Here is a 72089-nt window from a genome sequence, read left to right on the forward strand (position 1 = left end):
CACAAGGTTGTGATTAAATTTTTACATGAAAACATCTTTTGTCGTTTTGGTACACCCCGAGCCATTATCAGTGATGGGGGATCTCATTTTTGCAACCGATCTTTCGAGGCTTTGGTTCGCAAATATAACATCACCCACAAAGTTGCTACCCCATACCATCCCCAAACGAGTGGACAAGTCGAGGTGTCCAATAGAGAGTTAAAACACATCTTAGAGAAAACGGTACGTCCCGATAGGAAAGATTGGTCTCAAAGGATAAATGATGCACTCTGGGCTTACCGTACCGCCTACAAAACTCCTATTGGCATGTCCCCCTACCGATTAGTTTTTGGTAAAGCTTGTCACTTACCGGTAGAACTTGAACATAGAGCTTTCTGGGCTATCAAAAAGTTTAACTTAGATATGACAGTAGCTGGTCCTCACCGAAAACTCCAACTAAGTGAACTTGAAGAATTGCGCAATGAGGCTTATGAAAATGCTAAAATTTATAAAGCAAGGACTAAGGCTTTTCATGATAAAAATATTAACCGTAAGTCCTTCGAACCTGGTCAAAAGGTTTGGCTGTTCAATTCAAAGTTGCGACTCTTCCCGGGTAAACTTCGCTCTAGGTGGGATGGACCATTCGTAGTGAAAAAGGTTTTTCCTTATGGTGCAGTAGAGATCCAACACCTCAATGGTGAACATATTTTAAAAGTCAATGGTCAAAGGTTAAAACCTTATGTGGACTGTGTTACCAATGGGCAATTGATCGAATCCCTTAATTTGACGAACCCTATTTATCAAAATAATTAAGGATGCACCATGTCTGGCTGAAGACAATAAACTTAGCGCTTGTTGGGAGGCAACCCAATTCTCTTAGATTATTTCTTAACATTGAGGACAATGTTAGGTTTAGGTTTGGGGGTATTCATCTTGATTTTCGTCAAAAAAATAATAAAAAATAAAAAAATAAAAAATAAAAAATAAATAAAAAATAAAAAATAAAAATATTTTTTTTAAAAAAAATGTATTTATTTTCATTTTTATAAAATAATATTAATAAAAAAGTTATCAAAAAAAAATTTAAAAAAAAAAACCTAATTTATATACATTTATGCGAGAATGATAAACACACAAGGTATATAAAATCTAAAAAGCCCAATGACTAGTGGAAAGTAATACAAATTTAAGTTCTTCTTATTAAGTCTCTCTTAGGGAGTTGTAAGCTAATTAATACTTTAGAATTTCACTACACACTGGCCGACTCTTCTAAGGTCTAGGCTCGACATTATGTTGAGAGTATGGTAGCAACCTTGGACCCTGATGAATCATACTTATCTAATCCAAAAAAAAAAAAAAAAAAAAATCATCAATAAAAATGGATTTAGTCAGGAACATCGAAAAGGGCTACCTATTGTCAAAGGTTAAGTGGGCTTGTGATGAGGACTCCGAGCATAAGTCCGTAGGGGAGTCTTGATGCCCGACACCTTATGCCAACTGGTGTGAGAGTTGTCGACTGATTGCTCGTTACATGGAGAAATCACCACAAGAGTAAAAGTGCACAATTTATATATCTTTCTTAAAAAAAAAAAAAAAGGGGAAAAAATGCTATATTGACCGAAAAGACAATAGTGTGAAAGCCGTCGTTGCAAAAATTCGAGTAAACTGGAATATTACAGATAAAGCCCGTGAGGTACTAAAGTAAACATCCACAACTCTCGAAATGCTGCAGATAAGATGATTTTGAATCAGTGAGTAGGTCTTTTCGACCAATCCTTGGAAACTACTAGTATTAACAATATTTTGGAGATCCGAACCCTTAGCTTGTGTACGGTCCAGATTTCACCGAGCACTCCAGTATAAATAAGTCTTACAACTCCCTAAACGGAAACTTAATGACTTTAACTTAGATTGCATATTGACCTAGGATTTGGGCTGATTTAGTAAATAAAACCGTGTGTGCTTTGAAATTTTCATCATTTATGTATCTTAAATTAGATTTTAATAAAAAAAAGAGAGTTTTTGAAATTCTTTACTAGTATGCATTTGGAATTTGATTTTCACTTCATAGATCAATCGATCTAAATAATAATAATAATAATAATAAAATAAAAAATAAAAAATAATAATAATAATAATAATAAATGATTTATTGAAGTTTGTGGGTATCTTCACTGAAAACTCTCACGAGACTATAACTCGTCCACTAGGGTAACCTAGGGGTTTAAAGCCTTGTTGCATATGGTAAATGCAATCGCGATGCCTGTGAAAGTGAGTTAGAGTTTTTTTTTTTTCCTAGTTTTATTTTGCTCGAGGACTAGCAAAATGTAGGTTTGGGGGTATGATAAGTGCCAAATAATGTATAAATTTATCTACTTTACATGGCACTTATTATTATTGTTATGCATAAATTTAAACATAAGACAATGTGTTTCCCCTCTTCATTACATTATTAGAGGTAATGCAATTTGATTTAATTTTCTATATTAGTTTAGTCTAATATGTGTGCAGGTCGAGTCAACCCATTTCACAAACTAGTCCCAATTTGTTCCATGTGTGGACTACTTTCTCCCACATGTGCATGAAGCTATCCATTTCTTTGTCCACGTCATATTTCCCCGTGTGCACCAAGCTTCCTGACCTAGCAAAAATAGAGACCTCTCCCATTTTCTCCATGTGTCCAAACTTCCTCTATTTTAGACTCAGGACCAAGCCCTTCCAACCTACCCGAGTGGACCCCAACCACTTTTCAAAACAAATAAAAAAATAATAAAAAAAAATTAAAAATAAAAATAATATAAATATATATAATAACTCCCACGCATTCATCTCCCAGTCTCTTCCCCTCCCTGTTTTGGAAGAGCCTGCGTGATCCCCTCCTCATTCCTTCCCCGTGCGATCAAAAGATTTCCTCCGCCCCAGCATCGTCGTCCTCTCCTAATTATCCTAATCATCTCCTCTTCCGGATTTCCAACTCCACGCCATGATAGCTCCTCCCAAGCATTCGCAACCTTCCCTCCCCATTCGGATTGACTCCATCATTCACGGAATCACCGCGCTCAGAGAACCCTCCGAATCAGCCCGATCCTCCGCCCTCGCTTCAAAACAATGGAAGTTCGTATCAGCCGCGTGCCAGATCTACCTATGAGGGAATCAGCCAGGCGTCTTCCGCATCCAAGCAGCTGCAACATCGTCTTCATCCCCGGGTGTTCCGCCAGCGACCACTCCTCCACGATCTCAGCCGGCTGCAATCAACGATCCATTCCCAGCGTCCGTCTGCAGTGGTCCTCCAACACCATTTCTTCCGCCGGTGATGCATCCCACGCTTCAAGCCTCCGCGTCTGCAAGCACTGTGATCCAAGGACCCAGCAGCTCTTCCGTGATTTCCTCCCGTCGATCAAGCTCCCATTTCTTCCGCCCGTTTCAAATGCAGCTGGTGATCCCACGGATTGACGCCCTCCTTCCGTTTCCAAATTCCAGCCCTCAAGCAATCGGATCCCCAGCAATCACGCATCCTCCCCCTCTCGATGCTTCAACAATTGATCTATAAAAGGGGGCGTGGGGTGGAAAAGAGAGGGGGGCTCGGTTCGAAAGAAAACAGGGGAACCCCTGTTTCGGTGAAGAAGAAGAAGGAGAAAGCCGAGAGAAAGAAATAAAAAAAGAAGAGAGAGGGGAGGAGAGAGAATAGTTTGTGATATATTGGGAAGAATGGGAGGTGAAGGCTTTCATTTGAAGATGGAAGGACATCCGGCCACCATGCGCGGCTAAACGTCTAGTCTAGGGCTGGATGAAGCCCTAGCAATGTACAGGGCATTGTAGTTCTTACTCTTTTAATCTTTTTGGAGTTTGTTTAAATTCTCATTCTCAATGAAACATTATTTTATGATGTTTAAATCTTGAGCATGCCATTTACTATTCATGTTTGCTAAAGTAGTCTAAGATGATCCATGCCTAGGAAGATGAGATGTGCTACACCCTAGATTAGCATACTTAGGTAGACACTTCATGCTATACCGAAGATGGATCTTCCTAAAACTCTTTATGTTTTTATTTTAAAAGGCTTGTAGCCAAAATTGCATGCCTCTCCAAAAGATAAAAACTAAGAACACAATTCTTGATGCAATGCTATGTGGTGGATTCCAAACCCTAGATCTATTTACTTTGATAAAATTTCAATTCGTACTCATAGATTAATTTAGTTAAATCAAGTTAGCAAATCCTTCTTTTTGATTTATTTTTAAAAGAAAAATAACTTGTCTCCAATCCCTGTGGACCGACACCCGTAATCACTATCCTACGGGATACGTGCTATTGCGTGGTTTATTTTCAAAATTGAAAGAACCGATCACCCGTAAAGTACCGAGCCGACTCTCTCAGAAAAACAGAAAAACAAGCATTCAAGCTGCTCTTCTTCAGAGACGTCCCCGTTAAGCGCCGAGTCGACTCCAAACAACGTCAAAAGAAATTTTATACAGCCGAGACATCTCGCGTTGAAGCGGAGACATCTCCGGAGCGCCTGGGACGCGACTGACACACTTTTGCAGGTTTGTTTGAATTTCAAACGGTCATATTTTTGTGTCTAACGGATCTATTGCTATTTGGGCTATAAAAGGGAGCTTTTAAGTGCCTTCAAACAACTTCTCACCAACCTAACACAAGATCATTCAAGAGAGAAGAAAGTGAAAGAGGTTCAAGGGAGTTAGTGCTTTCAAGAGGAGAAATCAAGTGCATTCAAGCTTTCCCATCTGATTTCATGCTCAACTACTCACTCCCACTCGGCATTCAAAGCTCACATTCAATCCAACGCGATCCACATCGGAAGAACCACCATTACCCACGCTTCCAACGGCAAAAAGGGTTCTTCCGAGTTTTGTTATTTCTCATTGATATATTTGCCTTCTTAAGAGCTTTCAAATCTTTGTGAAACACTCGTTTATTGTGCTTGTTCCAGTCAAGGGACTTGGAACAAAGGATAGGCGTCCCAAGCCTAGGTTAAATTGGGGGATTGTAGGGTTCGTTGTTAGCCCGGTGTAAAACAACGAGTTGGGTAGTGCACTCGCAAAACTACCGGACTGTAATCGTGGATTATAGTGAAATTCCCAAAGGTATTTGGGGAGTGGATGTAGGAGCAGTGGAAGCTCCGAACCACTATAAATCTTCGTGTTTGCGATTGACTGTGCTTATAGCTTTATCTTTACTTTAGCGCATACACTTGTGTGTTTTGTTTTTAATTAGACAAAAAGTTTAAAACACCCAATTCACCCCCCTCTTGGGTGACCATCTCTGGGCAACAAGTGGTATCAGAGCAGGTGCTCTGTGTATTTCTTGAAGACCTAACCGTCTTTGCCAAAGATCTAGATGGCAACACCCTTCAACAATGTTCCTGCTGAGGGGCAGGCTACCAATAGACCTCCACTCTTCAATGGGACAAATTATTCCTATTGGAAGACTAGAATGAGGATCTTTATTCAAGCACAAGATTATGCCTTGTGGAGGGTTATAATCAAGGGACCACACGAACCATCTCACATAGTTAATGGCATTCAAGTTTCCAAACCTGAGGAGGATTGGGATGAGAATGATAGTAGGATGGTTCAACTCAATGCTAGAGCCATGAACTCATTGTTTTGTGCTCTAGATGTGAATGAGTTTAATAGAGTCTCCACCTGTAGTTCCGCCAAGGAAATATGGGATAGGCTTGAAGTTACCCATAAGGGTACCAATCAAGTCAAAGAATGTAAAGTGAACATTCTAGTTCACAAATATGAGTTATTTAAGATGGAACCCAACGAAACCATTTCATGCATGTTCACACGCTTCACTGATATAATAAATGGTCTAAAGAATTTGGATAAATCTTACACTAACCCAGAACTTGTGAGTAAAATTCTCAGGTCCTTGCCAAAAGCTTGGGAAGCGAAGGTCACGGCGATCGTAGAAGCTAAAGACCTCAACACATTGGCACTTGAACAACTATTGGGCTCATTGATGACGCATGAGCTCACAATGAAGCAACATGAAGAAGATGTGCCAAAGAAGAAGACAATCGCACTCAAGGCTACTTCAAGTGTTTGTGAAGAAGAAAGAAAGCGAGAGTGAAGAAGAAAGCGAAGATGAGGACATGGGCTTAATAATAAGGAAGTTCAAGAAATTTATGAGAAGAAAGAAACCCTTTCCAAGAAAGAAGTTTGGAGGGAGAAATGATTGGGAAAAGAAAAAAGAAAAGAAAAGAGACCCAATCATATGTTATGATTGCAAGAGACCGGGACACATCCGTTCCGAATGCCCTCAACAGAAGAAGCACTACGGAAAGAAGAAGAAGAAGGCGTTGAAAGCAACTTGGGATGATAGTGACACATCCTCCTCCGAGGAAGAGAAGGAAGAGACCGCCAACTTATGTTTCATGGCATTCAACGACGATGAGGTATGTCAAAGCTCAACTACAGATTTTACTTTAGAAGAATTATATGAAGCCTTCCAAGAGCTCATGAGTGATTGTAGTATGTTAGGAGCAAAAAATAAAGAATTAAAGGCCTCCAATCAAAACTAAAGGATGACATTGAAAACTTACTGATTGAGAAGGAGAGCTTTGAAAATGTTAACACCATTGAGCTAGAAAATAAAAATTCAAAACTTAGCATTGAAAATGAAACGGCAAAAACACTCATTAAGGAATTAAATCTAAAAGTTAAATTCCTACTCAATAGTAATACCTCACTTGCACAAAATGTTGAATCCCTTAAAAATGATAAGGAAGAATTGGCTAAAAAAAATTTGGATCTTAAAAATGAGGTACATAAGTACAAACCAATTGTGGAGAAATTTACACATAGCTCTGAAAAATTAAATCTTATTCTATCTAATCAAAGAGCTGTTTTTAATAAAGCCGGATTGGGATACAAAATTAGCAAACAACAAAAATATCTAAAGAATTTTTTTGTAAAAGCAAAAGATATCAAAACTGAAAAACCTACATGCTTTCATTGTGGGAAAAGTGGACATAAAGCCTATTCTTGCATTCAAAGAAAGATTCAAACTAACAAGAATACATTTGTAAAGGGTAAAAACACAACTAAAGTGTGGGTGCCTAAGGGAACCAACTACACTAACCAAGAAGGACCCAAGAAAACTTGGGTACCTAAGGGCTTCACATGATTATTTTGCAGGTATGCCTTGCAGCCGGGAGTAAAAAGAGAATGTGGTATCTTGATAGTGGTTGCTCAAGGCATATGACCGGTGACAAGAGCCTTTTCGTCACCTTAAAATCGAAAGAAGGAGGAGTAGTCACATTTGGAGACAATGCTAAAGGTCAAATCATTGGTGTTGGTAAAATCTCCATATCACCCTCCTCATTTATTGACAATGTATTGTTAGTTAATGGATTAAAACATAATTTATTAAGTATAAGTCAATTTTGTGATAAGGGCTTTAAAGTGTCTTTTGAATCTTCACTATGCATAATTAGTAGTCCAGTTGACAATGAAATCATACTTACGGGACATAGGCATGGAAATGTTTACATGGTAGATCTTGATGATCTCACCATGAAGGATGGTCAATGTCTTGTAGCCATGGATGCCAAAGTCAATGAGACTAGCTGGTTATGGCATCGTAGGTTAGGGCATGCTAGCATGGATTTAATTTCTAAATTGATTACAAAAGACCTAGTCAAAGAACTACCAAAAATAGACTTTGAAAAGAACAAAATCTGTGCGGTATGTCAACTAGGGAAACAAACAAGAAGTTCCTTCAAGTCTAAGAACATAGTCTCAACATCAAAACTCCTAGAACTAATTCACATGGATTTATTTGGACCTACTAGAACTGCTAATCTAGGGGGTAAGAAGTTTGGTCTTGTAATTGTTGATGATTTTTCACGTTTTACATGGGTTTCATTTCTTGCACACAAAGATGAGTCCTTTCCCGCTTTTATCAAGTTTCATAATAGGGTTTCGAATGAACTCAATCTTAAACTAAAAGCAATTAGGAGTGATCATGGTACCGAGTTTGAAAATCAGCATTTTGAAAAATTTTGTGAAGAAAACGGTATCAATCACAATTTCTCGGCACCTAGGACACCCCAACAAAATGGGGTGGTAGAAAGGAAGAATCGCACACTAGCAGATATGGCTCGTACCATGTTGTGCGAATCGGATCTACAAAAGTACTTTTGAGCTGAAGCAATAAATACTGCTTGTCATATTTTAAACCGTGCTTTAGTTAGATCTATCTTAAAGAAAACACCTTATGAGTTAATGAAAAATAAGAAGCCCAATATAAGCTATTTTCATGTTTTCGGTTGTCGCTGCTTTATTTTAAACAATGGAAAGGACAATCTAAGTAAATTTAGTGCTAAATCAGATGAGGGGATCTTCTTAGGTTATTCCTCATCTAGTAGAGCATACAGGGTCTTCAACAAGAGAACTCTCGTTGTTGAAGAATCCATTCATGTTGTTTTTGATGAAGCTAATGGAGATTCTTCTAGAAAAGAAGAAGATGGTGATGCAGGTATACTTGAAGACAGAATGAAGGAATTCTCCATACAAGACAAACAACATGAGGACGAGATCAAAGAAGATACAATTCAGAAAGGTGAAGAAGATCAACCTCCAACGAGAAATCAAGATCTTCCTAAGGAATGGAGGTATGCACATGGTCATCCAAGGGATCTAATCCTTGGTGATCCTTCACAAGGGATAAGGACAAGATCCTCTTTAAGAAACACTAGTAATTATCTTGCATTTGTTTCACAGATAGAGCCTAAATCACTAGAAGAAGCCGAAAAAGATGAAAATTGGATAAATGCTATGCAAGAGGAATTAAACCAATTTGAAAGAAATCAAGTTTGGACTCTAATGAAAAGACCCCCTAATGTTTCAATTATAGGCACCAAGTGGGTATATAGGAATAAACTAGATGAAGATGGAATAGTAATAAGAAACAAAGCTAGGCTAGTAGCCAAAGGATATAATCAGGAAGAAGGGATAGATTTTGATGAAACTTTTGCTCCTGTTGCTAGGTTAGAGGCTATTAGACTACTTTTGGCATATGCATGCTTCATGAATTTCAAACTCTATCAAATGGATGTAAAAAGTGCCTTTTTAAATGGTTATATAATGGAGGAAGTTTATGTAGGACAACCTCCAGGTTTTGAGAACCACTTACATCCAGATTATGTTTTTAAATTGCATAAAGCATTGTATGGACTTAAGCAAGCCCCTAGGGCATGGTATGAAAGATTAAGTAATTTCCTAATTGAAAATAAGTTTAAGAGAGGAAATGTAGACAAAACCCTCTTCATTAAAAGAAAAGGAAATGACTTATTACTTGTGCAAATTTATGTGGATGATATAATTTTTGGTGCTACTAATGATAGTCTTTGTCAAGAGTTTGCTAAGCTAATGCAAGGAGAATTTGAAATGAGCATGATGGGTGAGCTCAACTTCTTCCTTGGGCTACAAATAAAACAATCAGAGGAAGGCATCTTCATCAGTCAGTCCAAATACATCAAGAAAATGTTGGAAAAATTCAAGATGAAGGATGCAAAGGAAATCAGCACACCCATGGCTCAAGTTGCAAGCTTGACAAAGATGAAAAAGGTAAAAGTATAGACTGCAAATTGTACAGAGGTATGATAGGTTCTTTACTTTACCTTACTGCTAGCAGACCAGACATATTATTCAGTGTTTGCATGTGTGCTAGATACCAAGCATGTCCTAAGAAATCACACTTGCAAGCTATTAAAAGAATATTCAGATATCTAGTAGGGACATCTAATGCAGGCTTATGGTATTCTAAACAATCTGATATAAATTTAATTACTTATTCCGATGCTGATTTTGCCGGGTGCAAACTCGACAGAAAAAGCACAAGTGGCACATGTCAATTCTTGGGTGCCAATTTGGTTTCTTGGTTTAGCAAGAAACAGAATTCAGTTGCCTTGTCCACAGCTGAGGCTGAGTACATTGCAGCTGGAAGCTGTTGTGCCCAAGTTCTTTGGATTAAGCAACAACTTGAAGATTTCGGTATCAAAATGGACAACATACCAATTAGATGTGATAATACAAGTGCAATTAATTTAACAAAAAATCCTGTTCAACACTCTAAATCAAAACACATAGAGATTAGGCATCACTTTATAAGGGATCATGTGCTGAAAAATGATGTGATGATTGAGTATGTATGTACTGAAAATCAATTGGCCGATATCTTTACAAAGCCCCTTTGTAAAGATAGGTTCAACTTTTTAAGGAATGCTTTGTGTTTGTATGATCCTAGCAAATAGATTGAATTTGTAATGCAATGTTTTGTAAGCTCTAGAGATACATGTGAATGCTACTCAAACTAATAATATACTTCAAGGTCACAAATAGCAAACCTAATATCAAATAAGTGAAAACATGAATCTATCAAAGTTAGATGACGAATTGTTTGACTTTCCGGAGGATGGTTACCCTCCCTTGGACTCTTAATGGAGATATTTTCAGAGCCTATTTCATAGGCATTCGAAATTTGGTCAAACATTCCTCATTTCAATATTGATAATTCAAAAATCATTATCAAACTTTTATAGGATGTATTATTGAAGGGAAGGATCACAGGGAAACTCACTCTATATTCACCAAAAGAAATCACGCTGATTATTGTGGCTGAATAAAATAAATTGAGAAAAGATAGAAATTTTTCTGAAATTTTTCAGTGCTGGAGACGTCTCTGGCAAATCACAGAGACGTCCCCCCGGCGAGACGTCTCGCATTAGTCGCGGAGACGTCTCGGGGACCGAATGAAAGTTTTTAAATTAGGTCGAAACAGCTCGAGCCGACCCGAGCTATCTTCTTTCGTCCCCAACAAAAACACAAACCCTAGCCTCCATTTGCTCTCCACCACAAACCGAACCAAAATCTCTCCACATTTCCCTAGATTTCCAATCCATGGCACCTAAGAGAGCTAGAAGAACGGGTGGGAGGCGTCCTAGAGTAGCGAACGACGACGAGGAACGGAGGGAAGAGCCTTCCGCGCCGTCTCCTCCGGTTGCTCCGCCAACCATGACCCTCTCCTGTGCAAATCGCACAGTAACCATGGGTAGGTACATTGATTTCCAATTTTTAGCTAGTGAGGGGTTCTCTATTGGAGAGAGACTCCGAGCCCAAGGTTGGGAATACCTATGTTCCCTAAATATGTCAACCTATCCCGGCCTAGTGAGAGAAATGTTTAGCAATATGGCCTTAGGGGACTCGGGGTATACCGGATATGTCCGAGGGACATTGATAGAAATCAATGAGGATATCCTATCTAGCTTATTACAAATCCCTAAATACGGTGAGGCTCCGACCTCACATCCCCAAAGGGAGATTGCCCTAAACCTACTTTTAGGAAGAGAGGACTGCGGCCCTCTTGACATAGTTAACTCCCAAGACCTCAATGCCGAAATGAGATTGCTTTTGAGCATAGTTAACCGGGTCTTGTTTCCAAAAACCGGTCGCTTCGATTTCGTTTCGGAGCGAGACTTAGCTATTATGCACCATATCTTGCTAGGGATTCCCCTAAACCTACCTAGGCTCATGTTGAACTACATCTCCATATGTCATAGGTATTCCAGATTTAGCATCCCATATGGGATGATTTTTACCCTACTGTTCAAACATTTTAAGGTTCCAATTCCAGAAAATGAGCCGGCAAAACCTTTAAGAAACACTGACTACTACAATGAGAGCACATTACATAGGATGGAGTTTCACAAGAAAAACGGGTCTTGGGTTAAGGCCCCTAAAAGAAAATCCCAAACCATAGAGCCTGAGATCCTACATCAGGAGCCTGACCACCTCTCACCTCCACATAGTCCCATGGCTTTTCCTGATGTACCTTCCAGCTCGGCTGGACCATCCACCTCAGTGCCTCCTCCTCCAGTCAGTGGGCCATTCACTCTATCAGATGAGCAGATGCACACCCTAGCATCTGTGATATGCCAGCAGATGAGGGAAGAGATGAGATCAATAGTCTCTGCTGAGTTGGCTCCCATCCGTACCTCACATGAAGCACTTCTACAAGAATTGAAGGAAATCAAAGTTCAGATAGAAGCTACAGCATCAGAATTGGTTCATGTGGGAACAAGTCAAACTTTAAGATCAATTGAGATACAGGCTGACTTGAAGAACATATCAGATGGTCTTCAAGAGTTGACAAGCCCTGGAGGCAATGTGGGCACTGTGGTTGCCCAACTTAGAGGAAAAATTGAAAGGGCAAGTCTTGAGTTTGAAGCACTAGTGGCAGCCTTCCATCAATCTCCGGGAGATCAGTTTAGAACTCTACTGGATTCAATAAATGGATTTATAGAGGCAGCTGCTAGGGCTATTGAGCAACGTCGCCGGTGAAGGACATTTTGTAGACATCTAGGGTTCATCTTTTTGTAAAACCCTAGGCTTATTTGAAACTTCTTTTGTATTAGCAATCAATACTTGTAATGGTTTCCTTTTCAAACTTGTAATGACTTCAAATGATTGCAATGATATATGAATTTCATACACTTCCTTTTGAAACTTTCTGTATGTTTCTAATTCTGTAGTATCAAACTTTGTGTATGCTGCTAATTCTGTGATGTGCCATAAAAATATCATAACATACTTTAAGTGTTCAAATTTGACACTATCCTGCCAACTTATCAATGCATATGAAACAGGGGGAGCACAACTTGTGATAACTGCTTTCAAAAAGTCTGAAATGAATTCCAAACCAAAGGGGGAGTAAAATGAATGCTGAATTCATGGATGGCAATAACTTGGAAATCATTGATTGCTTTATCATAATATGAATGCTGAATTCTAATAGGAATTGCGTTTTAGGTACTTAAGGAAAATTTGTCCCCTTCATTGTTGATGACAAAAAGGGGGAGTAGAACCTAGAACCAATATATGGAAACCAATATATGGATATATGGAAACCAATATATGGAATGCAAAATACAAAATTTACACTCATACTTAAAAGTTGAATTAGAAAAGATAAAATTGAAGAATATTGGCTTTAAGATAATTGCCCTTCTGGAAAAGAAAGGGGGAGTCAAAAAGTATTTAGCTTTCAATTGTCTTTAGCATCAATATTTCATTAATTTACATTTTAACTTGATTCAAATTCAGTTGATATGCTAAAATTGCTCAAGAGCTACTAAGATCGATACTTATGCATAAGGATAGAACTGAAAGTTGACTATTTTGAATTATGCACACTGTATCTAGCTCTAACCAAAACACAATACTTGTACATCTGATCAAATACTGTATATATGTTTCAGCACCAGACTTCGAATTTTGCATATACTCAGTATTTTGTCATCATCAAAAAGGGGGAGATTGTTGACCCCCTAATGGATTTTGATGAATACAAAACACTAGAGTATAATTCTCTTTATCTTAACAATTTATTTGAGGATTTCAGGTGTTTAATTAAGAATATTGTTAAGAAATGTCTAGGCAAGTTTCCATATTTTTCAAGGATTTATTGAAGAATTTTTGAGATGAAGAAAACAGATCAGGGACAGCCGAGACGTCTCCGGTTTGTCCCAGAGACGTCTCTGGCACGAACAGGAAGAATTGGCACATCTGGAGACGTCCCCGGCACCTGGCGAGGCGTCTCGCAGGGTCGGAGTCGACTCCCGACTCTGCGGAGTCGACTCTCTCAGAGACGGCAGAAAGGCCGATTTCAAGGGATGCGCGCGAGTCGTCTCCGAAGGACGCGGAGTCGTCCCCACGCATAAAAAGCAAACATCCCGAGACGTCCCCGTAAAGTGCCGAGTCGACTCTCTCAGGGGATTCCAGAGGACTTGTTTTTCGGTGATAAAACTACGGAGTCGTCCCCGACGTCGCGGAGTCGTCCCCATGCAAAAAGCGCAAACATCCCGAGACGTCCCCGTAAAGTACCGAGCCGACTCTCTCAGAAAAACAGAAAAACAAGCATTCAAGCTGCTCTTCTTCAGAGACGTCCCCGTTAAGCGCCGAGTCGACTCCAAACAACGTCAAAAGAAATTTTATACAGCCGAGACGTCTCGCGTTGAAGCGGAGACGTCTCCGGAGCGCCTGGGACGCGACTGACACACTTTTGCAGGTTTGTTTGAATTTCAAACGGTCATATTTTTGTGTCTAACGGATCTATTGCTATTTGGGCTATAAAAGGGAGCTTTTAAGTGCCTTCAAACAACTTCTCACCAACCTAACACAAGATCATTCAAGAGAGAAGAAAGTGAAAGAGGTTCAAGGGAGTTAGTGCTTTCAAGAGGAGAAATCAAGTGCATTCAAGCTTTCCCATCTGATTTCGTGCTCAACTACTCACTCCCACTCGGCATTCAAAGCTCACATTCAATCCAACGCGATCCACATCAGAAGAACCACCCACGCTTCCAACGGCAAAAAGGGTTCTTCCGGGTTTTGTTATTTCTCATTGATATATTTGCCTTCTTAAGAGCTTTCAAATCTTTGTGAAACACTCGTTTATTGTGCTTGTTCCAGTCAAGGGACTTGGAACAAAGGATAGGCGTCCCAAGCCTAGGTTAAATTGGGGGATTGTAGGGTTCGTTGTTAGTCCGGTGTAAAACAACGAGTTGGATAGTGCACTCGCAAAACTACCGGACTGTAATCGCGGATTATAGTGAAATTCCCAAAGGTATTTGGGGAGTGGATGTAGGAGCAGTGGAAGCTCCGAACCACTATAAATCTTCGTGTTTGCGATTGACTGTGCTTATAGCTTTATCTTTACTTTAGCGCATACACTTGTGTGTTTTGTTTTTAATTAGACAAAAAGTTTAAAACACCCAATTCACCCCCCTCTTGGGTGACCATCTCTGGACAACAACATTCAACCATCGGATCGGTCAATACCTCTAATGTGTGTGACCCCATAGGTTCTATTCTGACTGGTAGTGAGATATATTGCAATCTCTATCACAATATCATTGAAAACTCCTTTCAATGGGTTGAAACAATTCCAACTCAACTCACCAGGGATTATCGACCATCAAGATGATCCCTGTGAGTCTCACCATCCACCAGTGACATCTAGCAGTATGTAGTGGCCACCCAGCAGAATAGAATGATGAACCTCTAGGTGCAGTTATCGTATGATACAGTCCTTCTATCGTGGATCCCTACAGACTGGAGGTCATGGATAACTCGTCAAACCCCGTCGTCTGTCATATGTCTAGATTTATTCGACTTGAGTTCGATAGTGAAAAACTCTTTCTCCACTGCATATTATTGCCCTGGCCAAGGTCTTAGAACTCTGTCTAATAAATCACATAGGATCACTCCTCTTCTATCAAGGTCGATAGATTCCATGTAAGTGCATACCCTACTCCTACAGTGAACCTACTGCAGCCAATCTACACTACAAGGATCCATATGGCTAGAGACCATGTATACGTGTAGTCAAACTACAATAACCTCACTGTGAGTAGCCGAAGCACCGTAGGTCAAAGGACCAGTCATACTACTGCAACATCAAGTAAGTCACTGACGAGTGGATAGACATCCAAGTGACTTCTTATCTTGGTCACGCTCAGTACCCTTGTTCTCTAATAAGCACCTGCACTATCACTTCAGTGTCCCTACACTGTGGACTCGAGTCTCGTCCATCCAGAAGGAAAGTGATCTGTGCACTGATCGGATCGATCACCGTCCTCGTGATGATCTATTGATTAGGAGCATTTAGAAATTAATCACCAATGATACATGGTTCAAATTCTCAACTCTTGAGAATATGTATCATCATCTTATTAATTTCTTGGACGATTCATAGACACATAAACAATATGAATGAAAAGAAGCCCATTTATTATTCAATAATAATAAAGTCAAGTACAAATTTATATCCCAGAATAAATAATGTGTCTGCCAGATTGACTTCTAGGGCATACATCTAATAATCTCCCACTTGCACTAAAGCCAATCAGCCATATATCTAAGTCCCATCTTCTCAAGGTGGGCTTCAGTCTTCTGCTGACTTAGCTGTTTAGTGAGCGGGTCTGCCACGTTGTCTGCGGAGTCTACTCTCTGCACCTCGACATATTTCTTCTCGAGGTATTCGCGTATGAGGTGAAAGCGCCGCTCTATGTGCTTGCACTTCTGATGAGACCTTGGCTCCTTAGCAAGAGCTATGGCACCATTATTATCGCAGTAGAGTGTGATGGCAGCTGATGGCATTACATCTAACTCTGCAATGAATTTCTTGAACCAGAAGGCTTCCTTTGCAGCTTCAGAGGCGGCGATATACTCAGCTTCCATGATAGAATCAGCAATGATCGGTTGTTTGGAACTCTTCCAATTTACCGTACCACCATTGCACAAGAACACATATCCAGATGTAGACTTTCTATCATCAATATCAGTCATGAAGTCTGAATCTGTGTATCCTTCTACCTTTAACTCTGATGCTTCCCCAAAGACCAAGAACAAATCTTTAGTTCTTCTTAAGTACTTAAGAATGTTCTTCACAGCTGTCCAGTGCTCTTCGCCTGGATTCGACTGATATCTGCTAGTGACACTCACAGCAAGGGCTATATCAGGTCGTGTACACAGCATGGCATACATGAGGCTCCCTATTGTCGAAGCATAAGGGATATTGCTCATGCGTTGTATCTCTTCAGATGTGTTGGGGCACATCTTCTTGGAGAGATGAATCCCATGCCTTAGGGGTAATAGACCCCTCTTGGAGTTTTCTATACTGAATCTCTTCAGTACCTCCTCTATGCACATTTTCTGTGATAGGCCAAGCATCCTCTTAGATCTATCTCTATAGACCTTAATCCCCAAAATGTAGGATGCTTCCCCAAGGTCTTTCATGGAGAACTCTTTTGACAACCAGACCTTGACCGAGGTTAGCATGGAAACATCATTCCCAATCAAGAGGATGTCATCCACGTACAGTACGAGGAACACAACAGCACTCCCACTAACCTTCTTGTAAACACACGGTTCCTCTTCGTTCTTGATGAAATCAAACGATTTGATCGCATCATTGAAACGAGTGTTCCAACTCCGAGATGCTTGCTTTAGTCCATAGATGAACCTTTGCAGCTTGCAGACCTTGTGATCTCTATCACTGGAAGTGAAACCCAAAGGCTGCTCCATATAGATATCTTCATCAAGATATCCATTCAGGAAAGCAGTTTTCACATCCATCTGCCATATTTTATAATCATGAAATGCTGCAATGGCAAGCAATGTTCGAATGGATTTTAGCATGGCTACAGGTGAAAAGGTCTCCTGATAGTCAATGCCTTCGCGCTGACTATACCCTTTCGCCACTAGCCTTGCCTTATAGGTCTCTACCTTTCCATCCGAACCTATCTTCCTTTTATAGATCCATTTGCATCCAATAGGTACTATACCTTCTGGTGGATCTACTAAGATCCAGACTTGGTTGGAATACATGGAGTCTATCTCTGACTTCATGGCTTCCAGCCATTTCTCGGAATCGATATCAGATATCGCCTCGTTGTAGGTATTGGGATCCTGTATATGTTCCCTATCTCCCATGAGGAACATTTCCTCGGTGTCCTCTACTAGTATACCTAAGTATCTATCGGGAGGATGGGAGACCCTACTAGATCTACGAAGTGGAGGAGGTACAACGTGTGCTGGCTCTATATGAATAGGTTCTATAGGATCCATTACTCGTTGCTTTTCAGAGACTTTCTCTTCAAGCTCAATTTTCCTCCCACTGCCTCTATCAAGGATAAACTGTTTTTCCAGGAAGACGGCATGCCGGCTCACAAACACATTGTGATTCTCTGAGACGTAAAAATTGTATCCTAATGACTCTTTTGGATATCCAATGAAACGAGCACTTATGGTCCTAGGTTCTAACTTGTCCGCCTGTAGTCGCTTGACGTGGGCTGGACATCCCCAAATCTTGAGATGACCAAGACTCGGCTTCTTACCATGCCATATCTCATACGGTGTGGTAGGAACGGATTTAGAGGGAACTCTATTCAGTAAATAAATCGCGGATAATAAGGCATCTCCCCAAAGAAACATAGGTAGATCTGTGAAGCTCATCATGGATCGGACCATATCCAATAGAGTCTGATTCCTCCTTTCTGACACCCCGTTGAGTTGAGATGTACCCGAAGGTGTCCATTGTGAGACTATGCCATTCTCCCTGAGATAATCCCGAAATTTTCCACTAAGGTATTCTCCTCCTCGATCTGATCGAAGAACCTTAAGGGTTTTTCCAGTCTGTTTTTCTACTTCATTTCTGAATTCTTTGAACTTTTCAAAAGACTCAGATTTGTATCTCATAAGATACACATACCCATATCGTGAATAGTCATCGGTAAAGGTAATGAAGTATGAATAACGACCCCTGGCTGACACATCAAATGGGCCACACACATCAGTATGTACCAGGGTAAGTATTTCAGTGGTCCTCTCCCCATGTCCTACAAAGGGTAATCTAGCCATTTTTTCTTGAAGACAGGACTCACAAACTGGATATGACTCAGAAGTCAATGGGCCAAGAAGTCCATCTTTCTCCATTTTGTTCATTCTGTCCTCTCCAATATGGCCAAGCTTGAGGTGCCACAAATACTTCTGGTTTATCTCATCTCTGGATCTTTTAGATCCTATGGCACTCACTACTTGCTCGAACACATTCACAGACACATCAATATGCAAGTGATAGAGATTGTCAATCATGAAACCACGTGCAACTAATTTATTTCTGAAATAAATAGAACAGCAGTCTTTGTCAAAGATCAAAACATGACCATCCTGTGCTAAATATGAAACAGAAATCAAATTCCTGCTAGCAGCAGAGACATAATAACAGTCTCTAAGCAATAAACTAAATCCAGACGGTAATCGCAAAGGATAGGTGCCCACAGCTACAGCAGCAACTCTTGCCCCGTTGCCAACCCGAAGGGTTACTGCACCTTCCGCCAGCCTCCTACTTTCCTTTAGACCCTGCATAGTAGTGCACAAATGAGCACTAGAACCAGAATCTATAACCCAACTAGAAGTAGAAGAAACCGTAAGGTTAGTTTCAATTACGAGCAAGTCTAACATACCTTCATAAGGTGTGTCCTTTTTGTTCTTTAGGCTCTCGAGGTATGAAGGGCAGTTCCTTTTCCAGTGGCCGTTGACGTTGCAGTGGAAACATTTTCCTTTGTCATCAGCCTTTTTCTTATGAACTTCCTTCTTAGGCTTCTTGTCTTTCTTTTGCTTCTTAGCAGGCTTCTTTTTCTTCTAAGTAGACTTTCTCTTGGAACCAGAAGTCAGCTCAGCAGTTAGAACAGAGCCTCTTGAACCTTTCAAGGCTCCCTCAGCAGTTACCAACATATTTGTCACGCCCCCGAACCCATCACCCGGGTCCGGCACGCGACCGGCCGCATGATCCCTAGAGCAATGCCCTAAAGATCATGCAAGGCCTAAGATAAACAACAATTCCAATAATTCCAATAATTCCAATAAATGCCAAAATCAATAATTAATGGAATTCAATCAGATCCAACCAAAATGTACTGAATGATTACATAAATTCAAATGTCCATAAATAAGAGATAAATTGACTTCTAACTATCTAGCAGTCTGACTCAGATCGAGCTCACTTCTTGTCCCATCCGACAGATTCTACGAATCCAGTGCCTCTGAAAAAAAATGGAAGTGTAGTATGAGCTTTTCCAGCCCAGTAAGAATCCCAACAGCCACACACAACAAAATCATAAAATAATCAAGTATCAAAATATACATATCATTTCATCATTTCAAAAGCTCAACAAACAACAAATATATGTAATCAGTACATATACACCAATCCTTTTTCACATTATGTGATCCATTCCCGTATTACTCAGATTCCAAGTTTTCAAACTTTTCATTTCTGGCGTTGGACTAACCAAGATCATGTCCCAGTCCAAGACTGCACAAATCCCACGCATAAGCTCGTGGCAGCTATCCCACGCGTAAGCCCGTGGAGGCTATCCCACGCATCAGCTCGTGGCCGCTATCCGTAAGCCCATGGAGGCTATCCCACGCGTAAGCCCGTGGAGGCTATCCCACGCATCAGCTCGTGGCCGCTATCCGTAAGCCCGTGGAGGCTATCCCACGCATCAGCTCGTGGCCGCTATCCGTAAGCCCGTGGAGGCTATCCCACGCGTAAGCCCGTGGAGGCTATCCCACGCATCAGCTCGTGGCCGCTATCCGTAAGCCCGTGGAGGCTATCCCACGCGTAAGCCCGTGGAGGCTATCCCACGCATCAGCTCGTGGCCGCTATCCGTAAGCCCGTGGAGGCTATCCCACGCATCAGCTCGTGGCCGCTATCCGTAAGCCCGTGGAGGCTATCCCACGCGTAAGCCCGTGGAGGCTGGAAAAGCTCATACTACACTTCCATTTTTTTTTAGCCTCCATGGGCTTACGCGTGGGATAGCCTCCACGGGCTTACGGATAGCGGCCACGAGCTGATGCGTGGGATAGCCTCCACGGGCTTATGCGTGGGATAGCCTCCACGGGCTTACGCGTGGGATAGCCTCTACGAGCTTATGCGTAGGATAGCGGCCACGAGCTGATGCGTGGGATAGCCTCCACGGGCTTACGCGTGGGATAGCTGCCACGAGCTTATGCGTGGGATTTGTGCAGTCTTGGACTGGGACATGATCTTGGTTAGTCCAACGCCAGAAATGAAAAGTTTGAAAACTTGGAATCTGAGTAATACGGGAATGGATCACATAATGTGAAAAAGGATTGGTGTATATGTACTGATTACATATATTTGTTGTTTGTTGAGCTTTTGAAATGATGAAATGATATGTATATTTTGATACTTGATTATTTTATGATTTTGTTGTGTGTGGCTGTTGGGATTCTTACTGGGCTGGAAAAGCTCATACTACACTTCCATTTTTTTTCAGAGGCACTGGATTCGTAGAATCTGTCGGATGGGACAAGAAGTGAGCTCGATCTGAGTCAGACTGCTAGATAGTTAGAAGTCAATTTATCTCTTATTTATGGACATTTGAATTTATGTAATCATTCAGTACATTTTGGTTGGATCTGATTGAATTCCATTAATTATTGATTTTGGCATTTATTGGAATTATTGGAATTATTGGAATTGTTGTTTATCTTAGGCCTTGCATGATCTTTAGGGCATTGCTCTAGGGATCATGCGGCCGGTCGCGTGCCGGACCCGGGTGATGGGTTCGGAGGCGTGACAGAGTGGTATCAGAGCTTCAGGTTAAGGTATCCTAAGGTTTAGGAATCATAGGGTTTAGGCTCGAGTAAGCCTGAGTGGGGAAAATCACTAAATACGTAAGATATTAAATGGTGTGATTAGCATATGAAGGATGCGAAATTTTCTTAATCTGATGATCTTGATGCTGGAAAAATTGTGTAGGTTGATATGGCGCGAGGGCGTGGTCGGGGGCGTGCCAGGAGGCCGACCCGATTTGCAGATGGCTCCACGGCTTGGGCACCCTCTGGACAGCAGGAAGATACCTCATCCACGCCGACTCGGAGTGTGCCACAGCAGGAGCACACTATGGACCCTACTGGTAGTACTCCAGAGATGGGAGCTCCGGAGATTGGGACATCCGAAGGACCAAGTATTCAGCTTGAGGAGACGATAAGTGCTTCACAGTTGATGCAAATGATGGTGCAACAGCAAGCTGCTGCCAGGGAAGATATAATGAGGATGGTAGAGGTGCAGCAACAGTTCTTGCAGCAACAGTTGCAGCAGCAGCAAGCTATGTATCAACAACAGCAGCAACAACAGTTCCAAGGCACTACAGCTCAGCCGGAGCACCGAGTCAGTCTGTTGGATTTTCAGAGGTATGCACCCCCAGCATTTAAAGGTACAGCTGACCCGATGGAGGCTGTGAGCTGGCTGAAACAGATGGAGAAAGTCTTTCAAGCTCTGAGGTGCCCTGATGAGGAGAAAGTTCTTTTTGCCACATTTATGTTACAGGGTGAGGCAGCTGACTGGTGGGAGATGGAGAAAGGGAAGCTTGGTCCGGATGATGCCCCCTTCATTTGGGAAGAATTTAAAAAGGTTTTTCATGAGAAGTATTTTCCCCAGGGTATCCGATTCCAAAAATATAGGGAGTTTGACCGACTGGAGCAGGGTGATATGACAGTTGCTCAGTATGCAGCAAAGTTTGAAGAGATGTCCCGATATGCTCCGACTTTGATATCAGAGGAAAGTGATCGAGCAAGGAAATTTGAAAATGGGCTCAGGGGAAGGATTCAACAACAAGTCGCTGCTTTTGAACTATCTAGTTACAAAGATGTGGTCAACAAAGCCCTAGTGATAGAAAAAGGGCTTGACAACGCCCAGGCTGCTAGAGAAAAGAATATGAAGAAAAGGTTTCGATCTACTGATTCTCCGAGCCAAAATAGTAGACCTTTCAAGTCGAAGGATCAGAGACCGAACCAAGTTGTCACCAGAGATAAAGGACAAGCTCGAAGTGCTATTAGATGCTACCGCTGTGGAGGACCTCATCTTAAGCGAGACTGCACCTGGATTGGAGGGCCATGTTTTTCTTGTGGTCAAGAAGGGCATAAGGCTGTTGTTTGTCCTAGTGGGAAGGAACAGCAGAGGCGACAGGCACCTCAGTCTTCTCAGAGAGCCCCTGGAAATCGAGCACCTCAGGAGGGACAACAACAAGAGGGAGGGCAGCAGAGGCCTAGGACCCAGGGTCGAATTTATGCACTCACAGAGCAAGATGCCAAGGCTTCTAATTCAGTGGTGACAGGTACTAAATCCATCCCTAATACTCTCTCTTGTTTGGCATGTCATAAATTTTGTTGGGTTATATATGTTTGTCCATGTATGGATAAAGATTGTGATTAGGTGCCTTGTGACTATGTACAGGCATGATTAGGTTAATGTCATATGATGCAAATATTTTATTTGACTCTGGTGCTACCCACTCATTCATATCGGCCAATTTTGTTAGAAAGAATACTGAAATATCACCAGTGCCATTAGAATTTGATCTATGTGTCTCAACGCCAAGTGGAGATGTTATATTAGTTAATTCAGTTTGCAAGAACTGTATATTGGGCGTTGAGGACAGGGAAATGAATGCAGACTTGTTGGTCTTAGAGATGAATGACTTTGATTTGATTCTTGGAATGGACTGGTTGGCAGCATACCATGCTACTGTTGATTGTTTTGAGAAAACGATCAAGTTTCAGATCCCTGGTCAGCCAGTGTTTGGGTTGGTGGGTAGCAAGTCACCTCATCAAATGAAATTAATCTCAGCTCTACAGGCTAAGAAGCTTCTCGCAAAAGGTTGTGAAGGATTCTTAGCTGCTGTGTTAGATACCCAGAAAGAGGAGCCCAAGTTAGAGAATATCCCTGTGGTGGCAGAATTTCCAGATGTGTTTCCAGATGAATTGCCAGAATTACCCCCTGATAGGGAGATTGAATTCTCCATCGACTTGATTCCTGGCACTGGTCCAATTTCAAAGGCTCCATATCGAATGGCTCCAGCTGAATTGAAAGAGCTGAAGGAACAACTACAGGAGTTAATGGATAAGGGTTTTATCAGGCCTAGTGTATCCCCTTGGGGCGCTCCTGTATTATTTGTGAAAAAGAAAGACGGTAGCCTCCGACTCTGCATAGACTACCGAGAATTAAACAGGGTGACAGTACGGAATAAATACCCACTACCAAGAATTGATGACTTGTTTGATCAGTTGCAAGGGGCTCAGATTTTCTCGAAGATTGATCTTCGTTCTGGCTATCACCAATTGAAAATAAAGGCAGAGGATGTACCTAAGACAGCTTTCAGGACCAGATACGGGCATTATGAATTTTTGGTCATGCCTTTTGGTTTGACAAATGCACCGGCTGCCTTCATGGATCTTATGAATCGGATATTTAAACCTTATTTGGATCAGTTTGTAGTGGTGTTCATTGATGATATTTTGGTGTATTCAAAGAGCTCACAGGAACATGAAGAACATCTAAGGGTAGTATTGCAAATTCTTAGAGAAAAGAAGTTGTATGCAAAGCTATCAAAGTGTGAGTTCTGGTTGGATAGTATTTCTTTTCTTGGGCATGTGATCTCCAAAGAAGGTGTCTCTGTTGATCCAATGAAAGTGGAGGCAGTGGTTGGGTGGTGTAGACCTACCAATGTAACTGAGGTGCGCAGCTTCTTGGGATTGGCTGGATATTACAGAAGATTTGTTGAGGGATTCTCCTGTATTGCCATGCCTTTAAGTCGCTTGACTCAGAAGCGAGTAAAGTTTGAATGGACAGATGACTGTGAACAGAGTTTTCAAGAGCTGAAAAAGCGTCTGGTGACAGCCCCAGTACTAGCTATTCCATCTGGAACAGAAAGCTTCACCATCTATAGTGATGCATCTCGTAAAGGACTTGGGTGTGTACTGATGTAGAATGGGAAGGTGATAGCTTATGCCTCTAGACAGTTAAAGTCATATGAACAGAATTACCCTACACATGATTTGGAGTTGGCAGCGGTAGTTTTTGCTCTGAAGATATGGAGGCATTATTTGTATGGGGAACACTGTGAGGTTTTCACAGACCATAAGAGTTTGAAGTATATCTTCACACAGAAGGAGCTAAATTTGAGGCAAAGAAGATGGCTAGAACTACTGAAGGATTATGACTTGACTATTAGTTACCATCCGGGAAAAGCAAATGTAGTGGCTGATGCTTTGAGCAGAAAATCCTCAAGTGGGCTGGCAGCATTAATCACTACACAGAAGCATATTTTATTAGATTTGGAGAGATCAGGGATTGAGATACGGCTACATGATCCTAAGGTACATTTGGCTACCCTCACAGTGCAGCCTACTCTGATTGAAAAGATCAAGATGTCTCAAAGAGAGGATCCAGAGTTACAGAAGATCAGAGAAACAGTAGAGTTAGGTGTGCAGTCAGAATTCCGAGTGCATGAAGATGGCTCTTTAAGATTCGGGAACAGGGTATGTGTGCCAAAAGTGCCAGAAATGAAGAAAGAGATTCTTGATGAGGCCCATAACTCAGCTTATACAGTGCACCCAGGAGGTACTAAAATGTACCGGGACTTGAAGGAAAATTTTTGGTGGAGTGGCATGAAGCGAGATATAGCTCAATATGTTGCACAGTGCTTAGTGTGTCAGCAAGTGAAAGCTGAGCATCAGAGGCCTGCTGGACCACTACAGTCTCTTCTCATTCCTCAGTGGAAGTGGGAACATATCACCATGGATTTTGTGACTGCTTTGCCTAAGACTCCTCGGGGTAATGATGCAGTGTGGGTGATTGTTGATCGACTGACCAAGTCAGCACATTTCTTGCCTTTTAGAGTTGGTTTTACTTTGGAGAAATTGGCAAGTATGTACATAGAGCAAATTGTGAGGCTGCACGGGATTCCAGTTTCAATTGTGTCTGACAGAGATACTAGATTTGTGTCACAATTTTGGAAGAGCCTTCATAAAGCTCTTGGTACAAGACTGGACTTCAGTACAGCTTTTCATCCACAAACTGATGGACAGTCGGAGCGCACTATTCAGATCTTGGAGGACATGTTAAGAGCTTGTGTCATGGATATGGGTGGTGCATGGGATAGTCATTTGTCACTGGTTGAATTTGCCTACAACAATAGTTATCAGGCCAGCATTCAGATGGCTCCTTTTGAGGCACTGTATGGCAGAAAATGCCGATCTCCAATTTGTTGGGATGATGTGGGAGAAAGAAAGGTATTGGGTCCAGAGATAGTACAACAAACTGTGGATAAGATACAGATAATCAAAGAACGGCTCCTTACAGCTCAGAGTAGACAAAAGAGTTATGCTGACAATAGGAGAAGAGAACTGGAGTTTCAGGTTGGTGATCATGTTTTCTTGAAAATATCTCCTACTAAAGGTGTGATGAGGTTCGGGGTTCGTGGAAAATTGAGCCCTAGGTATGTTGGTCCGTTCGAGATCTTGGACAGAGTTGGAGAAGTGGCATATCGTTTGGCTTTACCACCAGCTTTATCAAGTGTGCATAATGTATTTCATGTTTCAATGCTAAGAAAATATATTCCGGACCCGAACCATGTGGTAGATTTTGAGCCTATAAGTCTGCATGAGGATCTGACTTATGACGAGTACCCGGTACGGATTGTGGATAGAAAGGATCAAGTGTTGCGACGTCGGACCATTCCTTATGTAAAGGTGCAATGGAGCAACCACTCCGAAAGAGAGGCCACTTGGGAGCTCGAAGAAGAAATAAAAGCCAAACATCCTCAACTCTTTGGTAGTCCAGGTACATTAATTTCGCGGACGAAATTTTTTTTTTTGGAGGGGAGAATGTAAAACCCCAAAATAAAAAAAAAAAAAAAGGAAAGGGGCGGACGGGCCGGCCCGAAAAGACCGGGCCCATCCCCCTTATCACGATCGTGCCTAGGGCACGATCGTGGAAGAAGAGGGTATAGGGAGGGGGGACGGCGGCGGCGGCTTGGAGAGGCGACTCGCCGGAGAGACGAGCGCCGGAGGGAGGAACCGGCCGGCCGCGGAGGAAGCCGGAAGCTTTTCCCTCCCTCGGTGAAGATCAAATCGGGAGAAGAGGTCTCGGATCCGTGCGGGAAAACCCAAGACCCCTCCTCCGATTCCTCGCCGGAAAGTCGCCGGAACAACCTCATCGGGCCGAGGTAAGCATGGCTTCGTCCTTTGCATTTTATTTGCCTGACTTTGGTTGGGTTTCCTGGGTTATGGCCGACGGAATCACCGAAGAAGGATCCGAAACAGGGTACCCCTGTTTCGGCTCCTCTCCTCTGGATTTTTGCCGCCGCCGGCCGCCGAGATGGCCGGGATTCATGGCGGTTGGAGTTGGTCGGATCTGTGAGGGGGTCAGAGAGGGTTTTCTAGGTTATGTATGTGATGAGGGAGGGTGGATCCGAGGTCTTCTTCCTCGGGATCCCATCCTCTCCTCCTCTTCCCCTCGTCGGTTGGCCACCGGCGGCGGCGACGGCGGCTGGGTGTCGTCGGTTGGGGGCCGAGCCACCATCACGGTGGCCTTTCCGTGGAAGAAATGGAGGAAGGGGGAGGGGTCTGTGTCGGTTGGAAAGAAGAAGAAGGAGAAGAAGAAGAAGAAGAAAAAGGAGGGAAAATAATAATATAATAATAATAATAAGAGAAGAAGAAAAAGAAGAAGAGGAAGAGACTTCTTCCTCTCTCTTTCTCTTAGCCGGTTACCATCGCCGGCGACTGCAGCAGGGGCGGCCGGCGATGGTTCGGCCAATGGTGGCCGAGGGTGGGGAGGTGAGGGCGCAGCCACCCTGGCTGTTGCCCTTGGACCAAGGAGGTGGAGGAAGAACCCTTCTCTATCATCCACCCTTCTTTTGGTCTTTTCATCGGGACCGGCCATCGTCGCCGGCTTGGCAGCGGCCACGGCTAGCGACGACATGGGCCGGTGGTACAAGGGTGGGAGTCGGGCCACCCCGACTGCCCTAGATTTGGAGAGATTGAAATGTTTGGGGACCTGGTGATGGACCCCATAGTAGATGTGAATTATGGTTTAGAATATTTAAATATTAAATGATTTAATTTGTGATTTGTAATTGATGTTGTAGAGGAAGGGTCGGCGGAGCCAGGAGGTTTTGATCAGGGAACTGAGCACCCCAGCGCGTAGGTTGTGATTTGGACTGTGTTTGAGTCACTCTACAATTTCTGTAAGAATCCCTACATCTGAGCACTTCTATGCATATATTGATTTATCGTTGGATTTATTTTACGGTTGTGTTGTTATTGCTTGTGAGCTGATATGACACATATGAGATGAATGTTTGTCAACATATTTTCATTATTATGTTGTTATTGTTTATGTGTTGATGCGGCACCTATGAGGCGTGCATGTTGTTTTAATGAATATATTGAGATAAATTCATTTGGGAAGAAATAACATATTTTTGAAAATTTATGAAAATATGTGATGTGATGGGAATGTGATTGAACATGTAAAACTAGACATGTAATATGGGTTGGACTAACCTTGTCATGAGATAGCGGCCACGAGCTGATGCGTGGGATAGCCTCTACGGGCTTACGGATAGCGGCCACGAGCTGATGCGTGGGATAGCCTCCACGGACTTACGCGTGGGATAGCCTCCACGGGCTTACGGATAGCGGCCACGAGCTTACGCGTGGGATAGCCTCCACGGGCTTACGCGTGGGATAGCCTCCACGGGCTTACGGATAGCGGCCACGAGCTGATGCGTGGGATAGCCTCCACGGGCTTACGCGTGGGATAGCCTCCACGGGCTTACGGATAGCGGCCACGAGCTGATGCGTGGGATAGCCTCCACGGGCTTACGGATAGCGGCCACGAGCTGATGCGTGGGATAGCCTCCACGGGCTTACGCGTGGGATAGCCTCTACGAGCTTATGCGTAGGATAGCGGCCACGAGCTGATGCGTGGGATAGCCTCCACGGGCTTACGCGTGGGATAGCTGCCACGAGCTTATGCGTGGGATTTGTGCAGTCTTGGACTGGGACATGATCTTGGTTAGTCCAACGCCAGAAATGAAAAGTTTGAAAACTTGGAATCTGAGTAATACGGGAATGGATCACATAATGTGAAAAAGGATTGGTGTATATGTACTGATTACATATATTTGTTGTTTGTTGAGCTTTTGAAATGATGAAATGATATGTATATTTTGATACTTGATTATTTTATGATTTTGTTGTGTGTGGCTGTTGGGATTCTTACTGGGCTGGAAAAGCTCATACTACACTTCCATTTTTTTTCAGAGGCACTGGATTCGTAGAATCTGTCGGATGGGACAAGAAGTGAGCTCGATCTGAGTCAGACTGCTAGATAGTTAGAAGTCAATTTATCTCTTATTTATGGACATTTGAATTTATGTAATCATTCAGTACATTTTGGTTGGATCTGATTGAATTCCATTAATTATTGATTTTGGCATTTATTGGAATTATTGGAATTATTGGAATTGTTGTTTATCTTAGGCCTTGCATGATCTTTAGGGCATTGCTCTAGGGATCATGCGGCCGGTCGCGTGCCGGACCCGGGTGATGGGTTCGGGGGCGTGACAATATTCAACAATTCGGTCTTAGTGCATTCAATCTTATTCATATGTTAGTTTACTATAAACTGCCCAAATGAATCAGGAAGGGATTGCAGGATCAGATCTATCTGCAGTTCCTTATGCATGGTCATACTGAGCTTCTCAAGCTCCTCTAAGTCCTTGATCATAGTCAAACAGTGATCATGGACAGACTGCCCCTCGCGCATCTTTGCCTTGAAGAGCCTCTTGGACACTTCAAAGCGTGCAGTGCGGCTCTGCTCACCATACAACTCTTGCAGATGAGCCAGTATTTCCCTAGCAGTCTTCATGTTCTCATGCTGGCATTGAAGTTCGTTAGTCATGGATGCCATGATGTAGCACTTGACCCTAATGTCGTCATCTGTCCACTTTTGATGCGTCTCACGCTGATCATCAGTAGGACGTGCTGGTAACCTAGGAATATCATTCTCGAGCACATACCCTAGTTTCTCACAATTTAGAACAATTTTCAGGTTTCTAAGCCAGTCTTTATAGTTGGTTCTGGTCAGTCGGTTGGTCTCAAGGATACGGATCAAAGGGTTTGAAGCTGACATTGTGATCTGTAGAGAGTAAAGATTCTAGTTAGACTTTGTACTTGAACTTAATTTATTCTAGGGACTTTTAGAATAAATGTGCTCCCACTATTTTCTCGAATCCCTCATACTCCCCTGTTGGAGAAACGAAAACCCTACGCGACTAGGATTTCTAGTGGGTACTGCGGTCTCACCGATTTACATGCCGCCTCACCTAACAGTTATTGGTGACATATAAATGGATGAGTGTACAACTCTTGTACAATGCTTTTCAAGCAAATTGCAGTGGTACTTGGTCTCTAAGTCATGAAGACCTCACCTAACAGTTATTGGCCCCATTACTTAGTTAAGTCAGACCCACCGTATAACCGCAGAAATAAAGTCGTCATTGGGTCCTCACCTAACAGTTATTGGTGCCCAACCCCACCTTTACCCCACAACATCTCATGTCTAATAGAGAGGTCCAGTCCCCGGATGCAACTTGCCCACTGTGTCCAGCCGAGACAAATCAACACCGAAAAGACCTTAGCAGCTCTACTACGGTGGAAGAACTATGGACTTAATATTGCATAATCAAGTCTTAGTGTTTGCAACTTGAGTTCTTCATAAGAGGTAATCGAATAATTGGCCAGGTAAGCAGGTGGGAGGCTCTCCTTACTCAAGGAGTGAGGTCCTAATTAAGTAACCACCTTATAGGCTTGCCTAGACACCAATTAGATCAATTAATCAAATATGACTAACTCATGTTGGTTCACCCTCGACTGATTAGGGAGGTTTCGATTTAGGTCTCACTCGATCGCGTATTCACATCTCATGCAAATATAAGTCTACCCACATAGACATAAATATTAAACATCCAGGCATTTATCAAAAATAAATATAATGGTGATGATCATGGATCCAGGATGGGGTCATTTTACAAGCACATGCACGTCAATTGGTTTGATCGTCTTCAACTCTTGACTCGATCTTGATCCTCTAGGTCCAATTGTGATCAACTCGTTGATCCATCTTCAATCAACCCTTGATCTCGATCCGCGCATGTTGAGCTTGTTGATGTACATATCGATCAACCATCGACGTGCAACATACATCACAGATTACATCCCAGATTGCTTTAAAAATTAAATAAAAATAAAAATAAAATTACAATCCTTTTCATGAGACACGCAGGTCTCTAATACATGAATTTAAGATGCACGCAGGCATCTGAAAATTAAAATTACATGTATCACAGAACATCGCAGAACATTTCAGCACATTCAAAGGGTCCATCCATGATCATCACCATACGCATCACATGCATAAAAATTATTTTCAGATCTGTAATTTAATTGATTATTACATCTCATGACTTGCTGATCATGCTAGATTTGACTCTAAATATTTGTAATCACATTATCAAAGCATTAGAATCATTAATCTAAGCATCTAAATATTAGTATGTAGAAAAATCAGCAAGCTGAAAATTCTGCATACATAAATTTCAGCAAGCATAATCTCTTAAATTTCAGATCTAAAATACCTTTAAAAATTTAATTTTTATCTTAATCTACATAACCATGGCTCTGATACCACTGTTAGCATCCCACATATGCCATGAAAATTTCGAAATAATTTTCAGATTGCAGCGGAAAAATCTATGCGGGATCCGTTCATCACATGAACATATTTTAAAACCTTTCGTTTGTAGATGGATTAGAATTAAATTATTTTAAACCATTTTAAAAATCATTAAGAAGATCAGATCTTCATCTTGTACGGGTAGATGGTCTCCGTAAATCTGATTTACGTGGTATTTGATGAGGATTCAATGGAAGCCGCACACGCGTCCGGCCTCTACAGGTATCCACACGAAGTACTGACTCGATCGAAGCCTTTGGATCTCACCGGGGTGCTAGCTCCCTTGCAGAGATGGCTATGGATGGCTGAAGTCCTCTCCTTTGAATCAACTTTTGATTGGCTTGAGAGGAGGAAGAAGAAGGAAGAACGAAAGGAACAAGAACAAAGCCCTGCAGCCTTTTTCTTTTTCTTCCTTTTGGAACCAAGATGAAGAAGGAAGAGGGCGTCTTAGGCTTTTCTTTTTCTTCTCTTGATTGTGGCTCAAAGGAGGAAGATGGAGGAGGGTGCTCACGTTTGGAATGAGGAGAAAAACTATTTTCTTGGCCGAAATCCCATGCTCCTTTTGAAGTATTAAGGGATAAAGATGAGTTCCTATTTTTTAGGAACTCATTCTTATCCCTTTAGATGGCAAGCAAGGAGGGGCGTAGCCCCTTCCTTTTCTTCTCACGCAAGCACCAAGGGGAGGGGCGTGGGCCCCTCCCTCAAGTCCAATTAAATCCACCATTTAATCAAATTAAAGGGTGATTTAATTTGGGTTCATTTCATGAGTCCAATCCTATTCAAAATAGGATTTTTATGAACCCATTTCAATTTCCTCCTTATCCTAATCTAATTAGGATTTAATTGAACCATGACTCTATTGAACTCTTCAATCCTAATCCAATTAGGAGTCATGAAATTAATTAGATTAAATTTAAAATTAATTAGGACTTAGAAAATCCTAATCTAATCAGGACTTGTTCAAATTTCAGCCTTAAGACAATTAGGACTTTAGAAATCCTATTCCAAATAGGATTCTAATTTAATTTGAAATCCTAATCCAATTAGGACTTCATGAATCCCACTCCAAGTAGGACTCATGATCAAGTCCAATTAATTAAATCCAATTAATTAAATTAAATTGTAATTCGATTGCAATTATTCCTTCTTCTAACCACTAACTCTTAGCGGATTTTCATTTATCAATCTAATTGATTATTTGTGATTTCTAATCACATTCAACCATCGGATCGGTCAATACCTCTAATGTGTGTGACCCCATAGGTTCTATTCTGACTGGTAGTGAGATATATTGCAATCTCTATCACAATATCATTGAAAACTCCTTTCAATGGGTTGAAACAATTCCAACTCAACTCACCAGGGATTATCGACCATCAAGATGATCCCTGTGAGTCTCACCATCCACCAGTGACACCTAGCAGTATGTAGTGGCCACCCAGCATAATAGAATGATGAACCTCTAGGTGCAGTTATCGTATGATACAGTCCTTCTATCGTGGATCCCTACAGACTGGAGGTCATGGATAACTCGTCAAACCCCGTCGTCTGTCATATGTCTAGATTTATTCGACTTGAGTTCGATAGTGGAAAACTCTTTCTCCACTGTATATTATTGCCCTGGCCAAGGTCTTAGAACTCTGTCTAATAAATCACATAGGATCACTCCTCTTCTATCAAGGTCGATAGATTTCATGTAAGTGCATACCCTACTCTTACAGTGAACCTACTGCAGCCAATCTACACTACAAGGACCCATATGGCTAGAGACCATGTATACGTGTAGTCAAACTACAATAACCTCACTGTGAGTAGCCGAAGCACCGTAGGTCAAAGGACCAGTCATACTACTGCAACATCAAGTAAGTCACTGACGAGTGGATAGACATCCAAGTGACTTCTTGTCTTGGTCACGCTCAGTACCCTTGTTCTCTAACAAGCACCTGCACTATCACTTCAGTGTCCCTACACTGTAGACTCGAGTCTCGTCCATCCAGAAGGAAAGTGATCTGTGCACTGATCGGATCGATCACCGTCCTCGTGATGATCCATTGATCAGGAGCATTTAGAAATTAATCACCAATGATACATGGTTCAAATTCTCAACTCTTGAGAATATGTATCATCATCTTATTAATTTCTTGGACGATTCATAGACACATAAACAATATGAATGAAAAGAAGCCCATTTATTATTCAATAATAATAAAGTCAAGTACAAATTTATTGTTGGGGTATGTGGAGACCATTGGTGATGAAGAGAATTGAAGGAGAATCAATTCTGCATAATTCTGTCTGGCGGACTGTCGGAGTCGACTCGAGCTACAGTCGAGTCGACTCGGGAACAGTCGAGTCGACTCGGGAACAGTCGAGTCGACCCGGGAGGAGAAAGGCCAGAAGACCGAGAAAATCATGTTTCTGTCTGGACTGTCAGAGTCGACTCGAGCTACAGTCGAGTCGACTCGAAGCATCGTCGAGTCGACTCGAGCTACAGTCGAGTCGACTCGAAGCATCGTCGAGTCGACTCGAAGCATCGTCGAGTCGACTCGAGCTACAGTCGAGTCGACCCGAGATCGTGCCAGTTTTGTCCAGACGTGCCAGAGTCGACTCGAACCACAGCCGAGTCGACTCGGGCTCGCGGAAAATCGTACGGACGATTTTCTTTTGGTGTTTTTGGTGGCGTTTCGACGGCTATGATCATCTGAAGGTCTTGAGACTATATATAGGACTCATGAGAGCCCAAGGAGGAGAGATATTCAAGGATATTTCGAGAGAGACTCTTGTTTTGTGCGGCTAGGGTTCTAGAGAAGAAGAGGATTGGGATCCTACTTCTTGTGCAAAGGGAATTCTGTGTGAATCTCTTGTAGAGCGATTGTGTGTGATCGTTCGGGTGTGTGTTATCTCTGTAATCTGTTCATCCTAATTGAGATTTGGAGCGGTGGAGGACGTAGGCTACTTGTAGCCGAACCTCGTTACATCTTTGTGTTTGCTTTGCTATTTTCTTTCTATTTCTTCTTCCTTTGGTTTGATAATCCGCTGCGGTGCTCAAGTGTTTTACCCTATTGATACCACGGGGTAATCTTTTGCCCTTCGTAGCGGAAGCGAAGCGGTGATCCTTGAGTCCGGTGTCGAGGGAGCGAGAGAGTGCTTATCCGTTTGCTTCTCTCTTTGCTTGTCCGACGTTGGTGGTTGTACCGGTGTGAGTGGGTTCCGGTGCAGGGCGCTGCCAACAACTGGTATCAGAGCTATTGGTATTCTGCAATGGCGGATGAAGAAAAGTTGCGAATTGAGAAGTTCAATGGCACGAACTTCGGATTTTGGAAGATGCAAATAGAGGATTACCTTTACCAGAAGGATCTCTATTTACCTCTTGGAGGTAGAGCGAAGAAACCAGAGAAGATGTCCGATGAAGACTGGGAGGTCCTCGATCGGAAGATGCTCGGCACCATAAGATTGTCACTTGCATCCCAAGTGGCATTCAACATCAAAAACGAGAAGACGACGATGGAGTTGATGGCAACATTGTCGCGGATGTACGAGAAACCCTCAGCATCAAACAAGGTATTTCTCATGAAGAGGTTGTTTAATCTTCGTATGAAAAATGGCGGCAGCGTAGCAGAATATCTCAACGAGTTCAATGGACTCACGGCCCAGTTGGAGTCAGTGGAGATTAGTTTTGACGATGAGATTCGGGCATTGCTAATTCTCTCCGGATTGCCTGATAGCTGGGAGGGCCTGGTGATGGCTGTGAGCAACTCTTCGGCGACGGGGAAGTTGATCTTTGATGACGTTGTGGGAGTGCTTCTGAGTGAAGAAGCAAGAAGGAAATCTTCTGGAGCTACGGAGTCGTCTGGAAGTGCACTAAACACCTCTGACCGGGGAAGACAAAAGAAGGACGGTCGATTTCAAAGCGACTCGAAGTCGAGATCCAGCAGGTCTCGAGCACCTCAGAACAAGGGAGCGAAGTGCTGGAACTGCGGAAAGATGGGGCACTTTAGGAGGGACTGCAAATCTCCTAAAGGGAAGCAAGGCGACCACACCGAAGGAGTCAGCAAGGATCTGGCAAATCTTGCTGAAGACGGTGACATGGATGCCCTCGTTTTATCTTTATCTACCGGTGACGAGTCTTGGGTGATAGACTCGGGCGCGTCTTTCCATGCTACATCCCAACGGAAGCTTCTTGGAGGATATGAGAAGGGAGACTTCGGCAAAGTCTACTTAGGGGATGGAGAGCCTTGCACCATACAAGGAAGGGGAAGCGCGGAAGTGAAGTTGATTTCTGGATCTTCACTTGAGCTTGAGGACGTACGGCACGTGCCTCAACTGCAGAGGAATTTGATTTCTGTTGGACAGTTGGCGAGCCAGGGGTACAAGACTATTTTCACAGCTGATCAGTGGAAGATATCCAGGGGTTCGTTGATGGTGGCTAGTGGCAAGAAGGTTGGGACACTTTATATCGCCAATGGCACGGAGAACTCTATTGGAGTTGCTGCAGCAGATGTGGACGCCAAGTTATGGCATTGCAGACTTGGGCACATGAGTTATCAGGGACTGGAGGTGATGCACCAGTTGGAAAAGCTGCAGGGTCTCAGGAGTGTTGAGATGGACTTCTGTGAGGATTGTATTCTCGGAAAGCAGAAGCGTGTTTCATTCAACAAAGAAGGTAAACCTCGGAAGCAAGAAAAGCTAGATCTCGTGCACACGGACGTGTGGGGGCCTGCACCGGTTTCTTCCATTGGTGGATCTCAGTACTATGTTACTTTTATTGATGATGCTACCAGGAAGCTTTGGGTGTTCTTCTTGAAGCACAAGTCAGAGGTATTTGGGGTCTTCAGGAGATGGCAGGCAATGGTAGAACTCGAGACAAGAAGAAGGTTAAAATGCCTGAGATCAGACAACGGTGGTGAGTATTGTAGCAGGGAGTTTGAGGACTACTGTGCAGAGGCTGGGATCGTCAGGCAGAGGACAGTTCCAGGGACACCACAACAAAATGGAGTTGCTGAAAGGATGAACAGAACAATTAATGAGCGTGCCAGGAGTATGAGGATACATGCTGGATTGCCACAGCAGTTTTGGGCGGAAGCAGTTAACACTGCTGCCTACTTGATCAACAGAGGGCCATCAAAGAAACTTGAATTTGGGATTCCTGAGGAAGCATGGACAGCGAAGAAGATTGATTTGGCGCACTTACGAGTATTCGGTTGTACCAGTTATGTCCATGTTGATTCCAGTCAAAGAAGCAAACTAGACGCCAAATCAAAGAAGTGCATTTTCGTTGGATACGGAGGTCAACAGTTTGGGTATCGGTTTTGGGATCCCGAACACAGGAAGATCATTCGTAGTAATGATGTGGTATTTAATGAGAAAATGCAGCAGAGCACTGAATCAGAAACAAAACCTGTTGAGCCGTGTTTTGTGGATCCTGAAGAGGAGTCTACAAATTCTGGTCAGAAGACTCAGTCAGAGCAAGAACCTGAAGTATTGGCACCCTCTCCACAACTAAGAAGGTCCACTCGTAGTACTCATGGGAAGCCTCCTCAAAGGTATGATGGGACTCTTAGTTATTTGCTGCTCACAGATAATGGCGAACCTGAATGCTTCACGGAGGCATTGGAGGTTGATACCAGGAAGGAGTGGGAGTTGGCCATGGATGATGAGATGGAGTCATTGGAACAGAATCAAACGTGGGATTTGGTGGATCTGCCCAAGGGGAAGAAAGCATTGTCAAACAAATGGGTTTACAGGCTGAAGGAAGAGCAGAATGGGAAGAAACGGTACAAGGCCAGGCTGGTTGTAAAAGGATTTCAGCAGAGAGCAGGTATCGACTTCACGGAGATCTTTTCTCCTGTAGTCAAGATGAGTTCTATTCGAGCGGTGCTGAGCATGGTGGCAGTAGAGGATCTTCACTTAGAGCAGCTTGATGTGAAGACGGCCTTTCTCCACGAAGATCTCGATGAGGAGATATATATGCAGCAGCCGGAGGGATACATTGCAGCTGGCACGGGTGACTTAATCTGCAAATTAAAGAAAAGCCTCTATGGTTTGAAACAGGCACCCAGGCAATGGTATCTCAAGTTCGATAGTTACATGCTTGAGATAGGATACAGGAGATGTCAGGAGGATCACTGTTGCTACTTTCGGGACTTCGGTACATCTTACATTATCTTGCTATTGTATGTTGATGACATGTTAGTTGCAGGAGCTAGCATGCATGAGATTGCAAAATTGAAGCTGAAGCTATCAAGAAAATTTGCAATGAAGGATCTAGGAGCAGCAAAACAGATCCTTGGGATGCGGATCAGCAGAGATAGGTCTAAACATATCCTCAGACTATCTCAGGCGGAGTACATCAGCCGAGTACTCAAGAGATTCTGCATGGAGGGTGCCAAACCTGTTGGCACACCACTAGGTGCCCACTTAAAGCTTTCCAAAGGGCAAAGTCCGAAGACGCGGGTGGAGGAGCTCAATATGTCAAAAATCCCGTATGCATCGGCGGTGGAGAGCTTGATGTACGCTATGGTGTGTACAAGACCAGACATTGCTCAAGCAGTGGGAGTTGTGAGTCGCTTTATGAGCTGCCCAGGCTTGGAGCATTGGCGCGCGGTCAAATGGATACTGAGGTATCTGAAAGGCACGGAGCACATGTCATTGTGCTATGGAGGTTCTGAGATCCAGTTATAGGGCTTTGTGGACTCAGACATGGCAGGGGACTTGGATGGCAGGAGAAGCACGACAGGGTACTTGTTCACCTTGGGCAGTGGAGCCGTCAGTTGGATTTCCAGGTTGCAACCAGTTGTTGCATTGTCGACTACGGAGGCGGAGTATGTGGCAGCCACAGAGGCATGCAAGGAACTAATATGGCTTCAGGGCTTGATGAAGGAGCTTGGGAAGGAGCAGAAGGATTGCATGTTATATTCAGATAGTCAAAGTGCAATTCATCTGGCAAAGAATTCAGCTTTCCATTCAAGGACGAAGCATATTGACATACGGTACCACTTCGTGAGGTCATTGCTCGAGCAGGGACTCGTCAAGTTGGAGAAGATTCATACAAGTCAGAATCCTGCAGATATGTTGACGAAGGTCGCCACGGTGGAGAAGCTGAGGTGTTGTTCAGCTTCTGCTGGTCTTCATGCTTGAAGACGTTGAGGAGGCATCGTACCGATTTCACTAGGATGATTCATTTTCAGTGGGAGCACAGAGGAGAGCCAAGTAACAAGAGGATATACCCAAGGTCTCCAAGTGGGAGATTGTTGGGGTATGTGGAGACCATTGGTGATGAAGAGAATTGAAGGAGAATCAATTCTGCATAATTCTGTCTGGCGGACTGTCGGAGTCGACTCGGGAACAGTCGAGTCGACCCGGAAGGAGAAAGGCCAGAAGACCGAGAAAACCATGTTTCTGTCTGGACTGTCAGAGTCGACTCGAGCTACAGTCGAGTCGACTCGAAGCATCGTCGAGTCGACTCGAGCTACAGTCGAGACGACTTGAAGCATCGTCGAGTCGACTCGAGCTACAGTCGAGTCGACTCGAGACCGTGCCAGTTTTGTTCAGACGTGCCAGAGTCGACTCGAACCACAGCCGAGTCGACTCGGGCTCGCGGAAAATCGTACGGACGATTTTCTTTTGGTGTTTTTTGGTGGCGTTTCGACGGCTATGATCATCTGAAGGTCTTGAGACTATATATAAGACTCATGAGAGCCCTAGGAGGAGAGATATTCAAGGATATTTCGAGAGAGACTCTTGTTTTGTGCGGCTAGGGTTCTAGAGAAGAAGAGGATTGGGATCCTACTTCTTGTGCAAAGGGAATTCTGTGTGAATCTCTTGTAGAGCGATTGTGTGTGATCATTCGGGTGTGTGCTATCTCTGTAATCTGTTCATCCTAATTGAGATTTGGAGCGGTGGAGGACGTAGGCTACTTGTAGCCGAACCTCGTTACATCTTTGTGTTTGCTTTGCTATTTTCTTTCTATTTCTTCTTCCTTTGGTTTGATAATCCGCTGCGGTGCTCAAGTGTTTTACCCTATTGATACCACGGGGTAATATTTTGCCCTTCGTAGCGGAAGCGAAGCGGTGATCCTTGAGTCCGGTGTCGAGGGAGCGAGAGAGTGCTTATCCGTTTGCTTCTCTCTTTGCTTGTCCGACGTTGGTGGTTGTACCGGTGTGAGTGGATTCCGGTGCAGGGCGCTGCCAACATTTATATCCCAGAATAAATAATGTGTCTGCCAGATTGGCTTCTAGGGCATACATCTAACACTTTCTTCTCGCCGGTTCCGTACGAACCAGTTGAGTACTCCACGATGGATGAGCGCTTCGATCTCGTCTCGGAGTCAGAAATACTCCTCGGTGTCGTGGCCATGATCTCGGTGGAAGCGACAGTACTTCCTAGAGCATTGCCGAGCTTCTGATTCCCGCATCGGTGGCGGCGGTTGGAGATAGCCTCGGCCTTCTATCTCCATGAGAATCTCGGACCGAGTAGTAGTGAGGGGAGTATAGTTCCCATACCTCCCTGGTGGTGTTCTTTGCCGAGGCGGTGATCTCGGTCGGGGCCACGGTCTCAGGTGAGATGGACTCCTCAATCGAGGCAGGTTCTCCTCACGGCGAGATGATCGACTTCTTGGGCGGCCACGCTCCACGCGATATCTTTTCTGCCCCTTTGAGGGCTGCTCGGCAGCGTCTCGCCGAGAAGCCATGGCTTCTTCAGCCTTCGTATATTTTCGAGCTTGGGCCAGCATTTTCGTAAAATCGGCAGAAAAATTCTTCTCGATGGAGAAAAGAAATTTATAGGGCCGAGCTCCTATTTTTAAAGCCGACATGGCAATCGATTGGTCGAGCTCACGGACTTCCCAAGTGGCGGCAGTGAAACGGTTGATGTAGTCTTTCAGGGATTCTCTTTTCTTCTGCTTGATGTCGAGAAGAAAATCCGACGTTCGCTGCTGGCGCCTGCTGGCAGCAAAATTAGCCGCAAACTGCCTGCCGAGCTGTTCGAAGGAGAGCACGATGCTCGGCTTTAGCCTGGAGAACCAGATCCGGGCCGTTCCTCAGAGGGTTGCAGGAAAAGCCTTGCACAGCAGAGCCTCCGAGGATCCTTGCAGTACCATGAGGGCTCTGTAACTCTCCAGATGATCCAGGGGATCTGTGGTTCCATTGTAGGATTCTATTTGGGGCATTTTGAATCTTGGTGGGATCGGCTCATCCTCGATTAAGCGGCACAAGGACGACTTGGTAGTGAAATCAGGGTCGTCCTCACGCCTGATTCTTTGATCCTGAAGTGCCTCGACTCGCCGCTCGAGTTCTTCGACCTTCTTGTCGAGTTCTCCGCCTTGGAAAGTTGACATGGTGGTCTGTCCCGGTACTGATTGACCTGGGGTCGATTCGGCTTCCGAAGGTTATGGCCTTTTATCCTGGTTTTTCCTTAGCGGCTATCTCCGGGGAGACGCTCGGGTTGAACCCTGGTGACAGCGTCGTTTTCCATTGTTGACCCTCAAAGAGTCATGGGGATCTCGGCCTTGGGACACAAGTCCATCTGGAAGGAGCGTCGATTGAACATGAACCTACAGAGGTGGCATGTGAGGGGCCTCCACGCGTTGAAGGCCTTGGACTGCTGCTGCTAGTGCCTGGACTTACTGCACCAGCATGTTGAATTGCTCAAGTTGGATCTGAGGAACTTGATCCGCCGGAGGCCTTGGTGGCAGGTTCTGGACTGAGCGGCCAGGACTTGGTATGCGATGCCGAGAGGCATTAGAGGCTCCTCTGCTTCTCAGTCTCATGATCACGACTCGGTCCCTTCCTCTAGCGCCAACTATTGCTGGAAATTGGACCCAGGGATGACCGCGGATCGAGGAGGAGGAGCTCCGGCTGGTGGTGCGACGGCTGATGGCTGTCTCCGGCGGACCTGCAAGAAGCCTGTGGCCGGAGGTTCCGGCGTAGGCCCTCCAATGCTTAAGTCAAAGAGGAATTTTTAATGGAGAGAGAATAATGGAGGGGAGAGTAATGATGTAGTGATGTGTTTTGGCCACGGAGAGGAAGAGGAGAGAGATCCCCCGCCTGGAGTTTCTCACCCCCTTTTTATAGGAGGGGGTGCAGCAGTTACCTGTGATCGGGCGTGATTGCGCAAATCAATGAGTTATCGTAAACGGCCCGAGATTTCGGGATAGCTGGTGATCCGTTAAGATCGTGTGGATTCAAATGTTGACAGCTGTTGAGGCGGAGATTGCGAAATTTGATCCCGAATATGGAGGACTTGATTTTCAGTGGAGTGGGGAGGTTTGCTTCTCCCTTTGACTGGGTCTTTCTTGGCTTCGAGATCGATCGGGCTTATCTCAACGGAGACCATGCCTGCCAAGGTCATGCCGAGGTCGAGATCGTGAGCTCTGGGGTCGTCGATGCCGAGACTGAGCGCTCTGAGGTCGTGACTGCTAAGAGTATGCTTGCTGTCGTCACGTTCGTCATCAAGTATCGGCGACTTGACCATGTGCTTTGAACGATCCATTTTTCCCCCAACACAATCTAATATAAAATTTATTTTTCCAGTCTAAAGTATCCCTATGCAAATTGGCTCCTAGTATTTTCTTTTTTTATTCGCCCACAAACAAGAAGTATGTTTACTACCTTATTCTTTTAAAAAGGAACAACATGGCAGCGACTAAGCAAGATATGCAAACTCCTTTGTCATGACATCAACATTTTTTTAAAGAGAAACAAGGAGGGAAGGGCGTAGAAAGGAAACATGTCATAACAAGAAGGAATTACATTCTACCAAACAAGAGCAAACTTCTCGATTTATATGGAGAGCAAACAATTTTATTTTATAAATATAAAAACTCATGATCTTTTCCTAAAAACTAGTTGAAAGATATTATTTGAGTTCTTTAGTCTTGTATAAGCATCCAAAATCTTTTCGGCAAATAACCGATATGGAATTAAATATATATCTGCACAAATCCTCATATACTTCTTCCTTTTAAGTCTACATATTCTCGCTAGACTAAGAGTCTAAATCTATTCAAATCCAATCACAAATACAACGATTGATCAATCCAAATGGACTTTTATTGTAGTATCTTCTAGTCCACATATGTCATAGATGGATGTGCTTGGATACCATTTGTAACAACCCAAAATCTTTCCCAGAAAAAGCTAGTTAGATGGTATTATTGGATTCCTTAGCCCGATATAAATACCCAAGATATTTTCAGCAAATAATTAATGTGGAACTAAACAAATGTCTAGAATGAAGTCCATTTTTCACATCCTGTCTCGCTCTAGAGCCCAAATCTTTTTCCCCTCAAGGTAGCAAGTGAGGAAGTCATGCGAGAGAGGGAGGGGGAGTGCGCCAAAAGTTGTGCCTGAGTGCGGACTTTTGTCGAACACCCGGGGAGCGGAACATGGGAGATCGTCGACCGAGGAAGGAGAAGGTGGGCATCGCCGCACCGGGGGACGTGGGGAGTGCCCGAATCTAGGGGCCATCGCTACCAACAAGCCATGGGTGGAGGTGGCCAGAGGCTCCTTGCGACAAGCCATTTGGTCTAGCCACCGCATCTCGGACGAAGAGCTGAAGGTGGTGCAGCGGCACTTCACCGAGGTTCTGGTGATGCCGTCGGAAAGGCTAGGGAGAGCTCAGCTAGCCTAGAGCTCCAGGGCGGTTATCATGAGGAGCTTGGGTCGGTGTGTGCCTGAGGAGTGGGTAGCTCGGGAGCTCCGTGTCAAGGGGAAACTCAACTATGACTCCAAAGCTCTACCGACGGCGGAGGAGCATCTCTTGCTGCGGTTCAAGACTAAAGGCGATCGGGAGGCGACGATGGCGAACGACCCAGTCGTCGCCAGGCAACTCCTCACTATGGATAGGTGGCAACCGGACTTCATCCCAGGGGTGAAGTGTGTGCACAGGGTGTTAGCTTGGATTCGCCTCCCACGGCTGCCGGTGGAATATTGGGAGCGCGAATCCATCCGGGAGATTGCCGCGGCAGCCGGTCGGCTAGTGGCGGTGGATGAATTCACCGAGCGGCAATGCAAGCTAGGGTTTGCGAGGGTGAGGGTGGAACTGGACACGAGGTTGCCGTTGAAGCCGAGGCTATTTGTCCAAAGCCCATCGGAAAGATTCTGGCAGGCTTTCGTAAACGAAAGCTTGCTGGTGGTGTGCTACCGGTACGGGCAGATCGGAGGTTTGTTAGTTTCCTCCTCTCGGGTGCCGTTGGGGGCTGGTGGGCCTGAGGTGCCGGGAATGGACCCCGGAGCGGTTGACAAGGAGCAGTGCCGAGGGGGTGGTCGTCTGGTCTTCGAACCTTGACTGACCACTAATAGGGTTCGGCCACCTAGGGGGCCATCATCCAAGAGCAACTCAAGGGGGACGATGGTGCCACCATCCTTGGGGGCGGCGAGGTCGGCACTCGGACAGCTGATGCACCAAGAAGGGACTAGATCGGTGGAGCCTATCCCACTGTCGGACCCGGATGGGTGGCAGACACCGTCCAAGGTCGCTAGGGGCGGTCGCCGGGGAAGGGGGCATCCGCGGGCGTGCTGGAGCCTGGAGGGGTTGGAGGAGATGACAAGTTCGCTCGGGCAGGCCACCGAGTTAGGACCCGTCTGGGGCACCGTTATGGACCAGTCAGTCATGGGCCGGGGGGATGTTGCTGTTCAGGAGGCTGGGCTAGGCCCAGGGGTGCTGGAACGGGCCCCGCAGCCCGTCCAGAATCGGAGTGGCAGTCAGGCTGGGGAGACGTGGGTCGGGTGACCCGAGGCTTGGCTTGGCCTTGGCTCCCAGAGTACCGCTAGGTAGGGTACTGCTGCTATCTACCTGGCCTATCACATCTTGCTAGATAGAAATAATAGAGTCTTCGGAGATAGGAGGGCCCCTCTAAGGTCCGTTATGGAAAAGGCCCTCCTTCAGGCTATGGAGGTTATGAAGGCGACCTTGGCTGATTCATCTAGGATGGCTCGGCATCTCAACGTGAATTTCGACGGTAGTTTGCCCGCTGATGGAGATTATGCTGGTGTGGAGTTTGTAATCAAGGATCATGACTCCAAATTGATTACTGTTAGAGGGCATCGCACCTTCAAGGTTTCAACTTTTAGGGTGGAGCTCAGGGCAGCATGAGAGGAACTCTCCTATACGAGACATGTATTGGAGGCTGGGTGTATTATCCTCGAGAGGGATTTAGCCAAGATGATTGAGCGCATCTGGAGGTGGGGCGGGGAGAGGCAGAGCTGCCGCTTCTAAGTGACATCTGGCAGATGATGAGGGAGTGTTGTGCTTTCCAAGCTGTGCACGTGCTTCGTGAGGCGAATAGAGCTACGGATTGGATCGCCTTGTTCACTGCCCAATACTCTGGTGCAATCTTTGGGACTCGGCATACTTCAGTTCCATCCCCACTGGGTAGTCTTATTACCATGGATTTAGATGGTTGTGTTCATGCAAAATTAGTATGAGCAGCTGATGTACCAAAAAAAAAAAAAAAATATCTGCACCGACCCCCACAACAAACCAGCCCAAACCATATATAGCAGTTTTCATAATGTTTCGGTATTCTCGGATATGGAACTGGACTGGAACGGAGAGCAGATTTGCGACAGCTTATTTAAAATCTTCCTTCTTGTACTCAAGAAAGAACATTTCTTCTTGTGTTCCTCTTCCAACGGCCAAGCGATTCAAAACATTGATCATTTTGATTCAAAACAGACCAGGAAACTGCATGTCCATCAATTTCCTTGATATTTTTTCCTGCAAAAATGCCAAAGACCAAGTCTATACGACAGGACACCAAAACAAAGAAGCATCTCTCACTTTAACATGGATCTGGTCGAAAATTACTTGGGCGCTAGAAGTGGACTAGAAAGTCGATGCGGCTTCCAGATTTGAGAGGAAAGGTGGAGAAAGTCCCCAAATTCATTTAGACAAGATGCTGGAGTAGGTTTTGTCCTTTCTTCTTGAGAATATGGACGCGAGATTAGGTTTGAGACTGCATTCCTGCACCATAATAAACCAAGTAAACGGTAACCATGTTCAAGTCTTTGAAAGGGTAAGGCTTACAACTTTTCCCCAAGTCCGGAAAACTTGCTAGAATCTTCCAAGGAAAGACCAGAACGACGACGACCCGTTCTTTACGGGGAAAAAATAATAAATGAATGATGGCCTGGTCTACGCAAACAGAAGTAATCGTGTTTGAGCTTTTTTCTTATTTTTGAATTTTCCTTTGGTAAAATGGCGAGCGAGTTTAGACCGGAACTGGTACTCCTTTATCATGGCTGAACACCAAACAATGACGTCCTTTTTTTGGGTTTCAGATCATTACATTGTTTTCTAAAATCTTTTACAATTTTCGGATAAAAAACGACATTAAGATCAGATTTACGGCAGTTGATTTTACACCTAATGATCAACTAATTCAAAACATTGGATCATTACGAATGTTTTAATCAAATACGATGCCTACTGTTTTCATGGATCCGCTTGATATTTTTCTCTGCAAAGTTATTCGAAGTCCTTCCAGTCAAGCAGTGTTCTACACTGTAATGTATCGCAATTTCTCACCGAGTAAACCTAATGCATTGGAAGGACAATAACAAGGGTGCGGACGCCATGTGCGTGCTACATGCTCGGCCCCATATATCCCCATCTAGCTGGTCGGTCGATATTGCAAATGTTTAAATTGCGGTCTTGACACGTTTCTTTTGAGTCAAAGTCTATTGCTTCATGCTTTGAAACTTACATTATAGGTGCCTTCCGCGGACGTGCCGGAGGAGTAGAGGAGAGACACTTGGTAGCTTTTCATCTGAGCATCGCCTGTTCCAATCGTCAAACTTTCTTGCAACCACACAAATGTTTGGCTTTCTTATGAATTGAGAGTTGTATGAGAGAGCATCATCTATGCTAGGTTAATTCTGAAAGCAGACATTATCTACATTGAATGTGACTCGGCCATAGTAATCGATTGAATTCAGGACCAACACAACAATATTGACTGGCACCCGCTGCTCTGCAATATCTATGGGCTTGTGGGAGGGTTTGCTTTCTTTCGGACCACTAATGTTTATCGAGATGTGAACAGCGCTGCTGACTGAATTGCCTCATATGCTGTGTGCTATTTAGGAAAGTTCTTCTTGAAAAATATCAAGTCTGTTCCCTCCCCCTTTCATCAATTTTTTTTTTTTTGGACCTTTTTGGGCGCGTCTAGTTACAGCTGTACCAAAAGAACAAAAAAGAAAAAAAAGAAATCCGACTGAGTTTTCCACTCCTTAATAATCTAATGCCTGCCATGATTTTAAGGAGGACTCCTTGTGAACTAAAATAGAGATGGCTTCTTCCTCCCAGCGCAAGCACCAGCTCCTTCTCTCCCTTCTCCTTGTGCTGCACCCGCTCTCTGCCGCCGCCCAAACCGGACCCAACATAACTCGTGGTTCCTCCCTGTCCCCCCAGGGCAATAAACGCGCCTTGTGGGCACAGTCCCCTGCCGGCGATTTTGCCTTCGGATTCGTTCCCCTCCAACCTAACCAGTTCCTCCTCGCCATATGGTTCGCCAAAATAACCACGAACCTGACCGTAGTTTGGTCTGCTAACAGAGATCAGCCGGTGCAGACAGGATCCAGCGCGTCCCTGACAAGGAACGGCCGACTATCTCTCCTAGACCACAATGGCCAAGAGGTCTGGTCTCCGGGTGTCGGGGACGTTGCATACGCCACCATGCTCGATGCCGGAAACCTCGCGCTGATGGCCTCCGATGGGACGGGCTACGCATGGCAGAGCTTCGAGCACCCGACCGACACGATCCTGCCTACACAGGTGATGAACAAAGGAGGATTGCTTTCCTCCCGTCGCTCACCCAGTGCGGACGATTACTCTGTGGGAAGGTTTCAGCTCCGCCTGCTGCCCGACGGCAACCTCTGTCTGAACACCATAGCCTTACCCACCGAGCACGCCTACGAGGCCTACTGGCTCACCAAGGGCACCCTGGGTACCGGCTCCTATCTAGTATTCAACCAATCATCCGGCATTCAGGAAGTGCAGGAGAATTCAAGCCTTGTCAATGTCACGTATGCAAATATTGGATCCCCTGGAGATTACTACCAGAGGGCGACGCTCGATCCCGATGGAGTCTTCCGGCACTATACATACCCGAAGACCGGTGCAGGCAATGGGAGCTATCCAGATTCGTGGACGGTGGCGTCTTTCATACCTGAAAACATCTGCAGCGCGGTCATCGTGGAGAAGGGGGGGAGTGGGGCTTGCGGATTCAACAGCTACTGCCAGTTTGCCAACAATCAGAAGGCCTGCCTCTGTCCAGAACGATACTCATTAGTCGATCCAGCCAACAGCAGCAAAGGCTGCATGCCAGACTTTGCTGAGCCGAGATGCGATGCGTATGACTCGGCTGACTTTGAACTGACGGCGATGCCCAACACCAATTGGACGAACACGGCTTACGAATGGCTGTCACCGATGCAGGAGGATGAGTGCCGGCAATCGTGCTTGGAGGATTGTCGCTGCATGGTGGCGATATCCAAGGACGGCGACTGCTTGAAGAAGGCGATGCCCCTCTCGGGAGGGAGGGTCGATCCAGGATACGGAGGGAAATCTCTGTTCAAGATACCCAGGGTCGACTCTACCCCTCCTCCTCCCGGACTGAGCAGAGGGAGGAAAAGCCCGCCGGTCATTGTTTCTGCAATGCTCGGTTGCTCGGCTTTCGTCAACATCCTGTTGATCTCCGCCATAGCCTTGCTCTTCCTCTCCTCGCATCGCAAGAGATCACCTCGAGCTCAGATAGACAGCAGGACGGTGGGAGGACACTTGCAAGCTTTCAGTTACCACACGTTAGAAGCAGCTACCAGCAAGTTCGGAGAAATACTGGGCAAAGGTGCGTTCGGTACGGTCTATAAGGGGGTCCTGACTCTCGGCGAGGCTGAGGCACTTGTTGCAGTAAAGAAGCTAGACAAACTGGCACGAGATGGCGAAAAGGAGTTCAGAGCAGAGATGAATGCAATTGGTAGAACCCATCACAAGAATCTAGTTCAGTTGCTTGGCTTCTGTGATGAGGGGCCGCATCGACTTCTAGTCTATGAGTTCATGAGCAATGGCTCCCTAGCAAGCTACCTCTTCGGAGAGAACAAACCCAGCTGGGATCAGCGAATGCAGATCGCATTCGGGGTTGCAAGAGGGCTATCATATTTGCACGAGGAATGCAGCAGCCAGACCATCCATTGCGACATAAAACCTGAAAACATACTCCTTGATGACTGCTTTACGGCAAGAATCTCCGACTTCGGACTGGCGAAGCTGCTGATGCAAGAGCAGACGAGGACTCAGACGGACATCAGGGGGACGAAAGGCTATGTTGCACCTGAGTGGTTCAAGAAGAGAGCGATCACAGCAAAAGTCGACGTATATAGTTTTGGAGTCATGTTGCTTGAGATTGTTTGTTGCAGGAAGAACATTGAGCTGGAGTTTGGGAGCGATGCGGGGCCTATCCTTACAGAATGGGCTTACGACTGTTACAGCGAGAAGAGACTGGATGTTGTAGTGGAACATGATGAAGAGGCAAGGAGCAACTGGAGGATGCTTGAGAGGCTCGTGGCTGTGGCCCTTTGGTGCATTCAGGAAGAGCCATCCATGAGGCCTTCCATGAAGAAGGTGACACAGATGCTGGAAGGTGCAGTTGAAGTTTCGGTGCCACCAGATCCAACATCCTTTATCAGCTCGATGTATTAATGGCAGGTTCTCAAGCAACAGGAACGCCTTCAATTCATCTCTAGTATATGATGAAATAGTAGAGAGTAACCACCCTCGTAATGTCTAGAATCAGCATGTTTGTTGCTTTTCAGGTCCATCCTATACCAGCTTTTGCCGATTCATAACCATAACTACGAAGCATAATTAGGTTTGTCTACATTTCCTAAGAGCCTCCACCTCATTGTTTTCTCAATGTGAATTTTAATGATAGTACTACTGAGTGAGGTAAGAGGGAGGGTGTGGATTTTGTCATCAGAGATCACCACTCTAGATTTGTGGCGGCTGGTGGTCGACGAATCTACGACACCTCTATCATTGGAGCGGAGCTGCGGACGGCATGAGAAGGCCTCTCATATGCAAGACGTGCTCTGGGTGCGGAGTGCATCCACCTGGAGGACGTGATGGGGACGTCAGAGCCCTTCATCCAAATGATCCTGAGCCCCCTGATTGAATCAGACCCATTTATTTGCATATTTATTTTATTTATTTTATTTCTGGGTTCATTTGCATTTTAGGGCTTATTTGTGTTATTTGTGGGCTTATTAGGAGTTATTTTTGTGTAAGGGGGTTTTATGCAAATTGTGTATTTGGGCCCTATATAAAAAGAACTATTTTCATGATTAGGTTTTAATGAAGTGATTTGGAATTTTCTTTCCCCTACGTTCTTTCTTCTCTTCTTCTCCTCTCCTCCTCTATTCTTCCTGCGTCTCTACAACCTCTTCTTCCTTCTCCTTCTCTTGTTCTTCCTTCTTCTCCTCTTTCCCCGCACTGGTGCTGCATCAACTTGGTATCAGAGCCTCGGCTTTGCCTCTGTGCCAAAGCTCCGGATCTCTACACAGCGCCTTTCTTCTTTGCTGCCACTTGAATAGTCACCCCCACGCCCGCTGCACAGCTTCACCCCACCGCCTCCGTCTTTCTCCTTTGACTTCCCACTGCCCACTACCGCACGCCTCCATCATCAAGCCTTCCTATAAAAAAAAAAAAAAAAACAAACAAACCTTTGCAGGTTCCCTGTTCCCGTGACCACCCGTCACCGCGCTCGCAGCCACCGCTTCCATCCCTCGCCGACGACAACACCAGCGCCGCCGCTTCGATTCGCTGCCGGAGGTCGCCGTGACCCCACGGAAGCCCGCCGTCCTGGTGTCAACCGCGCGGCAACCGTCCTGACGGAGGAAGCTCTCGGCCACGACCCCTGTGGCCACCGTCCGTGGCCAGATCCGGGAGTGGGACACCGCTCTCCTTCTCCGTCGCCGCCCTAACGCCTCCCTCCGCCGCTGCAACTCGGGCCACCCGCGTCTACCGCCAACCGCCTGCATCGGGTCCATAGAGGGGACCGCCGCCGACCTTCGCCGCAGGCCACGAAGCCGTGGCCGTGATCTCGCCGCCGCCGCCGCAGGTCGTGGAGCCGCCGTCGTGATCCCTGCCCTGGCCCGCAGCCACCGCCGCGAAGATCGACGCCCTCCCGAATCCGTCGGGAGGTTGAAGAAAGAATCGGGGTAACGGGAAGTTCTCAACCCGTTAACCCACAACTCGGTAACCCGGGTCCAAAAAAAAAAAAAAAAAGTTTCACGCGACCCGCACGTGACGGGTCCGTAAAGGATATCGGATCGGGTCAAACCCGTTAACCCGAATCCTAACGGGTCGAGTTAAAAAAAAAAAAAAAAAAAAACCCTTACCTCTGTTCATCTTCCCCAACCGCACGCTGCGCCGCCGCCCTCGTAGCGCCGCTCCGCCCGTGCCGCCGCCGTCATCGCTGCTTCGTCGTCGCCATACCGCCTCCGCCGCCCAGCACTCACCGTCGCCGCCTCACGCTCTTGCCCGCTTCCCCTCCGCCTGCACGCAGCGCCGCTCTCTTCCTCTACCGCCCACACACAGCGCCGCCCCCGCGCTGCGACCGCCTCCGCCTCCACTGCAGCGCCGCCTTGTCTCCCCGCCGCCGCGCTCCGCCCCTTCCTCTTCCACCGTCGCCGCGTCGCGTCACTGCCAAGTCGCCGCTGTCCGCGTCCGCCTCAAGACCCCGCCGCCGCCTTGGCTCCCCGAGCACCACCCTCCACCACCCGTCTTCCGAGCCGCTTCGTCGCCTGAGACGCCGCCCACCTGCGGCCGAGCACCTCCATCCCGCGGCCGCCCTCCCGGCTCCATCCCGCTGTTATTCCCCTCTTCCCCACAACCCACTTCGCCCCACCCCTGTGTTCGCACTCACCCAATCCCACCGACCCGCACGCCCCCGTATTTACTTCCCTAGGGCCCAGGTGTCGGGCCCGCGCCAGCTTCCACTTTACAGGCCCCGAACCAGCAGCCCGCAACCAGCAAGTTTCGGGTCCGCCCGGCTGCCTCCCCAGTCCCCACAGGGACAACCAGCAGGGGCTACGCCAAACCGAGATCAGATTACTTTCTCCCTTCTCTCCTTCAATTGTCAAGCCCAGCAAACTCGCAGAGGCACTGTGAAAAGATCCAAGTAGACGCCAACTGAAAGGGTCCATTAGCTGCAACCGCACTCCTGATCATCGCCCACGAGCACACGATTTTGGTCGACTACTTCACGACAGGTGATAGGTTTCTACTTTTTCTGACTTGTTCATTTAATTATGTTCTAGTTCTCTTGCATGATAGCCATAGTCTTGAAAATTTATATTGTTGTCGAAAGTCAGAACATTAAACCTTTCGCTTCCGAACCCGTCCTATTACCCTTTAAAATTTAAATATTAAATTAACACATCCTAGTAACAGAACGTTTCTCAACATTATTCGATCAGATTAATTTAGGATCAGAACAACTGTACTACTTGATTGCAATCTAATTTCTTAAATTGAATAATCTTAATCCTTAATTCTGAATAACCGAAGTAAAAATCAGCAACATTTAAATTTTAAGTTATTCTTGTGAAGACTTGCTGATTTCTGAAATCATAATAGATTGCATTAGTAGATTGTCCTGCATTAAATTTGGTTCTACATCATAGTTATTAGGGTTTCATTAGTGACACTGCATTTCACATCATCACCCAGTGTCATTATTGCATGCCAACCTGTAGTGATATGGAGTACTATCTCAGTCAACCTAAAACCCCTGTAGCTACCATGAATTCCGACATTTTGAGGTCTATCAAGGAACAGATCGTTGCCATGCGGGCTGGATACAAGGAATTCACACAAGAGATCCATGAGCTCATGCAAAATTCTAGGACCCCTACACCACCAACCCCTGTTGCAGCCCAACCTAAAATCGGTTTGGTTGCACCACCTGTAATCCTTCCCCATTTTTTTGGGCACCAAACCCAATGCTCAATGTGTCAACAATTCGACCACATAGCATCCCAATGTCCCATTAGGACCTACCTGATTACTGAACCAGAAGTTAGGAGCCAAGAGGTCGAATATGTTGAAGAAGTCTATGAACCAAATATAGAAGATTATGAAGAAGACTTTGAAGACGAACCTATAGAATTAGATTTTGTCCAAAATGATTCCCAAAGGGAGACTATTGATCTAAGTACAACCAAGTCATTTCACATCACTACTGTGGAAGAGGTAGTGACAGATATTGAGAGCCAGTCACCTGAATTGGCACTTGTAGCTAAAGATACCCATGTGGAGTTCAATCTTGAACATTCCCCTATAGTAGTTTTCCTTCTAGAGGAGTTTAATGATGTAGTCCCTGATGATCTTCCGGATGCACTTTCTCCGATGCATGATATCCAACATGCAATTGATCTAGTTCCCGGAGTATTTCTGCCCAACCTTCCACATCATAGGCTCAACCCAAATGCATATGCTAGGACCTGGGATTTAATATTATCGACAGTTGAGTTTGCATATCATAGTTCGGTTAACAAGTCCATAGGTATGAATCCATTCGAAGTGGTGCATGATTACAAACCTAGGCAATCCATAGACTTATCTTTCATGTCTCATCAGTATAGAGTCGTTGAGTCTGCACAATCAATTGCATCACATCCATATTCATTGCATCAAGAAATCAGCAATTGTAGTCACTTAAATAACTTAAAATATAAATCCCTTACTGATTTACACAGACGTTATAAAGAGTTAAGTGAAAAAGATTACGTCATGATAAGAATTAGGCTTGAACGATTTTCTTCAAATACGTTTAAAAAATTGCAAACTTGTAGTACAGAACCGTTCAAAATCTTAAAGAAAATCAGTTCGAATGCATATGTTGTGGATCTTCCTGATGACTATGGGATTAGTGCGACATTTAATATTGAAGATTTAGTCCCATACAAAAAGACAATATTCATACCTTCTAAACCCTTTATTGACATACCTGCCCATGTTGGACACCCTGATCTATTACCTGCTGTTAAGCCACCACTTCCCAAATTTCATACACACCGAGAACAAATAGAACATATATTGGATGAGCAGGTTATTTCAACCAGGAATGGTGGTTACCAATGTTACCTTATTCGGTGGAAAGGTCGACCAAAGTCTGATGTGACGTGGATTTCCAGAGCACAGTTGCAGCGCCTTGACCCCGATCTTCTGGAGCAGTACGACAGCCGAACAGACCTGTACTCGACGGGGTCGAGTTTTTCTCACCCGGGAGGAGTTGATGGGGACATCAGAGCCCTTCATCCAGATGATCCTGAGCCCCCGAATTGAGTCAGACCCATTTATTTGCATATTTATTTTATTTATTTTATTTTTGGGTTCATTTGCATTTTAGGGCTTATTTGTGTTATTTGTGGGCTTATTAGGAGTTATTTTTGTGTAAGGGGATTTTATGCAAATTGTGTATTTGAGCCCTATATAAAAGGGACTATTTTAATGATTAGGATTTAATGAAGTGATTTGGAATTTTCTTTCCCCTACGTTCTTTCTTCTCTTCTTCTCCTTTCCTCTATCCTTCCTGCGTCTCTACAACCTCTTCTTCCTTCTCCTTCTCTTGTTCTTCCTTCTTCTCCTCTTTCCCCGCACTGGTGCTGCATCAGGACGGCTCGGCCTCTGTGATCGAGGGGATCTACGGACAATTCACCGAGTCGGATGACATACAGCAAATGACAGAAGACTGTGGTTCATTTAGGGCCATGCATGTTTATCTGAAGGCTAACACAGCTGCTGACTGGATGACCTCCTATGTGGCGCATTGTTCGAAGAGTTTTCTTTAGGTGAACTAGACAGATATTCCTCACTCACTTAGCTATCTTCTTTTTTCTGATTTTCTTGGCTATACTGATATACGCTTGGTGTGTTGGTGTGAGGAGCTAGTGTACCAAAAAAAAAAAAAAAAGTAATCTCAGACCTTATTAGTGGTTTGATAACAGCATGTTTCCAGCGTGTTTCCATTCTAATATCCATCCCAAAAGAGAGGAGATAGGTCCAGTACAAAGAGCAGCTTCAGTGTAAGCCAGATAAGTCATATTATGTCGGATCATATTCTAAACTAGCCCTCAAACTCCTGATGCTCTATAAAGCTATTTAAGCTGAGTATCACCCTAGTGCAGTCCCTGATTTTTTTTTCCCCTAACAAAATGTTGTTTGAATTTTCTCAAACCAAATACTAACTTTTCCATATACAGAAATCAGCCATTTTCGTGTATGATTTGATGTTTAGAGTAATGCAGGGGAAAATATCCTCAGACCAAGATGTCATGACTTGGAGGTAGGACCTGAAGCCATTTGCATGGTTTGAGTCTGGCCATTGAGTGTAAGATGTCGACTATATGGTTGCTGTCCCTCAAAGAATTTAACTTTCATGATAATATATTTACTGTTATACCTTGGGAACAACACAATTGCTCGGCGTTGGACCTTGTCAATATCTAAGTATCTAACTTTTGGTTCATATTGTTGAATTGAATCTGGAGATCTGCATCTGAGACTAACTATTCATGACAACTATTGGCCTTTGATGGTTGTTGACTGCTGGATCCTTCTGCAATGGCTTGGCATTGGACCTCGTCAATCTGTTAACTTCTGGTTCATATTGTTGAATAGAATCTGAAGACCTGCATCTCAGACTAGACATTCACGACTGATGCTGGACTTGATGGTTGTTGACTGCTGGAAAAATTATGATGCATTTGCATGCCTGCTTTTGTCATGTAATATTCACCTTTAGTAAGAGAGTAGGTTACACTGCTAATGTTATCCTTATACCCCCCACTGCTTATGGTGCTTAGGACTTCCAGAAGGTAAATTTATTAAGACAAGGAGTGGTGCTTTCCAGAGAATTGTCACTCCGCAGCTAAGTTCTGCTTCAAATCTGGTACATTTGATAACTTTCCACTAGCCAAACTTTCAAGGACAGAAATATTTTAGATTCTCTGCAACTTCATCAGTGCCCTCTTCAGACATCTTGAGCACTGATTCTTTTGCGCTTTTTTTCACTCTCTTTTCCTACTCAGTTCTGCATTGGCCAAGGTAGAGAACTGGGAATCCAAAGACTTTGCCGCACCCGTCCATGCAGAAACAATTTCCAGAGTATTCCTCTGAGGTATGGAGTCGAGTTTGCAAGAGATCCAAATGTCAAAATCACAAACTGTTGGATCAGGGCACCTCCTGACTTTCCTAATGGGCTGCAAACAGCAAACAACATCAATAGCTGCCTCCCTTTAACCTACAGTCAAGTGCACAGTATAAACATGCAAGTTAATTTGGTTCTCTGGAATATGGAATGTTCTACAACAATAAAAAATAGTTGTAAGTTCTAATAGCAGCAATAGCCAGCAGACCTTATTTCAACTATCACTATATGTATTTGCTGCAAGGATGATTTTTATACACGATGAAAATACTGGTTAGCCATAACTTGGTTCTTAATAAACAGCCCTGAATGGAGTGCTATCTCTTTCTAAACATTGCATAACAATGGCCGCACAGGTGCAGTAGTCTGACAACTAAATTGTGTGCAAGAAATCCACCAGACATGAAAGCATCGACATCTAAATGTAAATGTATTTTGATTACGTAATATAACACAAATCATATAAATGGAGGTTTTACATGATATATATTATGTTGATTATGTCGCATTCCCATGCATTTTGTGACTAAACAGTAATAAGGGTGGTACTTGTGCATGTGCGCATATGTTACAATTGCTAGATATAATGCATCACAGATCCTGTCTCCCTACCAAGAGGAGATTAAATAACTTCAACTGCTAGGCATGAATTTCTATCACCCTAAATAAAAAGTAAATGTTTGATGTCCATAAGTATTATGCATTCCTTGATGGTAGTCTTCTTCCACCACACATGGATGTCTTATGTCATTTTACAAGGGCATATTATGTGAATTTGTATACGTATGTGTGCATGTAAATGCTCAAAAAAGAAAATGCATGTGCATATTCATTTTTGTTCCCCCCAAAAGAAAAAAAAAAGGTATATGCATGTGCATGCAGATCTATGCGTATGATACTACTTTTTGGCAAACAGGCTGCAAGCCGAACTGTCAAACCCAGCTTCCCTAGTAAAGCAGACAGTGGCTCACCAAACATTAATAAGGAGAAGAATCTAACACCTGTGAGCAGCAAAACTGTTGGAATGATCATGGATGCAAGTCTCCACCCAATTTTTTTGTTTTAAATAACCCGCCCCACTGACATCATTGTGAAAGTTGCAATGCGAGTGGCAGTTGAAAAATTGCCATAGAAGATGAGTACTCATTTGTGATCAGAGATCATCTCAAGATGATGATAGCAGCTGGTGGCCAGCGTACGCCTGGACTTACTGTTGTTGTGACGGAGCTGCTGGCAGCTTGGGAGGAGATATCCTATGCGAGGCGGGTACATGGTGCTGAACGTATATGCCTTGAGGGAGACTTCTCTGTGGTGATTGACTGGGCTCGGAGAGTAGACAGATATAATGATAGTCATCCTCTTATCCATGATACTCGTAGGTTGGCTCAGGAGCTGAGTGTTGTCGGCTTTCTTGTAGACCTGAGGATAACTTAAAAAAAATGTCGTTGTCAAGATCTTAACCAACAAACAAATATTTTTTTATTACTCTTACCATCTTCTATTCGATAAATAGTGGTTGTAGGAGGTCGATCTACAGGGAGACGATTGGAGCACGCAAATTAAGAATAGAAACTTCATTAAGATTCATGGCAATATTTTTTTTTAAAAAAAAAACAAAGACAGAATTCCTTGAGCATATTCGATTAAAATCTAACCAACTAGAGCTAATTTTCTAAAACAAAGAATTCTTAAGCAGGGGTCGACTCTTCAAGACAGAAATTGAATGGAAACTAAAAATCGAATCCCAGATAAAGAGAAGAAAGATTTCAGAGTTATTTTAAAGATGAGGGTTACAGAATGCATAAAATAAATTGCAAAAATTAAACTGTAACTTAGAATCCAGATTGCACAAAAGGACAAGTACAAAAAAATAAAGTGAAAATTTGAACTCTCCTAAAGAAAATAAACTCCCTCTTTTTTTTCTTCCTTCTTCTTGGAAAACAGAGCTCCTCCCCTGTTTCCTTTCTCCCTTTTTTTTCCTTTTGAAACAGAGCTCCACTCCCCATTTCAGTCGATGGCCTCTCCTCCCCTTTCTTGAATCCGAGAGCTCCTTTATATAGATCCCATCAGCCAGCGAGTACGTCGAGAGGATGCATGATCGCTGGGAGCTGATCATGGGTGAAGATCCGGCGCGGATGCAGGGATCACGGAGAAGAGTTGATCGCAAGATCAACGGGAGGAAGGACGTGGATGCCCATCTGGCTGGCCACGGAATGCTGAGAGGCTGATCCGGGAAGGGAGGAGATGCAGAATGCCCATCCGGCTAGCCACGGAATCGTTGGATTACAGGAGCTCCGAGAACTGGCTGGGATGCGGACTCGGAACGGACGCAGGATCCGTGGGAAGGCTGAGACGTGGATCCGGATGATTGGGCTGCCATTCCGCTGCTGTGAATGCGCTGGGACGAGCAAAAGAAGAAGATGCCGCGGATGCTTGGATGCGGAAATGGAAGGAGCTGGGGATGGTAACGGACGAGCGCGTGAGGCTGGGATTCTCCTTGATGGTGAGAATCGGAAGGCTGGATGCAGCTTGGAACGGACAGAAGAAGCTGGGAGGAGCCAATCGTTCGGGTCGCGTGATCGATGGGAGGAAGGAGAGGTGGACGCGACTTGCTGATCTGGAATCCTTGGATGCATTACTCACGGAAGCAGAGGCAGGGGAGGGGGGGGTCTCGAATCTAGAAGGGAGGCGAGGAGGAAATCCGGAAGGATGTGGATGCTGGACCGTTGCTCCTTCCCTCTTTTCGCACGGGCTGAGACGGGAAGAAGAAAAAAAACTGATGAGTAGCACAAGCCCTAGGAAATTATGGTAACAAAATCAAAGTAAAAACAAACAAAATCCCAGCAGTGCATGAAGCATTAATTAGGGGTTCTCTGTTCCCACACCACATGCACTGCACACAGCATATCGTAGCCAAACAGTTTTGCTAGTATATTCATCTACTTATAAAATACTCCAGAAGATTGGGATGCTGCTGTGACCCTTTTTGTCCTTTGAATCTTCTCCGGCTTGATGAATGTAGTTCCTTGGATGTTCCATTATGCGTTGCCTCTGAATAGTTTCCATCAGGGGCGGCCCAATACATTTGGGGGCCTAAGGCGAATCCAATAAATGAGGCCTTTTTTTAATAATAATTTTTTTAATAAATATAAAATACTTAAAAAATGATATGAAAATAGATAGCTATTAAGTACACTATTTCAACGAAGATGCATGAATCTAACAAAAATAGACAAGAAATTTTTTTAATTTAATATAATTCTTCAATGGGAGCATAGAAAAATAATTACCCTAAAAGAAGGGCCATGAAACTGATTAAATAACTGAGATAATGCTTGACAATACTGTTTACCCCGTCAAGCAAGAGCAGAATAGGAAAAGGTCATCCCATGGCACTTCATGGCCAAGGTAAAAAAAAGAATTTGTCCAGAAAGAGGCCTCCCTATAAAAGAAAGTAGGGGCATTATGGGAAATTCACTCCATCTAATTAATAAAAGTCCCATCCCACCATCTCCCCTTCAAGTGAGTACCCAAGCAGCGACTGCAACATCACACAGCAGCCATTGAACCCCCTCCCTCCTTTTCTCTCTGTACCACCCAAGAGGGAAGAGGGAAGAAGAAACCGAGAGGAGAAAATTAAAAGAATCTCCACCCTCCAAGAAGTCCATTTCCAATCCCCCTTTCTTCCTGATGGCCCGGCTGGGTCAGGAGTAATGTGAGGGAAGGAAAACCAAGACCAAAACCAAAAAAGAGAAGGGATGAAAGATGAGAGTGGCTTCAGGCGTGTATCAAGCCAACCAAATCCCTTTCTTTCTGATGGCCCACTGCCCAGGCCAGTGCCCAGCTACGACTCTAGCTATTGGAGACGGATGGAAAAGGCAGAAGGCTACAGATTAAATAAAAAAAAAAACTATATAGTGGGGACCGTGGGATGGGGGCCTTCCGTGGGTCGGGGGCCTTAGGCGACCGCCTAAGTCGCCTAAGGCCCAAGCCGGCCCTGGTTTCCATGTGTCGCTCGAGTGCAAGTGCTCTTGACGAATGGTGGGTTCGATCATACCATGGCAAAGTTGAGTATGTGCGGCCTGAGTTGTGCATCTTTCTAGACCCAATCTATACTAAATACGCATTGTAACTTTAATTTATACTAACCTGTGCCAAACAAAAATATAATATTAACTTAGCGATTTTATTGTTATATGTTAGCAGTAATACTAATTTAAGCAGGGTGTAGATCGTACTTTTGTACTCTCATTACTGAGCAACTTTCAGGCTTTACACGTATTTCTGGAGGCGAACAGCGCAACAGACTATGTTGCCTCATTTGTTGTCCGGTACTTCGGAGAGATTATATGGACATCTGTAGGAGAGATATCTACTACTCTGTACTCTTTACTTTCTTCTGATATGGCTGGATGTACTCACGTTAGAGCTATATGAAATGCCATTTTTATCAAAAAAAAAAAGCAAAGTAGGGGAAACGGTATCTTCGTGATGGACACGGAGGAAGGTTTTGTGTTTTTTTTTTCTTTCTTTTGTTTTTGCGTCATATATATATATAATTTCACATAAATAGCCAATAGCCAATAACCAATGGCACATTTCTTTGTTGGAAGTTCCAATTATCATATTTAATTCAGTTATCGAGTTGTTTTGCAAATTTATCCTGCCATCGTTATCGCAGTCATTGGATGGCATTTGTTAAATAAACCTTGGCATTATAGAAACATGTTTTGGCCCCTCGTAGCTCAATATATAAGCTGGTTTTATGACAACAAAGTTTTATTATTGTTGGGAGGAAAATGGATCACTCAAAGCACGTGGTCAAATCACCGGCATTTGATGACGAACGTGACGACAGCGAGCATACTCTCAGAGTGCCTGACCTCAAGGCGCTCGACCTCAGGGCGTCCGACCTCATAGCGCATGACCGCAGAGCTCCCGACCTCAGAGCGCCCAGTCTCGGCATCGACGACCACAGAGCTCACGATCTCGATCTCGGCATGACTTTGGCAGGCATGGTCTCGGTAGAGTTAAGCTCGATCGACCTCAAGGCCAAGAAAGACCTAGTCAAAGGAAGAAGCAGACCTTCCCACTACACCGAAAATCAAGTCCTCCATATCCGGAATCAAATTCTGCGATCTCCGCCTCAAGGACTGTCAACATTTGAATGCACACGATCTCGACGGATTGCCAACTAGCCCGAAATCTCGGGCCGTCCTGAAGTGCCCTATCCAATCTCCCTCGACCTCGGGTCCTGTCTAACGACGTCTCGACCAAGTTCGAGATAACCTGCTGCAACAACCTCAAGTATAACCTAAAGATGTCCCGACCAAGTTCGAGACGCCCTGCTAAGTCAACTACGAGCTAAAGGCTCCTCCGATCTCCGAAACTTTCTAACGAAGATTCGACTACGGGTCGAGTAGCACTCAAGTTCCGACGGCCGAACAGCAACCTAGCCTCGACTCACACTACAATTGAATCCAAGCCCAAAGACTTAGTGAAACTCTTCAAAAATTTGAGCCTGAAGACTCAACGGAATTCTTCAAAGAATATCGGAATTACATGCAAAAGTACATGATGCGTGAAGTCCTACTCAAGTAGTCAAAAATAAAAGCTCGTTGGGAGTGCGGGCAAAAACGAGTCGAAGACACAGAATGGAGAAAACCACCGGTATTTCATTGATAAAAAGCCGCAGGGCTGAGTACAAGATGTTGGTTCTAAGGCCGACCCACTTGGCCGCACAATGGCTCCAGTGGCCGACCTCGTTTACAAAAAAGAACTGAAGAAGGGAAGCTAAATCCTAAGCAATACAGAGGCAAGTCCAAAAGATAGTCGCGACAAGTGAAAAAAACTGAAGTTTCATTGATAAAAGGTCATAAGGCTAATTTCAAGATTTTGGCTCCGAGGCCGACCCACTTGGCCGCACAATGGCTGTAGCGGCCGACCTCGTTTACAAAAAGAAAGAAAAAAACTAAGTCCTAAAGCATTTCTAGAGCGGCGATGGTCTCGGTGCCGACCTCGAAGTCGTCTACAAGAACCACGTCGGGGTCCCTTGCAGGAGCAGCCCTAGGATCCTCTGCTGGCCCGTCTCCGCAAGCATTTGTAGTAGCCTCAGGTGAAGCTTCGCGAGCGGCGTCGGGAGCAGCCTCAGAAGCTTCTTCAAGAGCACCTTCGGCACCTTCCCTAGATGGGGCCTCGCGAGCAACCTGCTCAGCCCCCCCGGTCTCGGCCTCGGTGACCGCATGCTCAGGCTCGCCTTTGGGGCTCTCGGGTGCACTATCGAGCGCATTGTTATCCTTGGGACTTTCGGGTTCACTGTCGTCCACGATGACCCCTAGACGAGGCTGAAGACCATTAAGGTTGAGCTTGGGGCAGATCCTCCGCATCTGCCTTCGGAAATCTTCAAAGCCTCGGATGAGGCCGTCAACTGCCTCTTCTCCATTAGCTCCCGAAACTCGACCGACTCGCAGAAGATCTGCACCGCATTCTGAGCTTGCTCCAGCGCCTTCTTCTCTCGATCTTTAAGTTGCTCGATCTTCAGCCGAAGAACCCCCGCCTCATACTTCTGGCCCGCAAGCTCGGACTGGATGTCATCCAGGCGTGCCTCGGAGGCACCAAGTGTCGACCTGGCTAGGGCATGCGACGCCTCCTCCTCCTCAAGACGCTCGGCCATAGACCGAAGCTCGGCCTCGGCAGTCTCCATCCTCGCGGTGGCCTCCCTCCGCTCGGCCTCGACCTCACTGAGCTTCCTCTCAGTGTCCTCTTGCCCCTTCTGGCTCCTCTGAGCCTGGTTCTGGCACTCGGCCGCCACGGCGACCAGCATATCAATCTCATGGAGGTGCTGCGGGTAAGGAAAATGAAAGTAAGCCGAGATCGAAAACTTAGAAGAATATGAAAACTAAAGCAGGAAGACTACTTACTCGGACGGCGGAGCAGTAGGCTTGGTCGACAAAATTGCCAACACCACCAGCTTCGAGCTCGGCTCGATCAGCTGGGAGCAACGTGCAGCGAACAGCCTCGCGAGCGACGTCACTATTATGGAGGGCCGAGTCATCCTCGAAGACCGACCACTCCGGGTAGAATGGCCTCCTTTCAGAGCGGCCCCCAGCCCTCGATGAGCTTGGGATGTCGACCCTTGAAGAGCTCGGAAGGCTGAGTGTTGAAGAGCTCGGCACAGAACAATGAGAAAAGCTCGGGACCCCGAGACCGCTGCCCGGCTCGAGACCCGAGCGTCGTAAGCGGACGACCTAGCGGGGTCGCTGGAAAATCGGGGTCGGGCACGCTTGGGCCGCTGGATCTCTTGCGGCCCCGGATGAAGTTGCACGCTCGACGAGGGAAGCTTCCTTTGGTCTGCGCTCCTCAATCTTTTTCTTGCTGTTCTTCCGAACGAGCTCGAAAGTCTCAGCTTTGAGGTCCTCAACCTCGATAGGGGCAGAAGTCGAGGCCGGTTTAGCCTTCTTCTTGGGCATGGGGTGAGCTCCGCCGACTTCGACTGCCCTCTTCTTGTATCTAGCAAGGAGGGCCTCGTTACTGGTCACCATCCTTGCAATGTCTGAAAAGGAGAAAGAACTCAAATGTCAGGTCGACCCCAAGAAAGAAGGAAGAAAGGAAAAAGCATAAGAGAAAATAAATAAAATGAAGAACGACGAAATAAGGGAGGAGCAGTACAACTGCCCTTACCCTCAGGGCGCGCCGAACTCAGGCCGACATTTACCAAAGCCTCCTTGCTCAGGAGGTCGTTCAGAGAGATATCCCCCTTCAGACCGCGAAGGGCCGCGAGGATCTTCTGCTCACTCACAGTCAGCTCGGGAACCCTATTGTTGGCTTTGACTACTGGCTGGCCCCATGATGGGTTAAACCCTCATGGACGCTCGGAGGAAAGAAGGAAGAATTTCTCCTTCCATCCACAGATGGAGGTAGGAGCACCTCGGAACAACGGCCTACCTCCCCGAAGGGCAAAGTATGGCCATCCTCCATCCGTGGGGTTAGTCTTCAACATGTAACACCCGCGGAAGACGTTTACCGAGGTTGATATCCCATGAGCAAGACAGAGGGACAAGAAGCCCATGATTATCCTCCACGAGTTCGGAGCGATCTGCACTGGAACGAGGCGATACCTCTCCAAGAGCTCATTCACGAACTCGTGCAGGGGGCACCTCAGGCCGGCCCGAAGTGTCTCCACATACACTACGACCCGACCTGAAGGGGGCCTAGTAACTCGGTCCTATGGCCTCGTGAACTCGAGTTCGAACTCGCGCAGAAAGAAGAACTAGGTCCAAATCGTGCCCAATTCTTCTTTGGTCAGGCTCGACCCGATCCCATCTGGACCATGGCTCACCTCCAGTTCAAGCTCCGTCCCCTGAGAGGGAGAAGCCCCAGCAGAGGAAGAAGCGCCGCCCGACATTGTCTCACTCACGGTACTAAAAAGAAGAAAAGAAGAAAAATGGAGGAATAGAGAAGAAAGATTGACAGTCCTCCAAGCGGACGTGAGAAGAATAACCTACCGTAGTCCTCGCTGGAAAGGCCAACAGACAAAAGCGAAGAACTAAGAGGAATCGCCCAAAAAATGCCTTGAAGCACCCCCAGAGAAAGCTAAACAACGATCGGGAGAAGAAGAAAGCGAAAGAGGAAGAAGATAAGGGCTACGGCGGCCAAATAAAGGCTTTTAGGGCCAGGCCAGGGTTTATATAGACCCTTCCGACGGTTCAGATCGACAAGGGCAAGCCACGCCTCCCATCCAGATTGCGCCACGTGCCGACCTCAGAAACCAAAGCAGCGTATCAACTTGCATCGATGCGTTAAAAGCAGAATCGAAATGACGTCTCATTGGATACTGGAGCCTCATCATGAACCCACAGCTCGAAACCACCTCAAAAAACAAAAAGCCACCGCCCCTTGCTATCATTGAAGACGCCCTAAAGCGCTCGAAATGACGAGACAATTTAAAGCCGCCTGATCTCGCCGGCATGACAGAAATAGCTACTTCCTTCGCCCGAGCTCGGAAACGGTTCGAACTCGGAAGTCGAAGGGTAGTGTTGAGAAAAAAATAGATCACTCAAAGCACGTGGTCAAATCGCTGGCATTTGATGACGAACGTGACGACAGCGAGCATACTTTCAGAGCGCCCGATCTCGGCATCGACAACCACAGAGCTCACGACCTCGATCTCGGCATGACCTTGGCAGGTATGGTCCCGGCAGAGTTAAGCTCGATCGATCTCAAGGCCAAAAAAGATCTAGTCAAAGGAAGAAGCAGACCTCCCCACTACACCAAAAATCTAGTCCTCCATATCCGGGATCAAATTCCGCGATCTCCATCTCAACGTCTGTCAACATTTGAATGCATACGATCTCATTAGATTATGGCCCGAAATCTCGGGCCGTTTATGGTAACTCATTGATTTGCACAATCACGCCCGATCACAGGTAACTGCCACACCCCCTCCTATAAAAGGGGGGAGAGCGCTAGGCAGGGGACTTCCTCTTCCTCCCCGGCCATTACTTCTCTCCATTACTTCTCACTATTACTTCTCTCCATTAAAACCCCTCTCTGACTTAAGCATCGGAGGGCCTGCGTCGGAACCCCCGGCCACAGGCTTCTTGCAGGTCTGCCGAAGACAGCCATTCGCTGTAGCACCACCAGCCGAAGCTCCTCCTCCTCGGTCCGCAGTTACCCCCGGGTCCAATTTCCAGCAACAATTATCAAGTAGATAATAACTTTATTTTTTTTCCACATTCACGTGATGTCATAGAGATGTTACAGAGATATATTTTTATTGCACTACACATTAGATTGCTAGAACTTGAACATATCTTGTATGTTTTTTTGAACATTGATTTATAACAATGATTGCAATATTTGTAAAAAGTTTGTACTAATTTGAAATGAAATGCGTGTAAATAGTTAAAAATTATAGTTTGGAATTGCATCATATGGGTTTCCTCTTTATTGCCATACACTAATTTTGGCTTATTTCGAAGAAAGAGCGCATCAAAGCAAGAAACGAGGGAAGAAGCAGAGAGATAGAAATAGAGAAATATTTATGTGGTCTCCCATGTAAATCATCCTGTTGGGGCGAACCAGAATAAGGCGCACAACGTTACACTCGATGTAGCCGTTGATTTCATTCGTGACATAGCATAGAATTCACTTCAGCAACGAATGGAAATCGACAAGCTAAACCATGCCAAGTTTCGACGGTCCAATCAATTTGCACCTCAGCCGAGAAAAACTTGGTTCAATCACAAGGACAAGCTTGTTACTTCGACTGCAGAAACGCATTGCCAAGGTAGATTTCAACACTGGTCTTAATTTGCACTTTGAGAGGCACTTTGTCACCCGACAATTCGCCCGTTATCAGGAAATCATTCCCGGGATTCTCCCCCTTCTTTGCCCCAGATTACCAACGTCTCTTCCAATTTAACCATCTCCACAAGGTATCATGACTAAATGCTACAGGCACCCATCAGATGAATAAATAAATGGTGAGGCAGGAAGCAATGCCAGAACTAAAGAAAGGAATCTTAAAACGCATGGTATGCCGTTATACGCATAATGGTAGGCCGAGGTTATCATCATCCATAACAATGCCACGAAGGACTGCTATTTTAGTGAAGAAATAAATCAAATCTCTGCCATTATAGTGAGAGACTTATTTGTGACGGACCATTTTCTTGTGACGCAAATGATGTTTTATATTCAATCGTATTCTCCAAGTCCCAAGTGACAGGTCCAGCATCTTCCCGGCTGCCTTCTCAGGCCATCCAGCTCCCGCTATGTGGCATCATATTCAGAGGAGGACATAAGGGAGGAGATTTGGTGGGAGGTGACGAAGAGAGGAGAAGGCATGTTTGAGGTGAGAGGCGGAGGTGATGGGGACATTGAAAGTAAGGAGCCAAGTGCTTTAAGTGCCTATCATGTTTTCCATGGATCTTAATTTGATGGCTTAGTCATAAGCTAGCCAACCAGCCATTGGATTAAGATCCAATAGCTGATAACCTTTCAGCATGTTAAATCAATAACTATATATCCATTCAAAATATATATTACGTATCATATATAATATATAATTACATTATATATATATATATATTAATAATATTATATATTAAAGTGACTCAATTCATGAGCAAAAATGAGCAAGCTACCCCCAGCTCAAGCGCGGCGGCTCATTCAGTAAATGAGAGCCAAATCGAGTTGACAAGCTAAAAGCTGTGTCATTTGGCACCTCTACTAGCAGCCTTCGGCTTGTTGGTGTGCAGACACTGCTCGACCTTCAAAACCATTCTCTAGAGTGTTGAATTGTTTCTAACCTTGTTGGAGCCCCGCCTAGTTTCCCGTTTATGCAATAAATCACACTGGGAGTCTAGGCTGCATATAGTAGAGCATAGCAATCCCGAGTGATCAGAAGAAAATTAATCTCGGCAGCAAATAATGGATCCTAATAATCCACAATGGTCAGATATACTCTAGTTTTCAAATAGTGGAGCACAACAATTCCAGATGATCAGTAGCAGTTAGCAAAACATGGCATCAGTCCGAAGGCAACAAACATCAGTTCTGACTTGATCTCCAAAGCAACCTCTCTACTCACTTCATTAGGTTTACCAAAATTTTCTACCAATGACATCCAGGTCAGATTTGTCAATGGACCACCTAATATATAAATGACAAGAAGGTGGGAAATTATAGCCAACTTATCATATTGAGGAAAAAGAGAAAATCATCTAAACTTATTTATAACAAACTTTTTTGGGGGAAAAAACAAGGCAGATATACTAGCTACTTAAAAGGTTGACACATGAAGAGAAAGCAGTTCAAGGAACAAAGGAGAGGAAAAAACATCTGTGATCAATATATGACATCAGTATCAGTTAGTCAAGTGACAAAGTAAGCTACTAAAAAACTCCAAGTATTAAGGAAAAAAGAAGTAACTCGAATGGAAACTATATCCTATGTTTGATCGTTTGTTGAAGCAGAATAAAACTGCAACTAGTGTGACAGGCTGTCGAGCAACAAAATACTCCAACAAGTGCTGTAAGTATTCTTTCACTAGGTTGACGCAATATCAGTCTGCATTTTCTCTACCTCCCTGTATCTACGAATTCATGTTATTTAGGTAAGAAAGTCTTAAAACCAATCTTGGCCAAACCTTTTGACTTCTTTTGGAGTTTTAGGTCTAGGATCCATAATGAGAATAAGGTACAGTCTCGAACATACATGGGTTACAGTCAACATTTTGCCTTTTGTATTTTTATATGTTTTCCATGAATTTCATCCATGATATGTATTTGGTGTATCCAACTATACAAAATGAAGCCTCTTGACTCATGTACTAGAGTATTCTAGAAATGCTACTATGCAAGCCCTTCGGTTTTCCCAATGCTAGATGTAAATAGGATAAGTGATTATCAATTTCTTTATTCACAAACTAAGGATACACCCATTGAAAAAAAAAGAAGAAAAAAAAACAGAATCATGATTTTCCATTTGACCGATGCTAGTAATTTGATCAACATAAACAAATAATCAAAATTATTGGACATGAAGAAACTCGCTTGCATTCCAAACAGTGGATACCAAAAATCAGAAACTCACTTGTACCTCATATCCACACAGTGGTTACCGAAAATTAGCATTCAATAACTTGAGGTACAGCGACTTTTGGTAGAAAGGTGATTTTAATATAGAACGTCATTTGTTCACCTCTATGACTGCCTTAATCCTATGATACACCAACACTATTATCATTTGCTGGGTCTTTAACTGATATCCTCGAATTTTCAATTCTCCGAAATATGTAACAGAACCACATAAAACAAAAAATCCTTGAGCATATGTCTGTCACCATGAGATCGCCATGCTGTGCTGAATGACTTCGCAAAGGTAATTTTAGTATGCACAACTTAGCCAAGCATACTCCAGACCATGATATTTTCGGTGCAAAGTGACATATTTTAGTTTCAACTGTCTAAAATATGTAACCGCAGAGAACCACAATCCTTTGCTGAATGACTTTGCAAAGATGTTTGAGTCTGTGCAATTAGTCAAGAGTACTTCAAACCACAATATTTTCAGAGCAAGGTGACAAATATTTTATATGCCCTGGCACCCACAAAATTGAGCATAATATACCATGATTTCAGTTTGACATTCTGAACTCGTTTTGGAGATCAAGCCACCATCGAAATTAAATTGTGACTTTATGAAGCAATTGATGCCTGAAAACCCTAATCAATCAAGAATAGTGGGTACACCCTCATTATAAATTAAGCACGTCTGCAAATAGCTTTGGATTTGCTGAAAAGTTTGGATTGGTTGAGGTAAAATCTGATCCATGATTTGATTTATTAGCAGAAAATCCTAAATGAGATAGTTTGACTTGTGCAATTGCATATACACTTACTAACATCTATCACCTGTTACCAATAGAAAGTGCCTTTACAAAAGAAACTACAATGCCACAAACCCAGATATTTGAATTATTAAAAATCCTCAAAAGGTGACAAATGTTTGTAAAGCAACAAGAATAGCAAGGATAGTATAGCTAGGTATTTCTCCTCCCATGATAGAAAACCGTTATCGTGGTTTCCATGCAAGAAAGAAGTATAAATGAGCAAAAAGATTAACCCAGTAACATAGTTCTTATCCTAATAATAGAATGAGTAAACCTTTGAGACACAGCTTCAAATTCAAGAAATAGAAACTCTATCATAAGGTTCACACTTTGGAACCCTTACCAGACAGTTCAATATCTTGGTTCGCGTCTTCCGAATCACCACCTTTTATGAGAAGTTCAGAATCACCATCTTCGACCCCACAATCTGCCTGTTTTGATGCTGCAGTTTCACGCTCAGATGAAGGCCCTGGCTTAGGAGTAACTGATTGTTGATAAAGAACTCCCCCAACGAGAGTTAAAAGCAAGCAAGCCAGACCAAATGAGCTTGCATGCTTATCCCAGATCATCACATTGATAGCAACAGTAAGAAACTTGTTGACAACACCGGTCACTGTAAATGCCGTGGCCGAGATTGCTTTCCTCGCCGCAAACCCAAAGAAACTGATGAGCAATCCAAAGACACATGACAAAGCCACCGCAACAAAAGCATCCAACCTCAACCAACCCCCAGAACTCGACCCAACAGCGGTGAAAACATCAATATACTCCCCGGTCACAACCCAAAACAATGGGGCCATCAACAAGGAGAGGAAATTGTTGTAGAGAACAAATCCCCATGTATTGAGTCCAAGGTTGGTCACCATATGCTTTATGTAAACCATCTCTGTTGTGATGGTAACCAAATAAGCAAACGCCCATGAGTATGCAGTGAGGGTGAATGCCGAATCAGTGATCACATACCCAACCGCACTGCTCAATATAATGACAAGCGAAGAGAATGTGAGTTTCGAAGGACAAGGCTGCTTTCTGAAGACAGTATCAGCAACAGCAACCAGCAGTGGAGTTAGGGATCGGAAAACTATAAACGTATCGACATTGGCATGGCGAAGGAGATTGGTGTTGGTGAAGATGGCGAGATAAAACACAGTGGCTGCAGGCAAGAATTTTTTGGCATTCTCGAGGGTGAAAGGATCATGGTGTAAAAATCCGAACTTTCCAAGAACCCAGACACCGAGAGCAGAAGTCAAGTATTGCAGCGCAGTTAAGAGGCCAGGGTAACTGAACTTTGTGATGGCATATTTGTTTATAATGGCGAGCAAGCTCGAACAGAGAGCATATCCTACGACAAGCCCCGTAGTGGTGTAGTACTGCTTCGAGGCATCAAAGTTGATGACAGCCATGACCGCCAAGTATCTCCACCAACTTATGTAGCGGGCTTAATTTGACGCTGAAAGGGGAGAACTTCTCAAAACGCCGGTGTACTAAATCAGCAACAAAAAACAAGAAGAAGAAAAAAGTTACAAGAATACGTTTGGCCGGCAAGATATGAACGATCTTAACTACTAAGAGCCATCAAAATCAATCGGAATGTCAATGACCAAAATCAGATCAACATCAAGAAGCCGTAGCTTTGATTCCCGTTCTAGATCCATTAGATTCGGAATTCAAAAGCGATTACCTCGGATTCACGCACCCCAAATTGAGTTCTGCTGATTTTGCGAGTGCAATCGAGCGGTCTCCCCTTGAAAACCTAATACATTTATCCAGAAATCCAGCAATTTTCAGAGAGAGTCATACCTAAATATGCGGGATCCAAACCCTAGCATACTGGAAGAGAAAAGTAAAAGCGGAACGCGAGAGTAAAACCTAATCTCCAGCTCCGAAAATCGGCAGTCTACGTCGCCTACGGTGCGGTGCACAGAATCGCCTCTCTAGTCCTCCTCCATACCCAAATCCGAGCCGGCCGAAGTGGTCGATCGCGGAAGGACGGAAGAGGGAACCACTCGGCCTTCGTGACATATAGCGCTGCGAAAGACTTTGACCAGCTGTGGCTAATCATTTCTCGTAGTTCGGCGAGGGAAAGCTGCCGGGAGTTAGACTATTTTAGATCTATTTATGTTAGAATTATTTAGTATAAAAAAATATTGACTTGAAAAGAGTACAGAAAGCTCTGCGCCAGCTGGACGTGCTAGCTACTGGTACCAAATTGAGCCAATTGACACGGCGCCTTCTAAAATAATAATAACAGTGCGTGAAGTCTTCCGGGAGACTAATCCCGATAACGTCTTTCTTGACTTAGATCCTAATTGGCCGGGAAGCAGGATCTTGGATCGTGGAGGCATGTGGAAGAAAACTTAGTAAATTTTGGTTATCATCGATGCCTCCACGTTCTCAAGTTGGGAGGCTAAAATTAGGTATCAAAGCATTGAACCGCAGGCACGCCACGGGTTCGATGGATGAGCGCAATTCGCTTACGATACTTTGGTGGTTTTAGGTGTCAAGGTCCGGTCCGGAAGCACTTTGTAATGAGAAATAGGTTTTTCATCTGAATATATGACTTTCATCCTTGTAGTCGAGTTTTTGATCTATAAGAATTTTAGACCCTACGAAGCAATCTTAAGAACTAATTGATCGTGATCAAGGGCTCAATTATTGGGGAAAAAATGATGACATAGGAAGCATTAATTGAATCGCTAAATGCAACAAACTTTGTAAATTGCTGCTAATAAAATAATAAAAAGAAAAGGTGGCTCGGTATAACTGTTGTGATAGATCCAAAATTAATTTTTAGCTAGAGCATTCCCTTAGGCATAGCTATTGTTCCACGTGGACGGCTGTATCGTCCGAGTCAATAAAAGGCTTTAGTGGAGTAGGACGCGAGCAGAACGCATTTTTCCGTTCGACATCTATGCCACGAAGAGATCACGAGCGCTGCGGTACCCGGTATTTGAGTTCCGCGTAGAGTCGCCACTTGGAGGCCAACCTTCGCTTTCTCGCAGTCCAACGCATATTTCCCAACCCTTACGTCTTCACTCTCCGTCGACATTACGGAGCTTCCTCTGCTTTTCGTAATATGCACATTTTTAGAAAAAATTCGTACACTTAGATATTTAATCTAAAATAGTTAAAAATAAAATACCACATGAGATTATTGAGAGATCATGTTCACCAAACTTTATTAATCGATGAGATCATATTTGTTTATAAAATGTTCCCCTTATGTGCACTGCATGCCGTATACTATTTTAATAGTACGGTCTTTTATTTTGAGATTATTTTTACAATAATTATCTTTTATACAGA

The 72089-nt window shown here is 44.5% G+C and overlaps 3 protein-coding genes and 1 pseudogene across 4 annotated transcripts; 3 read left to right on the forward strand and 1 right to left on the reverse strand.

Moving 5' to 3' along the window:
* Nucleotides 1–20433: 20433 nt before the first annotated feature.
* LOC120111162 (uncharacterized) lies at nucleotides 20434–22864 on the forward strand. Its single transcript, XM_089927233.1, has one exon. The coding sequence runs from the start codon at nucleotides 21364–21366 to the stop codon at nucleotides 22810–22812; it is 1449 nt and encodes a 482-aa protein (XP_089783359.1). The 5' UTR covers nucleotides 20434–21363; the 3' UTR covers nucleotides 22813–22864.
* Nucleotides 22865–42825: 19961 nt separating this feature from the next.
* LOC149768859 (uncharacterized) lies at nucleotides 42826–43464 on the forward strand. Its single transcript, XM_089928725.1, has one exon. The coding sequence runs from the start codon at nucleotides 42826–42828 to the stop codon at nucleotides 43462–43464; it is 639 nt and encodes a 212-aa protein (XP_089784851.1).
* A 2846-nt stretch (nucleotides 43465–46310) lies between these two features.
* LOC103697296 (G-type lectin S-receptor-like serine/threonine-protein kinase LECRK2) lies at nucleotides 46311–49535 on the forward strand. Its single transcript, XM_008779128.5, has one exon. It carries the CDS (start codon nucleotides 46468–46470, stop codon nucleotides 48874–48876), a length of 2409 nt encoding a protein of 802 aa, XP_008777350.3. The 5' UTR covers nucleotides 46311–46467; the 3' UTR covers nucleotides 48877–49535.
* A 19310-nt stretch (nucleotides 49536–68845) lies between these two features.
* Nucleotides 68846–70874, reverse strand: LOC103697295 (GDP-fucose transporter 1 pseudogene; annotated as a pseudogene). The gene is made up of 3 exons (XR_015973765.2): nucleotides 70653–70874; nucleotides 70465–70536; nucleotides 68846–70267 (listed from the first exon to the last, which is right to left on the reverse strand). The product of XR_015973765.2 is annotated as a GDP-fucose transporter 1 pseudogene (transcript).
* Nucleotides 70875–72089: the final 1215 nt, after the last annotated feature.

The sequence above is a fragment of the Phoenix dactylifera genome, chromosome 1 (assembly GCF_051530095.1).
Source record: "Phoenix dactylifera cultivar Ajwa chromosome 1, Ajwa_hap1_PhDact_Kaust_v1.1, whole genome shotgun sequence".
Classification (NCBI taxonomy): domain Eukaryota; kingdom Viridiplantae; phylum Streptophyta; class Magnoliopsida; order Arecales; family Arecaceae; genus Phoenix; species Phoenix dactylifera.

Bases quoted from the DNA above. Each gene is read 5' to 3' on its own strand.
- LOC120111162 (XM_089927233.1), top strand. From the start codon at position 21,364: ATGGCGCGAGGGCGTGGTCGGGGGCGTGCCAGGAGGCCGACCCGATTT.
- LOC149768859 (XM_089928725.1), top strand. From the start codon at position 42,826: ATGAGGAGCTTGGGTCGGTGTGTGCCTGAGGAGTGGGTAGCTCGGGAG.
- LOC103697296 (XM_008779128.5), top strand. From the start codon at position 46,468: ATGGCTTCTTCCTCCCAGCGCAAGCACCAGCTCCTTCTCTCCCTTCTC.